General features: G+C 37.3%; 1 protein-coding gene and 1 pseudogene across 1 annotated transcript; both read left to right on the forward strand.

The window, feature by feature from the left end:
- Positions 1-26,816: 26,816 nt before the first annotated feature.
- Positions 26,817-55,329, forward strand: CLCA4 (chloride channel accessory 4). The gene is made up of 15 exons (XM_021690312.1): positions 26,817-26,972; positions 30,929-31,069; positions 31,210-31,357; positions 34,034-34,142; positions 35,973-36,150; positions 36,496-36,714; positions 38,981-39,208; positions 39,568-39,745; positions 41,244-41,350; positions 44,071-44,286; positions 44,887-45,154; positions 47,000-47,170; positions 48,344-48,577; positions 48,940-49,305; positions 55,259-55,329. The coding sequence occupies exons 1-15, from the start codon at positions 26,817-26,819 to the stop codon at positions 55,327-55,329; spliced, it is 2,790 nt and encodes a 929-aa protein (XP_021545987.1).
- Positions 55,330-70,477: 15,148 nt separating this feature from the next.
- LOC110580450 overlaps positions 70,478-72,089 on the forward strand; it is a 21,887-nt pseudogene continuing 20,275 nt past the window's right edge.

The following is a 72,089-nucleotide window of genomic DNA, read 5'->3' on the forward strand; positions in this document are numbered from 1 at the left end:
GCTCTGGGTAGCATAGACATTTTAACAATGTTTATTCTTCCGATCCATGAGCATGGAATATTTTTCCATCTTTTTGTGTCTTCTTCAATTTCTTTCATGAGTGTTTTGTAGTTCCTAGAGTATAGATCCTTTACCTCTTTGGTTAGGTTTATTCCGAGGTATCTTATGGTTTTTGGTGCTATTGTAAATGGAATCGTTTCTTTAATTTCTCTTTCTACAGTTGCGTTGTTAGTGTATAAGAAAGCAACTGATTTCTGTGCATTGATTTTGTATCCTGCCACATTACTGAATTGCTGGATGAGTTCTAGTAATTTGGGGGTGGAGTCTTTTGGGTTTTCCACATAAAGTATCATGTCGTCTGCGAGAAGAGAGAGTTTGACTTCTTCTTTGCCAATCTGAATACCTTTTATTTATTTTTGTTGTCTGATTGCTGTTGCTAGGACTTCTACTACTATGTTGAACAACAGTGGTGAGAGTGGACACCCTTGACGTGTTCCTGATCTTAAGGGAAAGGCTCTCAGCTTTTCCCCATTGAGGATGATATTCGCTGTGGGTTTTTCATAGATGGATTTTATGAGCTTGAGGAATGTTCCCTCTATCCCTATACTCTGGAGAGTTTTAATCAGGAAAGGATGTTGTATTTTGTCAAATGCTTTTTCTGCATCAATTGAGAGGACCATATGGTTCTTCTCCCTCCTCTTATTAATGTGTTCTATCACGTTGATTGATTTGCGAATGTTGAACCACCCTTGCATCCCGGGGATAAATCCCACTTGGTCGTGGTGGATGATCCTTTCAATGTATTGTTGGATCCTATTAGCTAGGATTTTGTTGAGGATTTTGGAATCCATATTCATCAGGGATATCGGTCTGAAATTCTCCTTTTTGATGGGGTCTTTGCCTGGTTTGGGGATTAAGGTAATGCTGGCCTCATAGAATGAGTTTGGACGTTTTCCTTCTGTTTCTATTTTTTGAAACAGCTTCAGTAGAATAGGTATTACTTCTTCTTTGAATGTTTGGTAGAATTCCCCAAGGAATCCATCAGGCCTGGACTCTTGTTTTTTGGGAGGTTTTTGATCACTGCTTCAATCTCGTTACTGGTTATTGGCCTATTCAGGTTGTCAATTTCTTCCTGTTTCAGTCTTGGCAGCTTATAGGTTTCCAGGAAGGCCTCCATTTCATCCAGATTGCTCAGTTTATTGGCATATAGTTGTTGATAATAATTTCTAATAATTGTTTCTATTTCCTTGGTATTAGTCGTGATCTCTCCCCTTTCATTCATAATTTTATTAATTTGGGTCCTTTCTCTTTTCTTTTGGATAAATCTGGCCAGTGGTTTATCAATCTTATTAATTCTTTCAGAGAACCAACTTCTAGTTTCGTTTATCTGATCTACTGTGTTTCTGGTTTCTAATTCATTGATTTCTGCTCTAATTTTAATTATTTCTCTTCTAATGCGTGGCTTAGGCATCGTTTGTTGCTTTTTCTCTAGTTCTTTAAGATGTAGAGTTAGTTGGTGAATTCGGGATTTTTCTATTTTTTTGAGTGAGGCTTGGATGGCTATGTATTTCCCCCTTAGGACCGCCTTTGCAGTATCCCATAGGTTTTGGACCAATGTGTTTTCGTTCTCATTGATTTCCATGAATTGTTTAATTTCTTCTTTGATTTCTTGGTTGACCCAAACATTCTTGAGCAGAGTGGTCTTTAGCTTCCAAGTGTTCGAATTTCTGCCAAATTTTTTTCTTGTGATTGAGTTCCAGTTTTAGAGCATTGTGGTCTGAGAATATGCAGGGAATAATCTCAATCTTTTGGTATCGGTTGAGACCTGATTTGTGACCCAGTATATGGTCTATTCTGGAGAAAGTTCTTTGTGCGCTCTAGAAGAATGAGTATTCTGTTGTTTTAGGGTGGAATGTTCTGTAAATATCTATGAGGTCCATCTGGTCCAATGTATCATTCAAAGCTCTTGTTTCCTTGTTGATTTTCTGCTTAGATGATCTGTCCATTGCTGAGAGTGGAGTATTGAGGTCTCCTACAATTAACATATTGTTATCAATATGACTCTATTTTGGTTAACAGTTGGCTTATGTAGATGGCTGCTCCCATGTTGGGGGCATAGATATTTACAATTGTTAGATCTTCTTGTTGGATAGACTCTTTAAGAATGATATAGTGTCTGGGCACCTGGGTGGCTCAGTTGGTTAAGCGACTGCCTTCGGCTCAGGTCATGATCCTGGAGTCCCAGGATCGAGTCCCGCATCGGGCTCCCTGCTTGGCAGGGAGTCTGCTTCTCCCTCTGACCCTCCTCCCTCTCATGCTCTCTCTCTCAAATAAATAAATAAAATCTTTAAAAAAAAAAAAGAATGATATAGTATCCTTCTGTGTCTCTTATTACAGACTTTAGTTTAAAATCTAATTTGTCTGATATAAGAATTGCTATCCCAGCTTTCTTTTGAGGTCCACTGGCATGGAAGATAGATCTCCATCCCTTCACTTTCAGTCTGGATGTATCTTTAGGTTCAAAATGAGTCTCCTGTAGACAGCATATGGATGGGTCCTGTCTTTTTATCCAATCTGCAACCCTGTGCCGTTTTATGGGAGTGTTTAGGCCATTCACGTTGAGAGTGATTATTGAAAGATATGAATTAATTGTCATCATGTTGCCTGTGAAGACGTTGTTTTTATAGATTGTCCCTGTAAATTTCTGTTGTAGATCACTCTTAGGGTCTTTCTCCTTTTATAGAACCCCCCTTAATATTTCTTGCAGGGCCGGCTTAGTGGTCACATATTCTTTCAACTTCTGCCGGTCGTGGAAGCTCTGCATCTCTCCATCCATTCTAAATGAAAGCCTTGCCCGATAAAGTATTCTTGGCTGCATGTTCTTCTCATTTAGTACCCTGAATATGTCTTGCCAGGCCTTTCTGGCTTGCCAGGTCTCTGTGGATAGGTCTGACATTATTCTGATGTTCCTCCCTCTGTACTAAGGAATCTCTTCCCCCTAACTGCCCTTAAGATGGTTTCCTTGGTTCTAAGATTTGCAAGTTTTACTATTACATGCCGGGGTGTTGGCCTGTTTTCCTTGATCTTGGGAGGGGTCCTCTCTGCCTCCAGGACTCGAATGTTTGTTTCATTCCCCAGATTAGGGAAGTTCTCAGCTACAATTTGCTAAAATACATCTTCTAGCCCTCTCTCTCTCTCCACTCCCTCCGGGATTCCAATTATTCTGACATTGGAACGCCTCATGGTGTCACTTATTTCTCTGATTCTATTTTCATGGATTCTGAGTTGTTTTTCCCTGGCCTCCTCTTTTCCCTTTTTATCTATTATACTGTCTTCCAGATCTCTTATTCTCTCTTCTGTCTCAGTTACCCTAGCTGTTAGATTATCTAGATTGGATTGGATCTCATTAATAGCATTTTTAAGTTCTGCCAATTCACCTTTTATTTCTGCCCTTAGAGACTCTATGTTGCCATTAATTGATTTCTCCATTCTAGCCATTGTCTTCACAATTGCTAGCCTGAATTCCATCTCTGACATCTTGGTTATGTCTGCATCCATTTGTAAATCTGCAGTGTAAGTCATAATCCCTGAGTCTTTTCTGTTTTGGGGGCTCCTCCTCCTAGTCATTGTGTTGATGGGTGTTTGAGGGAATGTATAGAGTCGAAATTATTGACCAGAACCCAAGCAAGATGCACCTGTTTTCTTGGGACCTTAGGGTTGTTGGCCTCTTGTTTTCCCAGCCTGTCTTCTGCGGGAGGGGCCTGCCGCGCTGTTACCCAGGCAACCCTGTTTGGGCGGAGCCCTGCGCCCCTGTGGCAGGGGATGGGCTCAGTGGGAATCAGTCTTTGGGGCTTTTGTTCTCTGGCGCCAGGGCTTTCCACATCTCTTCCGCAAGTCAGAGCAGAAGAGACCGTCTCCAACCCTCTGCCTCAGAGCAGAGAGACCTCAGTCTGTTCTTCAGTGAGTTCTCCAGGTCACACTGTCTCCGTTTCTGTCCCTGCTGCTATAAACTGCAGCGGCCTGGGTCGTGCGCCCCTCCCCAGCGCTCCCAGTCCTGCCTCCAGGTCGGGGCACGTCTTGGCCCTTTGTGCTTCTAAAACCGCCAGCTGCTCCCAGTTCGCGCGCCCATAGGCGCAGGATTCCGCGCTTGGGGTTTCCACCCCGGGGGCTGCCCTGAAGTTCCTTCCCGACGCTACAGGTCTGCGAGTCTGTGCCCCGTCCGCAGCGCCTGAGGCTGTCACTCACTGGTGGTGTAGGATCCCCACGTCCAGGCACCCTCCCGCTGCCGTTTATCCTCCAATGTCTGCCCGCAGAATCACAGCTCTCTGCTTCGTACCTCAAAACCAACTGCCTGCGATATTCCGTTTGTAGAGATCCAGATCTTCTTACATCTCAGGCTGGTTTCGTGGGTGCTCAGAGTGGTCTGGTAGATATCCAGCTCAATTCTGGGGACCAGTTGAAATAGGGTCCCCTACTCCTCCGCCATCTTTCCCCCTCAAAAAAATTGTATTTTATGTGCAAATACTTAGAATGATCTTGCAGACATCTCCTTGAAACACATCCAACAACTTAAAACCACTGCTAATTTTCCCAGCCTCAGAAGAGAGAACAGTTGTTCCTAGTTAATGTGTCCTATGCTTCTCAAATTTGACTAATCACTTAGGGAGCTAGCTAAAATGCAGATTATGGTTCAGTGGGTTCAGGGCCCAAGAGTGTTCAAAAAAAAAAAAAGTCTTCATTTCTAACAACCTTCAGATGATACCAGAGGACCTCAGTTTGAGTGGCAAGGATTGAGACCGCCCCACCCTTCTCATCTTTCCTGTCTGACCCCGCCCTCCTTGCTATTGATTCACCAGTATAAGCGCTTGGCTCAGAACAAGCTAATCAGAGCTCTTCTCCAGGATTTCTTTGAACCCGAACTAGGGAAGATGATCCTTGTCTCTCCGGCAGCGAAGCTATGTATTGTGAGGCTCAGGACTAGTTTCTGTCCATTTTTCCTGCTGAAAGGGGGAAATTGCTCTGGGATGATGAGGCCAATAGAACAAAAGATGGGCAAAAACCCTGGCTACATTCATATCCCTAGTTTCCCCAGTTACCACTGAACCTGAGCTCTAGGGTCAACCTCACCTTCGCAACACTATGTGAAATGTGCCTAATATTCTTTTCTATATAAATATATATGACTAACTTATTTGAGTTGGTGTTCTGTCACATGCAACCAAAGAGTATGCCTAAAACATTCATACAATTAATATTTCAGAACATAATTTATCTCAATCCTCTTTTTCAAGTTGAATAAACCATTCATTGTAACCTTTATACACAGAACCTATTTCCTAATTTTTGATTCTTACCTACTGGTCTGAGTCTAGTACCATCTAGCACCTGGAACATATTTGCTGACTTGGATTCATTTCGTCACTGAGCACAATTCATACTGTATAACAAGTACCATGCTGGAGCTGGGACCACATGGTCCCTGCTCTTCCAGTGGCTTACAGTTTATTCAGGGAGAGAGACAAAATAATTTAATGTGATGTGACATGATGTGATATAATTACAGGAGCTAAAGGAGAAAGCATCACAGAAGAGGTGCCACCTCGTCTACATCTTGAAGGACAAACAGAAAGAGAAGAAGGAAATTTCAGTCAGAAAGAGCCAAATAGGCAAAGGCATAAAGATGAGAGTTAGAATGTTCCCTTTAGTGAAATGTAAATGTTTCCGCATGCCCAAAGCAGAAAGAGGAGAGGGCAGGAGGCTGAGAAGGCAGAAAGCAATGAGGAAGTAACTAAGCTACAAATCAAGGAAGGCCTTAAATAAAATGACAAAGATCTTGTGCTTTTTCTTGTAGGCAATCAGGGAATGATAGTAAAATAGTTGCAGCAGGACAAGATCATGTTTTATTTAAAAAGATTGTGCTGTAGAATATATTGAGAGGAAACAGGATAGAGACAGGAGTTCTCTGAGGACAGAGACTGCAATCTGAGCTAGTGAGCTACTATGCAAAATTATAGAGAGGCAAAATAAAATCTTTCAGGGTCAACTGATTTTGTCTTTTTCATATCCCTGTTGCAAATACTCACCTTTATTACATTTTCTTTTACACACAGATAATTCGGGAATTGTTATAACATTATCATTTAAAATGTGTCCCTGTGGACAGCATATTACTGCATCTTTTCAAAATCTAAGCTGAAGTGAATTTAATGAATTCACACAAGGTTTATTTGTTAAAAATTATTTCTGCCATCTTCTTTTATATTTTCTATTTCACCTATTTCCTTTTTGTTTCTTCTGTTCCCCTTCTTTCCTAACTTCCATTAGATAGACTGAATTCTACTCAGCTGGTTTGAAAATCAGACATTATATATTTAGCCTTCTGGTGGTTATCACTACTTAATAAGACCCATTCATATATTTATTATTCATCTATTTATTTCCTATGGTAATAGAATTCAAAAGCTTATCAATATCCACAGTCCCCTTATCTCCCTCACTTTCAACAGAAATGCCTTAGCAGTCTTTATCTCTCTCTGCACTCCAACAGCAACCTGCCTCATGTTGATATTTTCTAGAGTTTAAATTATAAATAGATAGGTTTTTGTTGTTGTTGTTCTTTGCTTATTTAGGCAAGAAATTTTACTACATTATTTGCTAGCATTTAGTTCCCATATCTTATTTTTTAATGTTTTAAGTTTTTATTTAAATTCTAGTTAACATACAGTGTAATATTGGTTTCAGGAGTAGAATTTAGTGATTCATCACTTAGCATCACTTATATACAACACCCAATGCTCATCACAAGTGCCCTCCTTAATCCCCATCACCCATATTTTATTGATTCATCTTTATTTGTTTTGCTTCTTGCTGGAGAATTTCCTCCAACATCTGTTTTCAGAGTGTGTATTAGGTAATCTAAGGCCTAGTATTTCTGACATTATTTTTACTTCATTCTAATATTAAAGTGATTAATTTAAAATATGAGGTTTTTTTCTTTCAGTATTTTGAAAATAGTATTCCATTGCTTCTTGCACTTAGGATTTCTGCTGAGAAGTCTGAGCTAGATGTGTAGTTGGTCATCATCAGAGTACAAAGGATAACTGAAGCCATGTGTGTGAGTGAGATCACCCACTGGAACATAGAGAGGGGGAAGAGAAGAGAGCCAAGAATGAACTCTTGAAAAAAGCCAACACTTAAGTGAGAAGAGGGGATAACAAAAGAGGCATTGTGAACTAGACTGAGAAGGAACAGCCAGAGATTTGCCAGTATAATCAGGAATGCATCATGTAGACCAAGAAAGGAGGCAGTTTCAAAAAAGACGGAATGGTCAACAACATCAAATACTACAGAGAGGTGGAGTAAGATTAAATACTCATTGCTCACTGCATAAAACAATATATCCAAATTTACTGAGTTCTCTTTTTTAAGATGAGAAAGGTTTGGATTGCTTTCAAATGCTGTTGAGAGGGAGCAGAGATCAGCAGGAAGCCAGTAGAGAGGGAGAAAGAGGAAAGAGAGGGGGAAATGATGCTTTGTTGAGGTCCTGGAGGAGACTGGAGGACAAAGAGCACGGGTACATGGAGATTAAAAGGTGATTATTGGTGTTTTCTGGGGCATGAGGAAAGGGACAGTCCAGATAAAGGTATATTTGCAGACGTAAAGGCAAGCATTTGGGGGAGTTCATGCTAGTAGCTTCTATTTTCTTTGTGAAATTAGAGTTAAGGACTTTTGCTGATAGCTAAGGAATTAAGTGAGTTAAGACCAATATTTTGGATATCCCTTTAGACTAGAACAAAGAACAAAAACATCTTCTAGAGCAAACAATATGTTCTTAAACATGCAGTTGAAGCATTATATTTCTTTTTCACAACTCTAATTTTTTTTAAGTTTTTATTTTAATTCCAGTTAACAGTGTTATATTAGTTTCAAGTGTATGATATCTCCAGCAAGAAGCAAAACACTTCCATGTATCACCTGGTGCTCATCACAAGTGTATTCCTTAATGCCCATCACCTGTTTAACCCATCCCCCCCCCCCCACCTCCCCTCTGGTAGCCATCAGTTTGTTCTCTATAGTTGAATGTCTGTTTCTTGGTTTCTCTTCTTTTTCACAACCCTTAAAGGGAACTGAAGCAAATTTCTTCTTGTGGGTCCATTCTGATTTGTGTTTCTGGTGAGAGAAGCTTTAAAGTATAAAACTTACTTCCTGTTCTTGGCTCTGTTTCTTGTCATATGGACAAAGTCCGCCTTCATAGGAGAGAATGGAAGTGACTCAGAGAAGTAGCAACAAAGAAAGGAGAGATAATTTTTAAGTCCCTGGTTTTGGCTGTTCCTAAAAACTAGCTACATCTTGACCTTCCCATAATTCCATGTTCAATCCATTTTTGGATTCTCTGAGTCAATAACCTCCACTTAATTCCTTAAGCCAATCTGAGGTAAATTTCTATTTGTTGGAACGGAGAGTTTACACTAGTAAATGATAAGTGCAAATGAACAAGACAGATAGAAACATTACAGGAGTTCAGAGGAGAGAGATTTCTTTGGCCTGGGAGGTCAAGAAAGATTTAATGACCTTACTCGGGGTGGGACAAGGACTAGTTCAAGTTTGTAGAGCTAGATAAGCAGCCATCATGACAAGTGGGAGAGGCATCTAAATGCTAAAGGTGCATAAACTCAAAGTGAACTTGAACTCTACAAATGAAAGTAAATGTGGAAGACAGAATAATGGCCTCCCAAAGATGTCCATGTCCCCACAATAGTGAATGTGTTACCTAACACGGCACAAGGACTTTGCAGTTGTAACTAAATTAAGGATCTTAAAATGGGGAGATTATCCTGGATTTCCAGGTGGCCCCAGTGTAATCACAGGAGTCCGTATAAAGGAAATAATGGCAGTGGGAGAGGCAGAGAAGATGTGATGATGGAAACAGAGACACACAGAAAGAGGAACTTAAAGATGCTATACTTTGGGACTTAAAGATGAAGAAAGAGACCATGCATGAGCCAAGGAATGCAGGTAATCTCTAAGAAGTTGGAAAAGGCAATGAAACAGATTTCCCCCTAGGGCCTCCAGAAGAAACCTGCTCTACTGACAGCTTAGTCCAATGAAACCCATTATCATAAGATAACGAATTTGTGTGGTTTTAAGTCACTACGTTTGTGATAATTTGTTACAACAGAAAGAGGAAACTAATACAGTGGGATAGGAGTGATTTGATTTTAAAAGATATGTCTCCGTTCTCATTATATTTAATCCTAATGTTCAGACTTTCCAACCCGAGCCAAGATGCTACACATATCCATTGGCAAGAACTTCACATATCTAGCTTTGAACACAGAGCCTGGTTTATCAAAGGACATTAATAAATAGATTTGTTGGGTAAGTAAATGTGTGCTATATTCTAGTCTAATTAATTCCAGATCTCTGTTTCTAGGAATACCCCCCGCCAAGTACCAACTCACACAAACACACACAACAGATAAATAAATGTGTGTGTGTTCATTACAGGTCTTTTCTATCTAGATGAGCCTTTATTGCCTCAAACTTAATTTGTCCAAAACTGAATTACTGACTTTGCCTCCACCTCCCACTCTCTAATCTGCTTTCTTTTTTATCTTCTTCCTTAAGTGAGTGGGAATCAGGAGTCCCAACTCTCCACCTAGATAGCCAAGCCCAAGAAAACTGGGAGTTACCTGGTTTTCGCTCTCCACTCTCAGTCACCAAATTATAGAGAATGTATCTTGTAATTACCTCTCAAATCCGTATCTCTCCTCTCTCTCCCTGCCGACACCACCTTAGTTTGGGCATTACACTCTCATATCCAGGTCAGAGCAAAAGCTCATCATGAGCGGCCCTGTAGGCAGCACCAGCAGCAAGACACCCCAGCCCCTGCCTGACCCATCCTCTACCTGCTCCCAGAGTTCTACCTATCAGTACACTCTAAGTAGGTCTTAAAAGCTTTTTGAGGTTCTTCATTGACTCCATAATTAACCCCATGAAGTCTAATCCTTGTTGCATGGCATTTCAGGTCTCTAACAGGAGCTCCTGAGGGGTACCATTGTGCCATGGTCACTACTTCACTCCTGACACCTGGCACGTGGTCAGGCATCTAGTAATGACTAAATAATTCTTTAAATATAATCAGGTCATTCCCCACCTTATCCTTTACAATATGACAATACCAAACTTATCATTGTTCCCCAGACAGTCGATGCTATTTCAGCCGCATGACTGCCATTCTGTTCCCCCAGTCAGGAAGGCCTGCTCCCCATTGTTACAAGGAAAACATAGTCAACTATCAAAATCCTGTTGAAGCACTGCTTCTTCTTGATCTTTTCTCAAGCCACCTACCCCACAGGCCTCAAATTCTCTTCTCTGTACTTGTTCTGAGCCTCACTTTTCTCATCATAAAATAAAAACATTTCTTCAGCACTTACTATGTGCCAGGTAATCTCCTAGGCACTGGAGATTCGGTAGTGAAGAAAAAAGATAAAATGCTACTACCGTCCTATCCATGATGCTGATGCTAGCTAGAGTTAAAAAGAATTCATGTTCTAGGCACTATTCTAAGCAATTTACAATATAAACTCATTTAATCCTCACAATAACCCAGTGAAGTAGAAAGTGTTATTATTGTTCCCGTTTTACAGATGAGGAAAGTGAGGCACAGTTTTAGCAACTTGCTTAAGATCTCCAACTGGTACAAGTGACTAATCCAGCATTCAAATTCAGGCAGTCTTATTCTAGAACCTGCACTCTCAACCACAATGTCATATATATTTCTGTAACATATTGCACTGCACTAAATTGTAATCATTGATCTCCATATCTCTCTACCATGCTAATCTGTGACTTCGTTAAAGCCAAGGACTATGTTTAATTTGCTATGGTATTCCTAAGGGCTACCATAGTGCCTAGTTTACAGTCATAGGGACTCAACTAATGTTTGTTGAACTACTGGCAACCCCAGTTGCAGTCAAAGTGCTGAATAAAGGAGAGGACACTGTGTTAAGTGCTAAACTTATGAACTTAAATATGTGAGATAAAAGAAAAATGTTAAACCTTCATCCTCTTAAGTTCCTAATTTTTTTATTGTGCTACAATATGCATAACATAAAAATTTATGATTTTAGCTACTTTTAAGTATACTATACTGCCACATTAAGTACATTCATTTGTTGTGCAACTATCACTACTATCCACATCCAGCACTTTTTCATCTTCCAAAACTAAAACTCCATAACCATTAAACAACAATTCCCCATTCCCCCCTCCTCCTAGCCCCTAGAACTACCATTCTATTTCCTGTCTCTATGAATCTGACTACTCTAGGTACCTCATATAAGTGGGCTCATACAGTATTTGTCCTTTGGTGACTGGCTTATTTCACTTGGCATAATTTTTTGAAGGTTCATCCATGTTGTAGCATTAAAACTGAATAATATTATTCTATTGTATGCATACTCTGCATTTTGTTTATCCATTCATCCATTGATCGATACTTGGGTTGCTTCTACTTTTGGCTATTGTGAATAATGCTGCTGTGAATATGAGTGTACCTATATCTGTTCAAGTCCCTACTTTTAACTTTTTGGGGTATAGACCCAGTAATGGGATTGCTGGATCACATGATAATTCCATGCTTAATTTTTGAGGAGTCACCATAGAGTTTTCCATAGCAGCTGCATTATTTTACAGTTCCATCAGCAATGCACAAGGAAGGGTTCTAATTTCTCCATCCTACCAATAGTTATTTTCTGTGTGTGTGTGTGTGTCTGTGTTTGGATAATAGCTATACCAATGGGTATGAAGTGATATCTCATTGTGAAGTTCCTTGGGTTTTTGGACCAATGTTTATTTTTCTGGTCACTCTAAGTCCTCTCTAAATCTCATACTACTCTTGAGTCCTAAACTGAAAGAATACTTCCTTGAAATCATATGAATGAGGGACATTTCCCATAGGATAATATTCTCTTCATTTATACATAATGATATGGAGGTGCTGAAATAGCTTGTGAAAATATTTTGTAGTCAATACATAGCTTTTTCCTACTGTGTCAGTCCTAATTTAGCCTTTGTCCTCTCTTTAATGATATAGTTCATTTTGATCCTATTCTGTTTCTGTTCATCCAGCTCTCCAGGCAACCGTATCCAAGAGTCACTGGCATGTTAATGAAGAAACATATTACTTAACTGCATTTTTTTAAATCTAGGTGCAAATTTTAAAACATTTTGTATTATACTGTTGTCATTATAACTTTATGAAGTTATAGATATACTTGCTTTAATCACTGTCCCAAGAAAATTTACTTTTAAAAAGAAGAGGAACAGATTTTATTGATTTCATGTGTGAAAGGCACTTTGCCTAAAGAAAATTAAAATTGATTTTTTTTTACAACTTTCCTAATAAAATATCTCAAAGTATATAGCAATAGGTTAAATTTTAGAACTCTATCTAGAGGAAAAGCTCAATGCACAAAACAATATATTTCACTAAATAAGGAGCTCAGTAATTTTGAACTTGATTACTTTGAAGCACATATATGCAGAAAGAAGATAAACAAGCAGCTCAACGAATAATTAATTGGACAAATGGTTCAATGAAAGAGGACTACTCCTCCTCTCCTAACCATCCCTACCTTAGGTGGCAAGGATCAACCAGAAAGAAGAGAAGCATCTAAGCAGGTTTTACAAGAATATTTAGAAAGTCATACAAAGGCATCAATGGTACAAGTTGACTTTGTACCAAGAACAAGGCTATGCCTACCAAAGAAATGCAAAGTGTAAATATCTAGCAAAGAAACTAAAAGTATGAAGGATTGTGTGGGTGCCAGGAACGCCACCATAAGCCTATTTTACCTTCTCATAGAGGTGATTAATCAAATGCATTTGCATCAAAGTCAGACCCACAAAGTAAAAATGTGTCAACTATGGTCAATATGATGAATGCCAGTTCTCAAAATTTGATGTTCATATGTATCACCTGGAAGCCTTGTTAAAAATGCAGATTCTGAGTCAGTAGGTCTGGGATAGTGCCTGTGATTCTGCATTTCTAGCAAGTTCCTAGCTGATGCTAATATAGGTGGTCCATAGCCCACAGTTTTAATAGCATAATGTACACAATCAGAAGGCCTGAAAAATCAGGTGAAAATTGAACTCTCTACGGCTTCTGGTAAAGCATTTGCTTTTGTGATAAGAGAGCAGACATTGTTCAGGCCACCATATCCCTCTGTTTACAGATACAGGACCTGTCTCTACAGCAGCCACTTGCAATCATGAGTAAAAAGCCACCAATCTAAGGTTGGTAGAGAAGAATGTAGAAATTGCCTGTGTCTTTGATGTCATCATTAAGCCACTGTACCAGCCTTGGACTGCCTTGTAAAGAAAATAAATCCATATTTGGTTAAGCAACTGTAGGGGTCAGGGGCAGGCTGCCCCAAGATAGGCCACTTTGACATGAACATTATTTGGAGTTAAAAGTCATCAAAACCCTGCACATGCAGGAAAAGCTCTCCACCTCCCCCTCAACTGCCTAAATTTACATTGGAGAGGAGAGCCTATACCTGGAAGAAAGCGATTAACAGAGACTCCCCTTTATCTAAGAACTTTATCTGCATATAGGGAGACCTCTGTTTTTCAAACCATCTCCTTTCACCTTCCTGCTACTGGCCTTCCTCACCTTTGTATCCTAAGCTCCTTATATACCCTTCTCCTTAGCTCATATAAGCTTCATGTTGCCTCATTTTCTTTGGAATTTCATGTCTGTGTGGATTCCCTCTATGTAAGCCTATTAAATTTGATTTTCTCCTGTCTCATATCAAGTTGATTCTAAGTCTAGCTAGAAGGACCTTGAAGGGCAAGCAGGTCTTCCTCCCTGACACCACTATTAATTAGGTGAAAACACTCTTAATTAATACATACAGGTTAGAGGTACCAATGTGTAAACTATGGACCAAAACAAAACAAGACCAAAAAACCCCAAAAAACAAAACAAAACTAGTAGGAAAGGAAGTAAGAAGAGGAGAAAAGGACCTGGGGAATCCACTGAGATAGGCTTCTTTGAATAAGCAAGGATCTACTGCAGACTAGTGAGTCCCAGCTTTTTCAGAAATAACCCACAAAGAATATCTTTTAATGTCAAAAGAATGTCAGTGATCTGCTTTCCCAACTCCCATACATAACGATAATTGGTATTTATTGGGCAGTCATCATGTATCAGCCAGTGTTCTAAGTGTTCCATATGTATATATTTTTAATTCAAGTCTTAAAACTATTCTTTGAGGTGAGTTTAATATTCTCCTCACTCTACTAATGAGGAAATTGAGGCATGGAAAGATTAAGTGGCTTAACCAAGTTCACTCACTTAATGATAAAGCTGGGGTTTGTATTCAGGCAGCACAACTCCAAAACCTTATATTCTCAACCACTTTGTCTTATTGCAGCCACACAAGATAAGACCTCTGGTATCTGTGGCTTGAAAAAGGAAAGCATATATGCATATGGATTTGAACACCCATCTCAATAAACTTCAGTCCCCCTGAAGAGCTTAGTCCACAGATAGGAAATTACTCTCCTAATCCAGTGCTTCCATTAACATCTCTAGGTTGTGTTCTCCAGATTAGAAACATTTGACACTTTAAATTTTCAATTTTAGAATCAGGTGTTTAATATAGCTATGAATATAAGCAATCCCTGTTTGGATGCAAAAATTCTAATTGTAAAATAATTTGGGGTCATCTTAAAGACAGCAGTGACCCAGCCTACTTTATCAATCAATTAGAAAAAGAAGCATTGCTGCTCAGACTACAAGAGCAAACACAATTCTGGTATGGTTTACCAAAACCATACCAATTCTGGTATGGTTTATTTTTAAAATAAAACAAAACAAAAAATAAGACTAGTAAAATTAAAATAAGATAAAATAAAACATTAAAATCCTATCCATTCTTTAAGACTCAGATTGATTCCCTAAATCCATCTTTAGCCCTGACTCAGAATTCTTGCTCCTTCTGTCTGTCTACAGCATATTTTTATTACAGCATTTATCACCTTGTATCCTAGATCTTCATAGGTCAGTCTTCTTCACTAAACTGTAGATTTCATAAGGGCAAGCACTTTTTTATCTTCTGAGCTTATCACAAAGCAAATCCCCTGTAAATATTCCAGGAACAAGTCTAAAGACTATATGACGTGTATATACAGTCATAACTTATTTATCATGCTTTGTTTTATTGCACTTCCAGATACTGTGTTTTCTACAAATTGAAGGTTTGTGACAACCCTGCATTGAGCAAGTCTATTGTCACCATTTTTCCAACAGCACTTGCTGACTTCATGTCTGTGTGTCACATTCTGGTAATTCTTGTAATATTTCAAAATATTCATTATTATTATATTTGTTACCATCATCTGTGATCAATGAACTTTGATGTTAATATTGTAATTGTTTGGGGGCAACATGAACTGTGCCCATATAAGATGGTAAACATAATTAATAAATATTTTGTGTGTTCTGGCTCCCCAATGACTGACTGCTCCAGCCATTCCTCCATCTCTCGCCACCTCCTCAGGCCTCCCTATTCCCTGAGACACAACCAGTATTGGGTTAGTCCAGTTAAGAAACCTATAGGAGCCTCTAGGTGTTCAAGTGAAAAGAAGAGTCACATGTCTCTAACTTTAAATCAAAGGCTAGAAATGATCAAGCTTAATGAAGAAGGCATGTCAAAAGCCAAGATAGGGTGAAAGCTAGGCCTCTTGTGCTTAACAGTTAGCCAAGTTGTGAACACAAAGGCAAAGCTCTTGAAAGAAATTAAAAGTGCTACTCCAGAGGACACATAAATGTTAAAAAATAAAACAGCCTTGGGGCGCCTGGGTGACTCAGTCGTTAAGCGTCTGCCTTCGGCTCAGGTCATGGTCCCGGGGTCCTGGGATCGAGCCCCGCATCGGGCTCCCTGCTCGGCGGGAAGCCTGCTTCTCCCTCTCCAACTCCCCCTGCTTGTGTTCCCTCTCTCGCTGTGTCTCTCTCTGTCAAATAAATAAAATCTTAATAAATAAATAAATAAATAAATAAAACAGCCTTATTGCTGATAAGGCATTAACTACAGCCCGGATGATGGCAAATCTGTTTACAACATGGTTTACTGAATGTTTTAAGCCCACTGTTGGGACCCGCTGCTCAGAAGAAAGTGTTCCTTTCCAAAATATTCCTGCTCACTGACAATGCACCTGGTTACCCAAGAGCTCTGATGGAACTGGACAATGAAATTAATGTTGTTTTCATAACTTCTAACACAACATCTACAGCCCATGGATCAAAAAATCATTTTGACTTTAAGTCTTATTATTTAAGAAATATGGGTCTTAAGGCTATACCTGCCTCTGATGAATCTGGGCAAAGTAAATTGAAAACCTCTGGAAAGAATTCACCATTCTAGATGCCATTAAGAACATTGGTGGGATACCTGGCTGGCTCAGTTGATAGAACATGTGACTCTTGATCTCAGGGTTATGAGTTCAAGCCCCATGTTGGGTTTAAAAACAACAACAAAAAACAAACATTCATGACTCATGGAAAGTGGTCAAAATATCAACATTCACAGGAATTTGGAAGAAGTAGATTCCAACCCTCGTGGATGACTTTGAGGGATTCCAAGTGGAGGCAGTAATTACAGATGTGGTGGAAACAGCAAGAGAACTAGAAGTAGAAGTGGAGCCTGAAGATGTGACTGAACTGTTGCAGTCTCCTGGATGAAGCATTGCTTCTTATGGATGAGCACAGAATGTGATTTCTTGAGATGGAAACTACTGGTGAACATGTTGTCAAGATTGTTGAAATGACAACAAAGAATTTAGAATATTCCATAAACTTAGTTGATAAAACAGTGGCAGGGTTTGAGAGAATTGACTCCAATTTTGAAAGACGCTTTATTGTGGGTAAAATGCTATCAAACAGCATTGCATACCAAAGAGAAATCATTCATGAAAGGAAAAATGGATCAATGTGGCAAAAATCATTGTCATTTTAAGAAATTGCCACAATCGGGGTGCCTGGGTGGCTCAGTTGGTTAAGTGACTGCCTTCGGCTCGGGTCATGATCCTGGAGTCCCGGGATCGAGTCCCACACTGGGCTCCCTGCTCAGCAGGGAGTCTGCTTCTTCCTCTGACCCTCTTCCCTCTCGTGCTCTCTGTCTCTCATTCTCTCTCTCGCAAATAAATAAAAAATCTTAAAAAAAAAAAAAAGAAATTGCCACAATCACCCCAAACCCTTCAGCAACCACCACCCTGATCAGTCAATAGCCACTGACATCAAGGCAAGACCCTCCACCACAAAAAAGATTATGACTCACTGAAAGCTCAGATGACGGTTAGCATTTTTTACAATATTTTAAATTAAGGTATGTACATGGTTTTTCAGACATAATGCTATTGCACACTTAAGAGACAGTAATATAGTATACACATGACTTTTATATGCACTGGGGAATCCAAAAATTCATTTGACTTTATTGGGATATTCACTTTATTGTAGTGATCTGGAACTGAGCCTGAAATATCTCTAAGGAATGGCTATAACGTGTTTCCCAGAAGACTGCTTATTCTTCCCAGTTATAAAAATCTAGTCTTCTGGATTAGGAAAAGGAAATTTTAATATGAGAAATATGTGAGAATCTGGTTTTTGCACTGGAATTTTCACCATTTATTTTTAATAGTCTTCCATTGATGGAGGGCTTGACAGATTATGAGTTGGCCTCTTTACCAGGGGAAATTATATGTCCTCAAAAATACAGCATAGGGGTTGTAAATATGGCTTGGGAAGCAGAACAGGGTTTCAGCTTGGTTCTGACATCTATTAGCTGTGGACTTTGGGCAAGGTATTAAGATTCAATTTTCTCATTTGTAAAATAAGAAAAGTATCTATTCATAGGTTTATTATGAGGATTAAATGAGTTGACAGATTCAAAGAACGTCACATAGTGCTTGGCACATAGTAAATGCTCAGTAAATATTATTTGAAAAGTTAAAGAATGACACTCTATCTTAGGTTCTGTTCACCAGAAAGATCCTGAGACAAGGATTTGTGTACAAGCAATTTACTAAGGAAATTCTTGAAGAAAAAAAAGTAAGGGAGAAGAAGCAGGACAGGGAAAGAATAAATCAAGCAGGTGTGCTGATTACAGGCAAAGTCCAATGGAAGTGGTTTCAGGCTGATCCCATAGGGATCTTTAGTGTATAAGTTACATCTTGGAATTTGTTTCAACCTGAAGCAAAGGCACTGAGATTTCATCTCTGCACCTGTTATTCATTGGCCAAGGACCACCTGGGAAGATGTAAGCTACCTCTGGCTGTCTGCATAAATGGACAAAGCAACTCCAGTAGCCTAATGGTCATTCTCCAGAGAAGAGTTGTCTCATTGTGGGCAACTGGAAGCAAAAGCACCCTGATGCAAGGGGAGAAGGAGCATTCAGGAACAGTAAAAGGAATATGAGCGGATTGGGGCAGAGCACCAAGAGTATCTATCATCATACCCCAAGGTGTAACCAACCAGGAAAAATATAGCTCCCCCTATGTCTTTCTCTCTCCTGGTTATATAAACTTGGACAATTTACTTAACATCTCCGGTCTCTGTCTCACCATTTGTAGAAGGAGGATGATAATATTATCTCAAAGAGTGATTATGAAAATAAATGGACCAAAAACCATGAGATACCTAGGAATAAACCTAACCAAAGAGGTGAAAGACTTATACTGTGAAAACCATAAAACACTGATGAAAGAAATTGAAGATGACAAAAAGAAATGTGAAAACATTCCATGCTCATGGATAGGAAGATCAAATATTGTTAAAATGTCTATACTACCCAAAGCAATCCACATTTAATGCAATCTCTATTAAAATACCAACTGCATTTTTCACAGAGCTAGAACAATTTTAAAATTTGTATGAAACCACAAAAGACCCCCAATAGCCAAAGCAACCTTGAAAAAGAAAAGCAGAGCTGGAGGCATCACAATTCCAGACTTCAAGTTATATTACAATAAGCTATAGTACTGGCACAAAAAGACACACAGATCAATAGGACAGAATAGAAAACCCAGAAATGAACCCAGATGGTCAATTAATCTTCGACAAAGCAGGAAAGAATATCCAATTAGAAAAAGTCTCTTCAACAAATGGTGTTGGGAAAACTAGATGGCAACATGTAGAAGAATGAAACTGGGCCACTTCCTTACACCAAACACAAAAATAAATTCAAAATGGATTAAAGACCTAAACGTGAGACCTGAAACCATAAAAATCCTAGAGGAGAACACAGGTAGTAACCCCTTTGACATTAGCCATAACAACTTCTTTCTAGATATGTCTCCTGAAGTAAGGAAAACAAAAGCAAAAATAAACTATTGGGATTTCAAAAAAATAAAAACCTTCTGCACAGTGAAGGAAACAATCAACAAAACTAAAAGGCAACCTTTGGAATGGGAGAAGATATTTGCAAATGACATATTGGATAAAGGGCTAGGAGCCAAAATCTATAAAGAACTTATTAAATTCAACACCCAAAAAATAAATAATCCAGTTAAGAAATGGGCAGAAGGCATGAACAGACATTTCTCCAAAGAGGTCATATGTCTGACAAACAGACACCTGAAAAAATGCTCAACATCACTCATCAGCAGGGAAATACAAATCAAAACCACAATGAGATACCACCTCATACCTGTCAGAATGGCTAAAATTAACAACACAGGAAACAACAGTTGTTAGTGAGGATGTGGAGAAAGGGGAACGCTCCTACACTGTTGGTGGGAATGCAAACTGGTGCAGCCACTCTGGAAAACAGTATGGAGGTTTCTCAAAAAGTTAAAAATACAACTACCCTACAATTCAGAATTGCACTACTAGGTATTTACCCAAAGAATATAAAAATACTAATTCAAAGGGATATATGCACCATGATGTTTATAGTAGCATTATCTACAATAGCCAAATTATGGAAAGAACCCAAATGTCCATCAACTGATGAATGGGTAAAGAAGATGTGGTGTATATATATAATGGAATATTATTGAGCAATAAAAAAGAATGAAATCTTGCCATTTGCAACAACATGGATGGAGCTAGAGTGTATTATGCTAAGTGAAGTAAGTCAGAGACAGACAAGTACCATATGATTTCACTCATATGTGGAATTTAAGAAACAAAACAAATTAGCAAAGGGGAAAAAAAAAAACAGAGAGGCAGGCAAACCAAGAAACAGACTCTTAACTATAGAGAACAAACTGATGGCTACCAGAAGGGAGGTGGGTGAGGGAATGGGTTAAATAGGTGATGGGGATTAAGGAGTGTATTTGTTGTGATGAACCCCAGGGTTGTATGGAAGTATTGAATCACTATATTGTACACCTGAGACTAATACTACACTGTATGTTAACTGAAATTTAAATAAAAACTTAAAAATTTTTAATGTAAATTAATAAAAATCAAATAAAAATTTTAAATAAATCGGTTCTTGAAAAGTAGCAGAGTATCTGACCTAGAATGGATACACAAATATTAGTTCTCCCTAATTCTTAACAGATTCATATATATAAAAAGAGTGGATTATAGAGATCACTTTGAATACACGAATTTGTAAGTACTTCCTCCTGGCATAAAATTCTTTGGACAAACTTTCTGTTGAAAGCAATTTTATTCAAAGGATTTTTCTCCTTATGGTTTTTTCAATTCTTCTGATTACATGAAGAGAAATTCTTCAATTTAGGAGTCCTACGTTACAATATTTCTGTATCCACTAACCTTACAACTTCTAAAAAGAAAGGGGTGCCTTGGGCTCAGGGCATAGCTAATTTAACAAGTAGCCGCCGCCGAAGCAGCAGCCAGGAAGAGTAAGGAGGGGCCGCCTCAGTGTTGGTGAGCAGGAAGCCATTAGAAGACGTCATACTGGGCTAAAAGCCAGATGTCCCTGGTTTGAGCTTTGCCACTTACCTTCCTAGGATATGTGTTCTCTTCTAAAACATCAGTGGTTCAACTAGATGATCTGTCAGGTACCTTCCAGCACCAAAATTCTACTACATGGATATTCAAAATCTCAACTCCTAAGTCCTGAAATTTGGAGGGCTTCCTATGTATAAAATGTATAGAAGTTCAGAGAAGGAAAATGACAGGCTGGATTGAGGAAGTAGAATTCAAGCTAGATATTGAAGAATAAGCAAGAACTAGAAAAATAAGTGTGGTCTAGGGCATAATAGTGGAAAGTAAAAATAATTTTTCACAAAATATGAAACTTTTTTTGATTAGAGGGAAAGATTTATTATAGATAGCATTAGGAAATAAAACTAGAAATTACAAATTGACCAGAGTGTGGTATATTCTGAATAGTAAGGACAGAATTGTGCCAATCTAAAGATAATAATAAGCTCTTGAAGAATTAGAGAAAGGAAGGGCTCCTGGTTGGCTCAGTCAGTAGAACATGCAGCTCTTGATCTCAGGGTTGTGAGTTCAAGCCCCATGTTTGGTGTACAGTGTATTTAATTTAAAAAAAAAGATTTTGAGAAAGGAAAGGTGGTATTGTACATAAGATAATTTGGTGATATGCAAGATGAACTGGAGCCAGAAGTTATTGTTGGCTAAGAAATCTGTAAGAAGGCTGCCAAATTGCCTGGTTATGAGATGAACTATCCTTAAAAATTGAGGGGTTTATACCATTAGATTAATATTGTAAAGCAATTAGTTGAATGGGCATAGTTCCTCTAACAGTGAGAGAAAATGGAATCATCTCCATCTGTCCATCCCCATGTAGAGAACGTGTAGGAAAGTAGACTTCCCTTGATTATGTACAACTATATAGCTCTTTACAACCATAAATACATCTCCTTTTGGGTTTGAATATGCACATTTGGGAGTAGGGAAAGGAAAGAGTTTAAGTACCACTTTGTGAAACAGAAAAAAAAATATTTGGAGTTCCAAGAATTTAACAATCCTGGAAGGAAAGAGTGAGAAGCAGAGAGTGAGGGAAGGAAAGGGAGAGCTGGGCACTAGGTACAAAAAAGGATATGAGATCCCCTTAATTGTGGCAGGTCCCAAGAACATAAAAGAACATGTGATTTCACATTGTTCCCCACTTAATGTATTGGGCTTTAAAGTGACAAAAAAACAAAAACAAAAACAAAAACCAGCCATTTCCCTTTCAGAGATTGGAACTGATTTGGAAATAGACCTGGGAGTCAGGTCACCAAAATATTGACTATATCAATGGTGAAGCTGGACTAATAAATATGACTTGACCTAAAGCCACAATTGGGATTTCTAATGCTTCTCTCCAAGTCTAGAACTCAGACACTTCCTGTGCCATCCCCAAAACATAGTCTGCAAAACACAGCCTGCAAAGTTATCTGACTAGGTATGGAGAGAATCACAACCTCACATAAAATGGACACTAGTCATAGGGAAAGAGACTGGTTTCCAGATCTGGCTCTAGAAGGCAGGAATGGACCCTGACCCATGTGTGCTTAGCACAACAAATCTAGAATAGGATACATATACTGTGGACTGGCAGATCCAAAGGAGAAGGAGGAAGAAGTATCATTCCATCCAGGAAATCAAAAGTGAAATCATAGACCATATGCTTGCCTCAATATAACAATCCAAATCCTCTTCCCATAAGGAAAGAAACGCTATTATTCTCTTAGCATGTGATTGCCTCATAAAAGTCCCATATGAAGAAACCTCTGTCAATAAGGTAATCAGAAGTTTCTCTCCCTGGATAATTCAGAGTTGTTCAGTGAAATTCCCAGAAAAGAGGAAAATCTGAGATGGGATGTTAAAAAGAAAGAAAGAACATCAAATTAGTATCCCATTTTCTTAACATTCAACCTGTGAGGAATACAAGGAATTTCTCTCATTGATAAATTTAACTTGGGAAAAGACAAATCTGTTTCTTTTATAGCTTTTGGGAAACAGTGTTACTTATTCAAATGTGAATCCACTTTGGTTTAACACAGCCAATAAAATGTGTGTCAGAAACAGAATGAGAGTAGGATAGGGAATTATTAACACAGTAAAGGTAAATTTTCCTGAGATCCTAAATGCACAACCAAGCTGTTAATCCTGCATAACAGAAAGTGTTACCCACTAGAATCAATTATTATTCAAATTTTACCAACTATTTTCCTTTTGGAGTTAAGATCTAAAAATTAAACTTTACAAAAACTGTATTTTGAAGTTGAATAAAGATTTTTTATATATATTAAAGGTTTTATACAGAAACAATTCATAGTAATTATATTTGCAAAAAAAAATTACCAATTTTGTAGTATTGCTTGTATCAACATAGAGATCTTATTAAAAAGTGAAATAAAAATTAATACCACCAAATCTGAAATTACTATATGATATTTAAGGACATTGGGAAGATTTAAGCAAAACAGCCCCAGCATTAAGTGGTCCAAATATCCCCAATCTGGTGTATAATCAAAGAGGAAACTAAAATCAAAAACTATATAATAATAAATGTCAAATACATCAGTGAAATAAAACAGGCTATCTAGACTGGAGTATGTTATGTTAAAACTTGTGGGACATGGCCAAAATAATATCCAATGTACTTGTAGTATTTATTCCTAAGCAACAATAAAATAAAAATAAACTAGCCTACAATCAATATAAGAGTCTAGAAAAATAACTACATTATAAATCTAAAATGAAAGCAATGACTAATAATAAAAGAAGTTAATGAAATAATGAGCACCACCAACAATAATAATCAAAAACATCAAAAATAGTTTTTAAATGTATAATTTCTGGGGCTAGTGAAGGTATAGGGAGAAAACTTTGTCTTACATTATATAATCCCCCAAATAGAAACATAAATACCTCTAAATGTTCACCAATGAGAGAACTCTTAAATGACAGTTAATCTATATCATAAAATTATAGTCATTATTTTAAAATAATGAAAAAAATAATAAATAATTAAAAGAATGAGATAATTCTATATGAACTATCATATACTAGGTTTCCAAATTTCATCCATGTACATACCAACTTCAGGATTGCTGTCATGTTCATATAACCATTCTACAATTTTCTTAATATGTTTAAATGTTTCTAAATAGATGTTTACATTTTCTAAATATATGTTTAAATCTTAATATATGTTTCATTTGAAAAAAGAAAAATAACCTGGTATCATTATAACAGTAATATCTGTGAAATCATCAGTTTGATATGTTGGTTAACAACTATATTTTTCAAAGTTCCTTGTCCCAGTAATAGATAAGGAAACCCAACCCTTTTGAGTGCCCTAAGTGAGCCTGTTTGCCTGAGCAGGATTTTGTTTAGACCAATTTAGCAAAGTCCTTTCTGATTTGTGACCAGCCAGCTTCTGCCCAGGATGTCTATTCAGGTTGAGTTGATGGAGACAGTGGCCCTTGTGGCTGGACCAGCCAACCGAAAATCTGTAAGGGGCAGACTAGCAATGAACAGAGATGGCTATGAGACACCAGAGCAGCTCCCCACCTTCCTTTTTATGAAGAGTATTATAAATTCAGCAAGGGATATAGATGGAAAATAAGTCAAGAGCATACATTTGTCTCTAATTCCATGGAGATCCTTTTTCAGGACCCATGAAGCATCATTCCTTTCTGTGCCACCAGGAACAGAGGGGGACTGTTACAAATACTCATCTATTTTCACGGAGCTGCATGTGCCCAGGTCTTGCAGGGAGCTTTTCCTAATTCCTCTGGCAAAGATGAAGCATCTTTCCTCCAACCTTATAACCAAGAGTTTCCCAACTTTGTTGAGGGAGTAATAGCACCTCCTCAAATATCATGCAAATGCCAAGGGGATCTGAGTCCCTCAGGTTTCTCTAAATTTCAAAGGTTTTGGACAAGCTTCTGTTTAGCCATTGTGATATATCATTATTTGGGGTTAAAATGATAACCATTCACTAATTTAGTCAGTCCATCAGTCAAAAACAATTTTCTGAGCACCAACTCTACAAGATGGGTGCATGCTTGGTTTGCTTGAAGCCCCTCAAGCTAGAATTCAGGGAGAGGTGGGGGGCAATAGAAGAGAGGTCAGCAAGGGAACCAGGGCAAGACTGCCTCAGATATATTTCTTAATTCTCAGCCCCTACGCCCTATAAGTAATCACATTTCCATGGAGTTGCCAGTATAACAGCTCCATCCTGTATCTTGTACAACATATTAATTTCATAAATGTAAAATTACCCCATAATATTCCTGAAGGAATGGAAGGACGGTGTAGGATGCTGCCTAAAAGGGCAAAGTCTGGGCACATGTGATAAAATGCCTCTTGTAAGGATGTTGCTTGTTCAGAATGCAACATGATTACCCTCCTACTGAAACTCTTAATTTAAAGATATTTTCTGGTCTTCTATTTCCAGTTCTCTTTGGGTTTCTGATGAGTTCTGGTTCCTTTTGCTTTAGAATTAAACATTATTTTATCCATCATTAACAATTCCTAACCTGACGCCCTTTCTCCTTTTTTTTAATCTTATATTATTTGCCTTGTAAAACCATATTGCTTTGCTGTAGAATAATTAAATCTATGGGGCTCGGGGTAAGAATGCTGCGTTCAAATCCTGACTCTGCCATTTACTAGCTATGTGATCTTGGTAAGTTACTGAAACTGTGTACCTCAGCTTCCACACATAAAATGAAGATAATATTCATACTTAACCTTAAGAGAGTTATAGTGAAGATTGAGAGAATCTCTGCCCTAGTAAGCACTAAATAAATGTTAACTATCAAAATTATTCACTCTGCCTCAATAATAATTAGCACATACCAGATTCTTTTTTTGTTTGTTTTTGTTTTTTAGAGTTTATTTTTTAGAAAGTTTTAGGTTCACAGCAAAACTGTGAGGAAAGTACAGGAAGTTCCCATATACCATCTGTCCCCACATATACACAAGTCTCCCCACTATTAAAACTCCACACCAGAGCAGACTCTTTTGATATACTTGCATAAAAACCCTCTGCCCCTCCCCCCCACTCACATTCTCTCTCTCTCTCTCTCTTCCAGGAGTCCTTAAATAAATAAATCTTTAAATAAAATAAAATAAATTTTAGGTTAGTTTTCACAGCCACCTTACCTAAATTGGTGTTATTTACATTTAAAATTTTAAATTCTCTTCCATTATTTATACCCTTGGTAAATAATCTAAATATTTATTAAGTCCCTCTGTAAAACTGAATAACATCATTACCATTATTGTTTCTATTCATTTCATTAGAAAATTTTATTAATTTTCACACTGTACTGTACAGAAAATACGAAGTCTATGTCTATATGCAGGAAATGAACCAGAATTAGAAAGTACATAAAATATTTTTCAAGAGGAATATGTGCAATTTTTTAATAAAAAGACCTGATCTCAGGATGCCTGGGTGGCTCAATCGGTTAAACATCTGCCTTTGGCTCAGGTCATGGTCCCAGGGTCCTGGGATTGAGTCCTACACCAGTCTCCCTGCTCAGCGGAGAGCCTGCTTCTCCCTCTGCCTGCTTCTGTGCACACTCGCTCGCTCTCTCTCTCTCCAACAAATAAATAAAATCTTTAAAAAAAAAAAGATCTGATCTCTTCTTTGTTTTAGGTCACTTTTACAGTAACATGCAATAAAATGATTGGTGTAAACTGAAGTCAAACATTTTGCTACATATTATAACATTGACCTTTATACAGGCAACGTCCCAACATTGATAAGGTTTAGGACTATATATATGGAGAGAGAAACAAAGTGAAAGAAAAGCCTTTTGAGCAAACCAACTTTGGGGCCAGGAACGCCTTGACAGGAACAATGGGGTTATTAAGTTTTGTCTTCCTTTTAGTCCTATACCTGCTGCAGGGATCTAATACTTCCCTTGTTCAGCTGAATAACAATGGGTATGAAGGCATTATCTTTGCTATAGACCCTCGAGTGCCAGAAGATGGAAAAATAATTGAACAGATAAAGGTAAGAAAGAAATGGGATTTCTTCTATTTGAATTGTGGAGAAGAAAAAAAGTTAGTAGTTAATAATTATGAACTTCTGAATGTTATAGGAAGCTTAAAAGCAGCATGGTACAGTAAAAATAATGCTGGAACGGCAGAGGGAATTGGAAGTTCTAGGTGGGGTTCTACCCTGTCTCACCATAAGACCAGAGACAAGGCACAGAGCCTTTCTGATCTCAGTTTCTTCATCTATAAATGGCAGTTGAACTCATCTCTTCTTTAAACATTTATTTAATGAATACTTATGACAAGTCAGGGAGATAAAACAGTGAATTAAAAATTCCTTGCCTTCGTGCAGTACACATTCTTTTTAGATGATATAGATAATAAAAACATGTAAAAGTATAGCAGGTCAGATGGTAGTAGGTTGCCATGGAGTAAAGTAAATCACAAAGGGGGATAGGCGGTGTTGGTGGGGCTGGGTAGGAGGAGAACGTGGGTTACTGTTTCATGTAGGGCAGTCAGGGAAGGCCTCACTGTTGATGGTGACGTCTGAGTGGAGACCTGAGATGAGTAAGGGAAGAACCCATTGAAAACCTGGAGGAGGGAACAGCAGGTGCAGCGAGCATACTTGATGTGACCAGCAGGAGGTGATGGCCAAGAAGAAGGGTGGGGAGAGCTGAACATGGAGACAGAGGGCCCAGACCACTGGAAAGACTTGGGCTTTTACTTCCATGGAAGATTTCTGAGCAGAGGTCGGTGTGCTCTTTCATGCATGTGCTGGGATCACTTTGAGTGCAGTGTTGAAGAAATTCTGTAAAGGGCTCTTCTACTTGTCATTCACCCTGTATAGCTCTGTTGTAGCATAGAGGTATGGAGGGACACCAGGTAGGAAGCTGTTGTGGTGAGAAGTGACGGAGACCAGGTATAGGGATGTTGTGCTAGAGATCATTAAAGTGGTATAATTCTGAACATATTCTGAGGGTATCAGACATATTTGCTGATGGTTTAGATGTGGCATTGGGGAGGTGAGGAGGGAAAAACAGAAGTCAAGGAAGACTTCAAGGGTTTTGGTCTGAACACTAAGAAGGATGGAATTATCATCAGTTGAGAAGGTGAAGACTGTAAATGGAAAAAATTTGGCAGATGGGAGATCAGGACTTAGTTTGAAGCATTTTGAATTTGAGATGCTTATTAGATATCCATATAGATGGAGATAGGAATCTGAATTCAAGGGGGATATCTGGGTGGAGATAAAAATTTGGGAGTCATCAGTGTGCAGAATGAGATTTAAAGCCATGGGAATAAATGAGTTCACTAAGAAGTACAGATGGAGAAGGAAAAGGTTCCAAGACTGAACCAAGGAATTTGATTTCTAAAGTTTCTTCCAACTATATCATTTCACATAATAAAGAGATTGGTGTTACAGTCATGCAAATTAGCTCTGTCTGTCCCTGACATCAACATTTACTAATTCCTTACATTCAGTTCCTCCACTGCTATATCCTTATGCTCACTGATTTAGCCTTCTGCATGCATGTTGCTATCCATCAGAAGCTGATGTGCTTGACCTGGGTGGTGAGCAGGTGATTCTGTGGCTGCCATTTATTACTCATTCTGAATAAACTCTTGAAGCATAGCTGTGTTCATTTATTGATAACTTTTGAATTCCAGGAAAATATAAAGATTCCTTTACTGAAGAGCACAGGCTTGAATAGCAGTTAATATAGCTGATTCTGAATGATGGCTTCTTAGTGTTCAGGAATAATCAGTTTCAAACTTTTCCAAACATCAGAAATCAGTATTTGAAAGAATTATTTGTAGGGGCAAAAAAATTTATTAAAATGTCCTCTACTGAACACCCCAACTTACTTTGGGGATATTATCTGACCATAATAAGATTCATGCTGAATTTGCTCATAATTCATGACCTGAGATGTCAACTGCCAACTTTCCTTATTCCTTTTATTCATGTGTCTTCTTGGTTTGAAAGTACTCATTTTTTTTGAAACATTGATAATACTAATCATCTTTGATCCAACTAGGATATTATAGGAATTCTGAGAAGGAATTTTGAAAGAATATTATAGAAATTTTGCTTGGAAAGCCTGTGAGAAACATTATTATCCATCCTAGTATGCCCTAAGGGATCATTGTCATCTGACACAGGTCTATAAAATCCTTCAATGACCTGAGAATATACCACTACCCAAGGCAGTTGCACAGAGCTAAGGATACTACGAAGTAAATGGAATACCTTGGAGTTATACAATGCACAACCCACACAACTGTATGCAGTTTGTTCATGTTATCTCCCTGACATGCCATAAAACTGTATACTTCTCCAATCTGTACCACAATTCAAATCACCATATATAATTTTTATCTCATAGAAAGAGAGATAGCCATCACTTCAAGTAAAATGTGACAACTGGCTGATATCTAAATATTCCAAAACAAAAATGAGGAAAGGATCCTTAGGGAATAGGTAGAGAATTCTTTCATCCACTTTAGGTCAGTGATGAAGTAATTCCCAACCTACTTTAGGAGATCTCTGAAGCCCCTTTCCTAACTCTTAGCTAGTTCTTTAGGCATTCAGTTCTCTGCACTCTGGCTTCTGACTGATCCCATGGCTATGAACCCAATCAGTTTGCTGATCTCTTCAATGCATATGAGTCAGCACACTGGACTCTCTTCAAGAGAACAAGACAGAGAGCCCTGGGATTCCTGAAAAAAGAATAAATCTATTGTGGGCTTGTGTCAGGTCAGGAAGCATCATGGAGGAGGAGAGCCCATCCTGAAGGAAACAACACTGTTGACTGGGATATTGCCAGCAAGATGAAGAGTTTGATATTGTCATCCAGCACCCAGGATCCTTCAATTATTCAGTGGTTTTGATCATGTAGAATAGATCACCATTAAGAAGCATTCATCCACCTATTTCTCCCACTAGTTATTAAGTTCTAGAAAGGGACTATCTCCCTTATTAATCATTGCACCTTTGGGTTCAAGATACTGCACAGTATAAAGTGATATTATTTTTAGCTTGTTGGCAGAGCAGCAAGCTCTGCCTATGATTAAAAAGCTCTGCATCTCCTATGAATTTTTCTATCATTCCACCCCCGAGCCCCCAGTCCAGCTGCTTCTCCTGGAGAGTGTGAGTATAATGAAAAACCTCTCCTATGTCCCATCCCTACAGACTGTTCTCAGCTTGCATTAGCTAAAGCTGGTCTCCACTAAGATTTATTAACAGTAATGATATCAACTAGTTTTATGACTGCCTATGTGTAGGGTACTATATAACTCATTTCATGTTTATGTTAACCTTAAAGAAAGGCTGTAATAGTCCATATAAGAAATGAAGAAACTGAGCTTTAGAGTGTTAAACTGGCCAAGCTCTATTACCCAGAAGGTGCTAATGCCAATATTGGAATCAAGTAGATGACTCTAAAGTCTAGGCCTTTGTAGGGGTACCTGGGTGATGGCTCAGTCGATTAAGCATCTGACTCTTGATTTTGGCTCAGGTCATGATCTCAGGCTAATGAAGCTGAGCCCTGTGAGGGGCTCCACACTGGGCATGGAGCATCTCAAGATTCCCTCTCTCCCTCTCCCTCTGTCCCTCCACCACCACCAACCCCCCCCCCCATGCGCACACGCATGCGCTCTCACTCTCTCTAAAAAGGAAAAAAAAAAATAAAGTCTATGCCTTTGTCATTTTACATAATTTCTCTTAACACCAAACAGAAGCATTTGCCCTTTGATGAAGGGTTATAGAAAACTCAAAGCCTTTAATGTGTAAGATTAAGATATAATTTGGACTGATAGTTAGCAGAGCTAGAACTGTGTGACAGAGACTCTGCTCACTAGTCAGTTGCTTTGTCTATCCACTCTTAAATTGGGAAATGCCTGTGGTGAAGCTCTGCTCATTTAGTCCACTGTTACTTGGCCATCTTCACATATTTTTTCCTTTAATAACAGGACATGGTGACTACAGCTTCTACTTACCTGTTTGAAGCCACAGAAAAAAGATTTTTTTTCAAAAATGTATCAATACTAATTCCTAACAACTGGAAGGAAAACCCACAATACAAGAGGCCAAAACATGAAAGCTACAAACACGTAAGAGTCAAACGCTTCTCTTAAAAAATCATATTTTCTGGTGATCCCCAGTTTTGCAGCACAATGATTGTTTTAGAGTTTTTTAAACTAAATGTTATCATTTCTATTTCTGATGTTTTAAAATTTTTAAACATTTTTAGGCTGATGTATTAGTTGCACCACCTACCCTCCCTGGTAGAGATGAACCATACACCAGGCAGTTCACAGTCTGTGAAGAAAAAGGAGAATACATTCATTTCACCCCTGACTTTGTACTTGGAAAAAAACAAAAGGAATATGGACCGTCAGGTAGGAATTTTTGTTAAAACACATGTTTTGCAAATGATTCTAACATGCAGCTTTGTATCCAGGTTAAGTGTACAGGCCTTGGAGTCAGAGTCTCTAGGTTCAAATCCTGACTTTTCAATTGTGTGTGACCTTGGACAAATGACCTAGATTCTCTGTTCTTATTTCCTATAAGATAGTAAATAGAAGGTTTCCTACCTTATGGAATTGTTGTGAACACTGAGTTAGATAATCTATATAACTATAGTCAGAACAATGTCTACAAAAATTTGAGCACAGGACAACAATACATTTTTAAGGCATACTTTTTAGATTTAAATTTTTCAGTTCTCCACAGCTGGATATTAATCAATCACAAGCTGCCTCCATGGAAGGCAGATGTATGGCAAGCTAGAAAGAGCCAGGATGCCAGTTCTTGGCCAAGAGAAAACACTCATAGGCTGCTAGTTGCTGATACTATTATTCAACCTATTTGGTTTAACCAGATGAACTGTCTATAAGTGATCATTTTTACCTAGAAAAATGACAATTTCATCTAGTTCAATCTAAAAGTTAAAATCATTGGTTCAAATGAACTAAAGCATATTGATACAAATCATTGTTAAAGGAAGGCTCAACTCACATGTCACCATTCAGTGAAAACCTTCCTAAATCCTAAAATCTCCTTCTCCCATTGCCCTTTCAATGAGCACATAATAAGTCTCTTGTCTCTGTCGAATGTTCAGCTAGCCCTGGTCCTCATTGTCACCTGGGCCTATTCCCCATCAAAACTTAAAATCTCTATCATCCTATCCCACCCCAATCTTATCTGTCCCTCAAACTTTAGCTTGACCATGTCTGTTCTCCTTGGTACCTCTAACATGCAGCTTTGTATGTGGTGAAGCTCTGCTCATTTAGTCCACTGGTACCTCTAACATGCAGCTTTGTATCCAGGTTAAGTGTACACCTTCACCTTTCTAACCTATAGTCTCTTTCCTGGCTGGCATATCCAGCACAATCAGTCATTTCAACTATAAGTATAAATACCTCAACTCCCTCATCATTCATATCCTTATGTTTTATTCAACTTGCCAAATCCTCTGTACTGAGTTTCCAGCCAGTTTCCTTTGGCTCCTGTTAATGTATTACCAAGACTGTGATAGAAAATTATAAAACTAATGGGATCATTATATAAACAGGTTTTCCAAGCTCAGAGAAGCCCTCAGAGCTACTCAACAATATTTGAACCTACCTCTTCTTGGCTCCCTTTTTCATTCCCCATAGCAGTTCTTCTAAAACTTCTATTTTTCTCAAGATCTATAATCACTCTTTTCAATCCCATCAACAGATCCCTATAGTCAAGCTAATTAACATACCTCCTCACACAGTTACCTATCCTTTCCATTTTATTTTATTTTATTATTTTTTTTATATTTGTGGCGAGAGCACTTGAAATCTACTCTCTTAGTAAATTCAAGTGGGCATGGGAGGCAGGGCAACCTGCCATGCACCAAATCCTTGTTGTAGTCGCTGATATGAGGGCTTTTTCCTCCCATACTGAAAGGTACAATTTCACACTTACTAATCTGGTTCCATTTGCCTAGAAAACCTTAAACCAGGGTTTTTAAAGTTCAGTGCACAGAGGAATAACTTAGGGATCTTGTTCATATGCAGATTCTGCTTCAGGAGATCTAGAGAAGGTCCAAGATTCTGCATTTCTTGTTAGCCACCAGGTGATGCTGATACTTCTGGTCCAATGAACACATTTTGAGTAGTAAGGACTTAAAGAAGAAATGTGACTTATGCATAATACTGACACTTCCCCCCCTACTTTTAGATCTCATGAGTTAATTAGAGTTAGAGAAACACACATTACAGTAGAACAAGACTATATGTCCAAATTCCTCTTCTCCATATCTATACCCTCTGAAGTTTTTCCTAATATTGCTAAAACAAAAATTCTAGTTGTTTCTTCTTCCTGCATTTCAAGCTGTGGATTTACCTTTATTCTTCCATTTACCCTAAAATCCTTAGCAAAAAAAAAAAATTTTTTTTTAAATTCCAACTCCCTCTCTTTGAGCTTTTCCTAGTCAAGGATTACATCTTATTCATCTTTGTATTTCCTAGTACTTAGTATAGGCTGAATATATATAATTAATAAGAATTTCTTTCACATAATTAATAGTTATATGTGTTAAGTACTATAAACTAATCATTTTATTTGGACGCAATCCAAAATGCTATATCATCTATACCAGTGTTTTTCAATCTTATTTTTCATTATCAACTTCCTCAGGAGCATTTATAGACATTTTTTAACTAATCACATCCTAATGAAATTTTAATATCAAAGATATGTTATATATCTGTTTATGTTGTTGGTAGGAGTAAGCTTTGGAGAGCTAAAAACCATTGTAATATCTAAGACTTTTTGCCCTCCAAGAGCCAAAACCCAAAGTTCAGTCTATTCTGCCCATAGCATATACATCATAAATATTTTGTTGATGTAACATGTTGGGTAATAAAAAGATGATATACTATATAATATAATGAAACATGCTTTTTTATAAATAAAAATATAAATGTTAGCAGTTATTTAAAACCTAAATATAATTTTTTATTGAAAACGTTTCTTAAAATACTTGAGGGACAATTTTGTCACTTGAATTATGATCTTGTATTTGAAATATTTTCCTACAGATAGACTGTTTGTCCATGAGTGGGCCCATCTCCGCTGGGGAGTGTTTGATGAGTACAATGAAGATGAGCCTTTCTACAGTGCTAAGTCAAAAAGAATTGAAGCAACAAGGCATGACCATTTAAATTTTCTTAATTACTTTAGGCTATAACTTCTTAATTTTCTTAGCTTGATTTCTTTTAAATGCCAACAATTTTTTTTACATCCCAATGCAGATAATAGATGCGATATCACAAAAGAGTGCTTTTCTGGGTTTTCTTCTTCTTTTTTTCTTTTTGTCTTTCTTTCTTTTACTTTCCTTATTTTTAGAAAATGTACCTTAAAGTAGCTGGTTGTCTATTTAAAATACACATAACTTTAAGAGCATTTGGTAGCCAATTTGGCATATTTTTATACCTCTCTACCACAGCTGCCAGAACTCATTTGTGCTGAAGTTATACTCTGTATAAGGGGTTATATAGTATACGCTAAATCAAAATTATTTATACTACACAAGGACAAAAAAAATGGTTAAGAAATAGTGGTAAATGCACACTAAATGAGAAATCAATCTTCAAAGAGCCAGACAAGGATTTCTTAGGATTTGTAAAGTTCATTTAAAAATACAGATCTAATAATATCACATTTAATCATAGACAATCCTCTTAGTTCTGAGATCAAGAGAGCAAAATGATTGCTGGTAACTGGTTTAAAATTAGATGCCATCAACTTAATCAATCTTAGATGCCCTGTTGGGTCTCTGTGGACTTATCAGAAAAAGTATAAACTGAAAGATATTTGATTTCAGTGAAGGCCCTTCCTCTGCCCAATTGCTCCACCAGTTTTAGCACACGTATTTAAGGAGTATTACATTGATTACATTTGTCTATATCATATTCCCTCTAAATGTCCAGTCTCTGCTCTAGAATAGTCGTCATGGTTGTTAATGCAGATACCATCATGTACACTGAGTTCTGGGGCAATAGAAGCATGCACATATTTAGGAGACTCCCTAAATGACTGAATGAAATCTAGTAATTGTTTCTTAAATCTGAACTGGAAACACATTGAAAAGATGGGATACATTCACGTTCTAGCATATTTGTCATAATCACTGCTATCTGTGGCCAATTCCATGCAATAAAACATATGTCAAAAACGTCCCTACCAGTAAAGACTACTGTCTTAGGCAGTACCTCAATCTTTCCTTCAAGCCACATTTCACTTTGGATAAAAGTGCTCCTGAAAAACCAAACACTTGTAGCTATACCACATCATATTCTTTTGGAGATAACTTCTTTGAAAAGAATTCTACAAAGAACTTCAAGCTAAGGTAGTACCAAAAATAGGTGTTTTCACAAGTTGCCCTTTCCAGATACCAACAGTGTATTTATCATCACAAGGCCCCCAGGAGAGATGTTTGGAAAAGGGGACTCTCCAGCCATTAGTATTAACAGGACAGCAGCAGCTTTAATCACAACAGGAAATTCAGCCATTGCATACACTAGACATCCCACTTAAAATTTCTTTCTGCAATTTATTGAAAAACAGTTAACTGCTCTGGTAGGAACCCTTCAATGTTGCTGTCAAACAGGATGTATATGGTACATAAATAAGAATAAAGATCTTGATATACAGGTCATTATTAAAAAACTTGATAGAAAGACTACTTAAGATTTTCAAAAATTTTAATAAATAAATAAAATCTTTAAAAAAGGCGGGGGCACCTGGATGCCTCAGTTGGTTAAGCGTCTGCCTTTGGCTCAGGTCATGATCCCGGGGTCCTGGGATCGAGCCCCGCATCAGGCTCCCTGCTTGCAAGCCTGCTTCTCCCTCTGCCTCTGCTGCTCCCCCGCTTGTGCTCTCTCTCTCTGTCAAATAAATAAAATCCTTAAAAAAAAAAGATTTTCAAAAATTTTAAATGTTAAGTTGCCTCAAAGACTAATTGTTATATATTTTCAGATGTTCCACAGGTATTACTGGTATAAATAGAGTTTATACGTGTCAAGGAAACAGTTGTATAACTAGAGGATGCAGAATTGATTCTAAGACAAAACTGTATGAAAAAGATTGTCAATTCTTCCCTGATAAAGATCAAACTGAAAAGGCATCCATAATGTTTATGCAAGGTATTAATTCTGTAAGTATGCCAACTGTAATTTAACAGCATATATTTATATTCAAAAGACATGTTATCATGTTTATAAAATATCTGGGCAGGTTACCTGAGAGATTAGACATATTAATAATAGAGTTCTTTAAATATTAACTGGCATATGGTAAGCACAACTATTGTTAGCTAGCTAGTGTTAGCTATTATTACAATTATTCTAAATCTATGTTACTTTTATATGATTCCTCAATGAACCCTATTTCATTAAATAAATGACATATTTGCCAAAAAGATCTTTTATTTTTCAGATTTGTTGTTGAATTTTAAATGCATTGTATATAAAAAGTTTTTTTCACTTTATTAACCTTTCAGGTTGTTGAATTCTGTAATAAAGAAAACCATAACAGAGAAGCTCCAAGCCTACAAAACAAAATGTGCAATTCCAGAAGTACATGGGAGGTGATCAGCAATTCTGAGGATTTTAAAAATACAACATCTTTGGTGGCACCACCCCCTCCACCTGTCTTCTCATTGCTGAAGATCAGAGAAAGAATTGTGTGCTTAGTTCTTGATAAGTCTGGAAGCATGAGTGTAAGTTTGTGGGCCCATTTTTCCTGGATGTAAGGACACAGAAGTGACTGAATAGCTAAGAATATTCTGAACACTACATGCTTGTTCTAAATTGCATGGTGGCATAAGTACTATCACCTCCTATGATCATGACCTCAAGAGGGGCAGTGAGTATTGTAATGAAAGAAGTGTCGCAATAGAGTTAAAAAGACCTAACCCAAGATCCAACTCCAGAAAATGGAGAGTTTATTGAGAGGCACTTTTAGACTCTTTATTTTTTTTATAATGTTTCCATTTCTCTCTTTTTTTTTAAAGATTTTATTTATTTATTTGAGAGAGAGAATGAGACAGAGAGAGCATGAGAGGGGGGAGGGTCAGAGGGAGAAGCAGACTCCCCGCCGAGCAGGGAGCCTGATGCAGGACTCGATCCCGGGACTCCAGGATCATGACCTGAGCCGAAGGCAGTCGCTCAACCAACTGAGCCACCCAGGTGCCCTAGACTCTTTAGTAAAACCTCAGGATCAGAACTAAAGACTTTTAACATGGACATGCTTTCTACTGGAAACACTTAACAGACATGAGGAGAGAGTGGATTAGGGCCTCTGAACTCCATTCCAAGTCAAGGAACAAGATCAACCAGGAGAACTGTTAATGTGGCTTTACCTTATTTGTATCATCTATATAAATGACCTCTTTATATTCAAAGACACAGGCAAAAAGCATCACTATAATGAAGATACAGTCAGATTCAGCCATTCATTTCTTCTATCATTCAGTGAATGGAAGGCATTGTGCCAGGCTCTAGGAATAGAACTCATATCCTTAAAGAGTTCACAGTTGAAAATTTTCTCTCTCTTCCCCATTACCTGGTTAACTCATACATATTCTTCAAATTTGGTAGAGGTACCCATTTCCTCCCGGATGAGATGGGCTGGGCTTCTAGGCTGGACTAATGGTCCTTCTGCCGGTCTCCCACAACGACCTGTGCAAACTTCTATTACTATATATTATATTGAAATTACACATTTCTCTCCCACTAGACCGGGAGCTCCTCTAGGACTTGAAGCAGTGTTTTATTCATCTTTGCATCCCTTCTGCCTGGAACGGGGTTTATCATGTATAAGCACTGAATAAATAATTGTGGAAATGGACTACAAATGAGCAAATATAATGTGATAAGGCACCCAGAAGGATGGCATATTTGAGGCAGAACAGAGCATGCTAAAGATCAAGAAAAATGTCTTCAACAAAAGGGGCCTGGGTGGTTACTGAAAAGCACAGAAGATGACACAGCTGAATGAAATAATCCACAACAGTAGAGTTTCAGAAAGAGCATCAGAATGCTAGAAACCTATACATAGAAGTGTCCTAGGAAGTGTTGCTGGCGAGAGATGAAGCTCCTTATTGGGAAAAGATGAGCAACCTCCTTTGGACAAGATAGACAAGATACAGGTAGAGCTAAGTTTAAAGGTAAAACAAAATGGTAGAGAGAGAGCCCTCAAAGATGGAGACATAAGAGCAGTTTTTCACTATGACTTGGTTCTAGGTAGTTCAGAGGGAAATTTGGATTGTGTTGGGGGGGGAGGGTACCACAGATCAGTTGGTGATAAGGGACTGGAAAAGACAAATGTATGAAAAGACTTACGTCCTGGGCATTCATCTAGGAAAGACGGATGTGAGTTTTAATGAGTTCTTTGATAATTAATTCCAATTAATTCCATTTAATCCATTGGTAGGGAAGTGGTGAGGAGAGGTTAGGAGCAGAAGAGGAAATGGGGGAGGTAGGTACTGGGCCTCTTAGAATGTAACTGCAGCTTGAGTAAGTTTCATCTTCTGGGAAGTCCCCAAGTGGATGGGGAGATTTCAGTCTCTAGATGGAGTCCATGATAGTCTGATTTAATACTGTGGGATCTGGGGAGCAGTTCCATCTTGACACAACTGGAACAGAGGATCCCAGGAGTTATTAGGCAGTCTCTAAGATGTGAGTCATCACCCCCCAATTCCAACCCAACCCCCACCTTATCCTCCACCTCTAATTTGGGTGCTTAGCAGCCAAGAATCAGCTCTAATTAAAGCCTATGTTCTTTACTATACCGTATGTATTCCATAATACACATAACTATATTTTTCATTTTTATCAACTGAAAGAAAATTGCTTTCTTTAATAACACTAATTGCTATTGGTAAAAAAATTAACAACAAATGTTATTCACTCATTTTATGTGATCTGCTATTATTTTCCAATTGAAAACCCTTTGGTTTTTTTTCTTTATCTTTTTTTATTCAGGGTTTTAATCGCCTAAATCGAATGAATCAAGCAGCAAAACATTTCCTGCTGCAGACCATTGAAAATGGATCCTGGGTGGGGATGGTGCACTTTGATAGTACTGCCAACATTAAAAGTAATCTAATCCAAATAATAAGCAGCAAGGAAAGAAACAACCTCTTGGAGAGCTTACCGACAGCAGCTAATGGAGGAACTTCCATCTGTGCTGGAATTAGATCAGCATTTCAGGTGAAAACCATACTGCAAATGTAGTTTGTTCGTTTTAAAAAAGTACTTAATGCCACATTCTGCAGTTATATTTTTGGTGTCTAGTTGACCTGAGTACTCAGACTGAAATGTCATTGTCATTTAACCCAAGTAGAATTTTTCATAGCCCTGCACCCACGTAACTTCATTTGAGCAAACATTCCCTGCAGCAGATAGACAGAAAATTTAAAAAAAAAGTTGTTGATTGCAGATTCTATTATTTTAAAAGATGCTATCTCTTCTTTTCTGCACACTTTCATTTTCTCTGTACATTTTTTCTAGTATCCTGTAAGTCTTTTGATCTAGGAATACCAATAATTATGTTCTGATTGTATCTGCAGGTAATTAGAGAAGTATACCCTCAAATCGATGGATCTGAAATTGTCTTGCTGACCGACGGGGAGGATAACTCTGCAAAGAATTGCATTGATGAAGTGAAACAAAGTGGGGCTATCATTCATTTGATTGCTTTGGGACCATCTGCTGATCAAGCCGTCATAGAGATGAGTGCTATAACAGGTGAAATATGACCCATATATATAAGTCCTTTGAAAGCAGTGCATAAGTATAAAGGCTCACAACAATTTCTCTCAAGCTCTTGCCCTGCAGGTGCTGTTCCAGGACCTTGGAACCAGGGTCAAACCAGACCTGATCTCTGTTCTCAAGGTGCTCACAGTCCAGCTGGCTGGAGAGACAAATAAAACTACTAATCAAATAGCATAATCAGATGACACCCCTCCATGATAGGAGAAATATATAGAAATAAAGCACTATGTGAGCAGAGGAACCATTAATTCTCCCAGGGTTATATACAGTCAGAGAAAGAAGGCATGAGAGATGAGGTGACTTCTGAGCTGGGCCTTGAACAAGGTGTTTACTTTTTCTGGAGAAAGGAGGGGTGAGAGAAGATGATCAGGTTATGAACAAAAAAATCATGTTGGATGACAATGCAAGGCACATGGAGAGATAGTGGGAAATCCATGAAACCAGAGCATAGGCTATGGGGTTGGAGGTGGGGGCAGATGGGATTAACAGAGGCTCAGGCTGAATAAATCTAAATAACAACAAAATTTCTAGATGAACTGCAGGGTAGATGCTATCTTAGGTATAGAGACATACTGAAAATGGACCACATGTTTTCAGTGCCTTCTTAAATGTAGTAGAATAAACAAAATTTATAACATTATGAATATTAATTATTGTATTGGGTTGACTTCTAATGCTACCAAATATATACTTGCTTTTTAATGCTTAGTTGCACAAATTCCCATCATTTCAAAGTACTTTTATGGCCGTTATAAAATTTATTTCTGTCCCAAGTGTCCATCTCAATTTGTCTCTATTGCTTACTGCCTTTCTATCTTCCCATTGCCAGTTATTGTCAGGATACCTCAATATGACAGTTCTTTAACCTTTCTGAACTGATTCTGACCCACTTTGGCTGAAAAATCTGAAGGCCAGAATTATCATAACTGTATCTTAAAAGTGAATAATTACCCTAAAGAGCTACGCAGTCTGTGGGCTCTAATACATGGAATTGTAACATCTTCTTTCATATTCTGTGATTTTTTCACAGATTTCAGCGAGGAATATTTCTACAAGTGAGATATAAAGACCACTTATGTTTCCTAGTTATGACAGTTTTTTTTTTAAAGATTTTATTTATTTGACAGAGAAAGACACAGTGAGAGAGGGAACACAAGCAGGGGGAGTGGGAGAGGGAGAAGCAGGCCCCCCGCCGAGCAGGGAGCCCGATGCGGGGCTCGATTCCAGGACCCCAGGATCATGACCTGAGCAGAAGGCAGATGCTTAACAACTGAGCCACCCAGGCGCCCCTAGTTATGACAGTTTTAAATTAACATTTCATTGTTAATCTTTACACATACCTGACTTTGTTCTATTTTAATAATATATACTGCAACTATGATTTTGTATACCCTGTTACCTTATTAATCACTAAAATGTGATAGGTATGTATTTTCTAGAGAGCAACCTACTTAATGTATTTACATTTTAGGAGGAAACCATTTTTTTTCTTCTGATGAAGCCCAGAACAACGGCCTCATTGATGCTTTTGGGGCCCTTGCATCAGGAAACACTGATCTTTCCCAACAGCCTCTTCAGGTCAGAGTTACCACTTTTCGGGTCTTTGTGTTTACATTTAGCCATAACCAAAAAATAAATCAGTTGTTATAAGTTTTGAGTCCTATATTTTTCTCAAAGTAAATTTTTAATTAAAATTAAGATTTCAGTATGAAATAGAAATCATTCTTTAGATATGACTAAATTAAGTAGTAAAATCAATATATTTTTTTTCTTTTCCCACAGAGTTTGGTTAAGGGATAACATCAAAACTCAATAATGTTAAATTTTCTGCCAAAAATAGACTTTGTCTCATAATATAGCTTTCATTTTTCTATGAATGCATAAAAATATCTCACACTTCCAAGATTTCCCCCACCCTTCACTGCTGTGAAATAGATTTAAATTAGATGAATGCACTCAAGAACCCAGTTTGGAAATGGAAACAGTATATCTTGGAAATAATTTATCAGAAAAAAAGACAGTGAATAATCATTGTATATCTACAAGTTTAGGGCTTATCTTACCTCTTCAACTACTTTTTTCACTGACTTTTTATTTTATTCATCTCTCTTCTGAACTCTACTTCTTTTCTCATTTGTGTTTCAACAATACCATTTTCTATTTAGATTCAAAAATTTTGAAAACTTCCTTCTTCATTCTTCATTCACATCCCATGTAAAATGTCAACACAGCCTGTTTCCTTAAAAGTATTTTTTTACAAAATTATTTCTGTCAATACCCATTCCCACCAAGTGTGTATCATGTCATTTCATCTTCCAGTTCATCAAATCACTGTCCACATTACAACTTGCCATGATCACCTAAACAAACCTATTTTCTTCTATTCTCCAACAATGAAGAGCAAGAAGGTATAGGATTCAGAGTTAAGACAATATGTGCAGATTGGTTTGGAAGTTGGGTTTGTAGCTTCACCTTGAAAACAGTTTAAAAATTCATCTAAGATCTAGTTTAGCAGTGTATGGATAATAAACTGAAGGAGAATAAAGTTCATTTCTGAAGGTTCCAATCTGGATGACTGAGAAAATGATGATAAAATTGACGTAAAGAAGGTGAAGTGATTTTGAGGATATTATTTTCTGCTCTATTTTAACCTTGGGTTTTGAGTGGATGGTGGGACATTAAAATGGAATATTCCAAAGGAGTTTTAAAATAAGAGAGCAGAATGTGGGAAATCATCCAGAAAGGAGAAACATGCATGCAGGATATGCTCAAAGTTTCAAGAATGGCTTTGTAAATGATGTGGAAAGAGCAGAAAGTTCTGTCCCCCTCACTTGAAATGCCTATTGGTTCTTAAGTAGAGAAATAACAAAAAGAAAACTAATTTTTGAAAGGTTAACCTGGATTTGTGTACATGATGTATAGGTCTTGGGAGAGAATAGTGAGAATAGTTAGAGGTACATTGCAATAATCTGAGTAGATGGGAACCTGAATTTGGATGGTGGCAGCTAGAATACAGAGAAAAGGCTGCATCTCACTCTTTACTCAGTTATTTTCCCCTAGTACTATGTAGCCAAAGCCTTCCAACTTAGACTTTCCTGATGGGGTACGTGAAAAAGTCACTCACATTCAGATTTAACTTGATAATATTTGGTCCACTCAAAGACATGTCCACTTAACATAGGACTGAGATTTCTATCATTGCAATGATGTCTTAGTGGTAGAATTCACTCCCTTCTATCAGCACTGGTGTGAAAGTATTTTTGGTTTAAGACTGGTTTAGAATGGAAATGAGATTTCCCATCATTCCTGAAATGACATACTTATAGAAAGTACTTTCTTGGTCAGTGGATAAACTTGGCTTTCCTTGACAAAGAGCTACCCATAAAGACTTGAAAAACTTTCTTTGAAGGTCCTCTCAGAGAACATCCTATCTTTCACATCTCTTTTCAGGATTCCAATTTTCACAGTTTGCCCCATTTCCACTCATGAGATATGTTTACTGTCTGGTGCTACTCACTCTATTCATGTGTGAAAATTATTTCAAGATTTCACATCAGGAAAATATCCATGTTTGCTTGTCTCATCATTTGCTAGTCCTGATTTTCTCTCTTGAGGTGCCTTTTTACTGTGTCCCTACTCAAATACTCTAGCCACCAGCAGTAAGTATTTTTTTTAGGGGCGCCTGGGTGGCTCAGTCGTTAAGCATCTGCCTTCAGCTCAGGTCATGATCCCAGGATCCTGGGATCGAGCCCCGCATCGGGCTCCCTGTTCCGCGGGAAGCCTGCTTCTCCCTCTCCCACTCCCCCTGCTTGTGTTCCCTCTTTTCGCTGACTCTCTCTCTGTCAAATGAATAAATAAAAATCTTTAAAAAAAAAAGTATTCTTTTTTAGTTCATCATTTAGATGGATAAACTGAGAGTAACACACACACACACAAACACACACACACACACCCTATAGCTAATTCTTCTTTGAGGCTGTAGCACTCTTTATTGCTAAAGACTTGGGTGGATGTTTGCCAAGACAATGGAAAAAAAATAATAGGGTCATATCTCCAACTATAAAACCCATTCTCTTGCTTTGATGCTTTTATTATACTGTATCCTTTCCTGAGACTCTGTATTTCCACACTATCTGACTGTCACATCCCAATCAGCTTTCAGAGAGATCACAAGCCTAAGGTAGGATGCCCTATATAAGCTTGTTCTTAGGCCAGAAATTAAAAACTGCATGAAAAATGAAAACAGCATAAAATTGCTCTCTTCTCCAGTCATTAATTTTTAAAATATATTTAAACAGCTTGAAAGTAAGGGATTAACACTCAACAATAATCCCTGGATGAATGGCACTGTAATAATTGATAGCACTGTGGGAAAGGACACATTCTTTCTCATCACATGGCGTGGACAGGCTCCTGTTATCTCTCTCTGGGATCCCAATGGAACACCAATGAGAAATTTCACAATGGATGCAGTTTCCCAAATGGCCTATCTCAATATTCCAGGAACTGCAAAGGTAAGCAATTAGCTTTTACACTTTCTCCCACACTTGTTTTGTAGCTGAAAATACATTGTTCACTATCACAACTATAGGTGTCAATATTTGTATCATCTTCAAAATTATAATAAGATAGAATGTACTTTCTATGCCTATGTGGTCCCCAAAATTATGGTGGCAGGAAAAGGAAGAAAGAATGTATACATTAGGAGAAAGAGAAGGGAAAAAAATTAGGTAGGCTAAAAATAACTTTAAAGAGGCAATGAAGGGAGAATCTGTGCAAGTTGGTGTTTAGATAGCTATACAGTCATTCCTTATTAGCACTACCAGATCATAGAATCTGTGGACTTCGAGGTTAAAGAATAAGGCCAAGACCAAGGCAAACTTTCCCAAACTTATTTTTCCCAGCTGAGATTTCCCAACCTTTGGACATCATGCATGACAATAGCCAGGATGCCCTGTCTAAACTGCCTCAGTTCTCCTCCTCCTTTTACCCTCAAAACTCTCAAAACCCTGTATATTCTGTAACATACTCATAAAATTTATTTTAGAATTGGATAGTGAAAACACAGAAAAGCTTGATCTTGAATACTTACTATATTTCCATTGAATTTTTAGGTGGGTGCTTGGACTTACAGTCTTCAAGCCAAAGCATACCCAGAAACATTAACTATCACAGTAAATTCTCAGGCAGCCAATTCTTCTGTGCCTCCCATCACAGTGAATGCTAAAATGAATAAAGACACAAACAGTTTTCCCAGCCCAATGATTGTTTATGCAGAAGTTCTACAAGGGTATGTACCAATTCTTGGAGCCAATGTGACTGCTTTCATTGAATCAAATAACGGAAAAATGGAAGTTTTGGAACTTTTGGATAATGGTGCAGGTAACTCAGTTTTTTATGAATAAGCCTGGAATTTCATAACTCAGGATATGTTATGGGTCCCTGCAGCAGTGTGGGGCAGTAGGACAGACACCAGAAGAATTGATGCAAATTATGGATGAAGAGCAGGACCAGCAGGAAATTCTGTCCACATAAAACTTATGAAGTTCTTAGCAAGTGTCCTGCACATAGTAAGCACTCAATAAATGTTATTTACTGTCATTATTATTTTGTCATCTGGACAACCAATGTCTGTTACCAGTCAGGAAGGTCTCATTCAGGAAGTTGAGAACAGCATCAAGAATTCCAAACAAGTGTTTCTTAGGCGGAAATCATTAAGAAAGTCTAGCCAGAGTTAGTGAAGCACAAGCAAGCAGATGGGGTTAAGTGATAGAACTTGAGCCCCTAGCAGAGAAGGAGGGAACAGGTAAGAGTAATTCCCAACAGCTGGAAAAAAGTGCAACATGTAGTCTTGGGAACTGAGGCCCAAGGGCAGGTAGAACTGCCAAAACAGATGGAGACATGACTAGAGTATCAGATACCAGGTCTGAATGGCAGAAAACAAGACACAGAGTTGGCCATGCTCTGTCTCCCTGGTCTGTATGGGTAAATAGTACCTTTTTCCCAGACTCTCAATTGTTCTGAGAACTGATCCTTCTTTTGAGAGGGCAGTGAGCAAGGAAATTACCATACTGATAACCTTCTAAGTTGTCAAAATTTTCTATCAGTATGTTTTGCAATATAATTAATTCAGTCAATTTATAATCTTATCATCAACTAGAGTATGCCCTGTGAAAAATTTAGAAGGTAAAATTGTTCTTTGGTGTACCTCAGTGCCATCATCTGGTATAATATTTTCCTTGACTATTTCCTGACTTTTCCCCTTTTCCCAACCCCTTCCATGCTACATTAAAACTTAACCTGCATCTTGTTTCATTTCTCAAAGTTTTACCAGATGGCTACTGGTATGTCTTTACCTAAGAAAGTGTTGGTGATGAACAATGACTTGGAGCAGGGGTTCTCAAACTTTAGCATGCAAGGAATCACCTGAAGGGCTTGTTATAAAACAGAATGCTACGCCCTTCCCTCGAAGATCTAAGTAATTTGCATTCCTAATATGATCAAGAGGCATGCAGGTGGTGCTTGTCCAAGGACCTCATTTCAAGCACTGCTGTCTTAGAGTGTTAAACCCCCTGAGAAATGTGTTTGCAATTTAATGAATAACTCTAGTACTGGTGATATCAAGAAATATACTTATGATACAATATTCCTGAGCTCCCCTAAATGTTTATTCTAATAATAAATGGGGGTTTTCCACTGCCAGACCAGGGAGTTAATGGATCATAGAGCAAGAGATGAGGATACAAAAACAAAACAAAACAAAAAAGAGTAGTTGAAGAGAAGTCAAAATAAGTCATTTTTAGGTGACTACGGTAAGAATTAAATCCTATGCAAAGATACTTTTTCTTTAGTGGGGATCTTTTTGATTTGAACAGGAGATGAGATAATTATGTGTTTAGAATAAGTAAGAGCTGCCAGAAAACCATTTGGCTAAACTATGGTAAGAAAAGTACTATAATAATCTTCATAGAAGCTGATAAAGTGAAGGTATTTACTATACATACATAAGCATATGATTTATATATATGCATATATATAACACAAGGGTATATCAATTCAACAAGATACTGGTTAGTAGAGCATAATGGAAATATTCCCCAATGGGTCAACCACAAAATAGCCTGATTGAGGGGATGTGCTTATAAAGTCCATATGCTTGGCTTAGAAAGTGCATTAATTTTTCTTTTTCTTTACAATAAAACTTTATGCCTTCATTTTTATAACAAGGTGCCGATTCTTTCAAGAATGATGGGGTATACTCCAGATATTTTATGGCTTATTCAGAAAATGGCAGATATAGCTTAAAAGTACGGGCTCACAGAGGGGCAAACATGGCCACACGATACTTAAGGCATCCACTGAATAGAGCCGCACATATACCAGGATGGGTAGTGGATGGTGAGTAATGATATCTGATATCTGGCTTGAATAATTTTGAGTTCATGATCAAAGCTTCAAACATTTTACAACTCAAAGTACAGCTTTTCCCATTTGTGAAATGAAGTTCTCGGTCATACTGTGTTTGCCTCCAAAATAACCTAAGCTTTGGTATAGTGTCTGGCATTTAGTAAGCACTCAATAAATGTCAGCCATTATTATATTAGTTTGGAGCACCAAACCAACATCAACAACAATATATCAAATTTCTAACTCAAGATAAAGAAAACAGGTTAATGTGTTATGTACCTAAGTACAAGCTTGTGGCAGAATTTATTTTTCAGGTTACATAGATACCTGGTTCCGTTTACAAAGATACCTAAATGAGTATTTATTTTCAATGTTTTTATTAAGTCAAAAGCAAAAAAAATGTGTAGAGTAAGATGACGATTAGGATTAAGAATGCATTCTTTGGGGCACCTGGGTGGCTCAGTTGGTTAAGCGACTGCCTTCGGCTCAGGTCATGATCCTGGAGTCCCGGGATCGAGTCCCGGGATCGAGTCCCGCATCGGGCTCCCTGCTCAGCAGGGAGTCTGCTTCTCCCTCTGACCCTCCCCCCTCTCATGCTCTCTCTATCTCATTCTCTCTCTCAAATAAATAAATAAATAAATAAGAATGCATTCTTTGTTAGCTTTCCTTCAGCTTGTCCCTTACCTTGTGACTTTTAGGACTTCCCTGTTGGCAAGTGGAATATAACTGGAAGTATTATTCTGTATGTAGCACTTGTAGCAGGGAGGAAGGGAGGAAGCCTGGCACAAGTGGTTTAAAGGGAAACAGTAAAACGTTCCCCAGGTTTATTCCTAGCTTGGACATAATTTGAGAAATAAAGCAATTATTTTTTTAAAGGGCATATATTGAATTATGTAACATTATTCCCATTCAGTGCAGCCTTAATTCCAAAGTGATTGTTATCCGATTCTATCCTGCAATAGCCTGGTCAGGATGCTAAAGAAAAAATTCTGCCACCAATTGGATGCTTATGACTTTGTCACCAAACTTAGTAAAATGTGACTGTGTATATACATATGAAAAAAGGGGAGGAGCAGGGAGATGTAGAATGAGGAATTCAAGTCATTGAGTTCTAAAAATACTAGTATAGGCTTGCTCCTTAAATATAGCAAATTTTTAATACAGGAAAAATTGAAGGAAATCCACCAAGAGCCGAAATTGATGAGGATACTCAAACAACCTTAGAGAGTTTCACCAGAACAGCATCTGGAGGTGCATTTGTGATTTCAAATGTTTCAAAACTTCCCTTGCCTGACCTGTATCCACCAAGCCAAATCACAGACCTTGAGGCCACACCTGATGGGGATGAGATCAGTCTGACATGGACAGCACCAGGAGATAATTTTGATGTTGGAAAAGGTAAGGATGAAGTGACATGTAGTGTTGATTAAGTGAAAGGTGCTCACTGCAAAAGCAAGGGTATAAGGGTAGATGTGAGGGGAACAATTTTTAATTGACTTCTCAGTGAAGGATTAATTTTGTAATCTGATATTTTCAAATCAATCAAACATGATACATTATAAACTGATCCCACTTTTCAAACAAAAAACATAGCATTTAGCAATTTAAAAGTCAGAATTAAGCTTTCATTGAAAAATTAGTAAGGCTTTGGCTATAAGTATAAGCTTTGCATAACTAAACATTTTTGAGGGGAATGGATAAAAAGAAATTTAACATGATACTTTCCAGTTTCTAAGCTATATGTAATTTTTTTTTCTTAGCTGAACGGTATATCATAAGAATAAGTGGAAGTATCCTGGATCTAAGAGACAATTTTGATAATGCTCTCCAAGTAAACACTACTGATCTGTTACCAAACGAGGCCAATTCCAAAGAAACCTTTGCATTTAAACCAGGAAATATCTCAGAAGAAAATACAACTCACATATTTATTGCCATTCAAAGTGTGGATAAAAGCAATTTGACATCAAAACTATCCAACATTGCACAAGTAGCTTTGTTTATTCCTCAAGCAGAACCTGGTCCTGATGAAAGTCATCCTAATTCCGGAATTAGCATTTCTTCTTTGGTATTGTTAGTGGTTGGATCTGTGGCAATTGTTAGTATTATTTTAAGTGCCACCATTTGTATCTTACACAAGAAAAAAAATTCAAGAAGACCTAAAACAGGATTTTAAAAAACATCAACAACAAACTGAAGAATATTTCTCAATTTTTAAATTCATTCTGTGTGACCATGAATTCATAAAAATAATTTTAAGAGTTCTAGAAGGGATACTTTGATTAAATATAAATATCCAGGGGTACTGGGAAAATTGCTAAGTTAATATTAAAGTCCAAACTTTTTGTTATTTGTCATTAAGAATGATATGAATAAAGATTTTTTTATATTGATATCTGATATTCATGTTGATTAGCTGATATAAAAGTTTTCTAGAATGATAATTCAAATTCCACCAAGAAATTAAAATTATCTATTTCAGTAGTCAAAATACAAGTGTAAGAGAGCAAATAAATGTGAGAAAAAATGAATTTGGTCTTGGTACTTTTTTTTTTTTAAAGATTTTTTTATTTATTTATTTGAGAGAGAGAGAATGAGAGAGAGCAAGCACATGAGAGGGGGGAGGGTCAGAGGGAGAAGCAGACTCCCTGCCGAGCAGGGAGCCCAATGCGGGACTCGATCCAGGGACTCCAGGATCATGACCTGAGCCGAAGGCAGTCGCTTAACCATCTGAGCCACCCAGGCGCCCTGGTCTTGGTAGTTTTAAGTATAAATTGATATTATTGCTTTCACCTGAAGTCTCCACTTATATACTAATATATACAACATGAATAAGTTCATATTTACTATAATTCATTGACATGGAAGATACTAGCAAAAATCAGTAACTATCTGTCAAACCACAGTTTTTCCTTATTTCAGGTCAATATAATTATATATATATATATATATATATATATGTAATATATATATATTACATATATATATATCCCTTTTCACTTAAAAAGCCATTCCTACCTGTGTACTTTTTCTTTTATTATAGAAAAGAATTACTGAAGCTACTATCTATTGCCCTTGCTTTCAGATACAGAAAACTAAAAAATTTAAAATATAGTATTTTAATTATTACTCAAAATTATAGCCTAAAAGTCACAACCATAGTAATAAATGAGATCAATTAAATTAAATCAATTAAAGGGAGAATGTAGCTTGGGAAGAGCAGGTTCACATTGTAGGCCATGGCCAGACCTGCCAGAGACCATAATGATACAAACAAAATGGGACATAAAGCACCTACCCTCTTGCACAGAAATTCTTTCAGCACAGTAGAAAACCATAGTTACATGCTTTATGGAGAAAATGTAGGAAAGGGTTAAGTATAAGATACCTGGCCTTTTACCAAGCAGGGAATAAAAGCCTAAAATTCTGTTGGCAACAGAAATAATACATGACAGCCAGACATTCCCTATGTCCTTTCTACCCACCCTACTGTTCTAGAAACAAAGCCCACCAACCAGGTTACTATTCTCCCTGATGCTCCAGTACAATAGGTATGCTCAGGTAGGTCTCAGTAGTGGGCTCTCAGGTCAGACTTCCAGGTCAGACCCTACTTTAATTTCCAGATCTGCCTCAGTAGCTAATTGCTGAATTAGTAAGAATCAGACAAACAACTGAATGGTTACATTGTTATAGTCAGTACAGGCTATATAATTCAAGGGGCCTAATGCAAAAGAGAAAATGAGAGATCCCTGTTCAAAAATTTAAAAAATTTCAAGATGGCAATGGCAAAGCATTGAATGAGACCTATTCTCTGTGCAAATGCACAGGTCTCATGCCCTTGAAGCCATTCTTGGATGTAGTCTAGAATAAACTGGTGATAGTATATATAACATGGGATCTCTGCATGGGCTTTCTCTTATGGCCACATGGCATCATTCATAGTCTAATAGTTGATCCAGTTAATCACCAAAAAAAACCTACCAGGTTTGGAAAAGGAACCTCAGAGCCATCACCTCTCACAGGGAATCTAGCTACAGAAAATAAATCTAAATTGTCCTAGTAAAGGAAAAGAGGCAGCCCTAAGTGGAGGAGGACAACCGCTGTACCAACCTCAGAGAATCAAATGATTGCAGGATTCCTGAATGGAAAAAAGGCTTACACAGCAGCCACCCAACTGTCTGCTGTCCCTAGAAGCAGGCAGTGGACAGTGTCACAAGCTAAATACTGAGGGGTGGTATACATTCACAATCATAGCTGCTCAACCAGGACTGAGGGAAGTACCTTCTGATGCTCTTATTCATACTACTTGTGTGGCTGGTGTTCCAGGTCAGAATGATCTAAAAAAGCATGAATAAGTTATATTCCACTTGCCAAGATATTTTTCTCTCATTGAGAGAAACACAGTGCCAGATGAACATGTACTGTGACACCAGCATAAAGTGGGTCTAGGAAGAGCACAGCTCATAACAGTGAAGTGAGCCAGGCCTACTGTAGGCCAAACAGAAAAGTATGTACTTAGTCTCCAAAATGATTTCTAAAGATCCACAATTCCTATTATTATCATTATTTATTATCTCCTATTACTATTATTATTATTGTTATTATTATTATCATCATCATACCACAACATGGACTTGGGTAGTCACCTCCTACATTGAATCCTGGCTGTCCCAATGACTTGCTTTAACTAACAGAATATACCAGAAATGACGAAAGCTTCCACTTGTGTGTTCTTGAGAACCCTGAGCTTCCATATACAAACTTCAGCTATGGTGATGAAGAGAGCACTAAAGAGGTTCTGAGACTATATGGAGAAAGAAAGAGGCCAAAATCTCTACTTCCCAGTCAAGCCTCAAGATGATTCAATTTGCAATCACCAGATTCTAAGCATGACCAACAAAGGAAACTCCCTTTTAAGCCCACTCAACAAAAAGACATGGAGAAAATAAAATGGTTGTTGTTTTAAGCCACTGAGTTTTCAAATGGTTCAGTCCATAGCACTACAGGAGTCAAACCTCTACATGATTCCATTTATAGTCACCAAACTTCAAGTAAGACCAGCAGAAGAGCCACCTAGCTTAGCCCAATCAACCCAGAGAATCATGAAAATAGTAAAATGGTTGTTTCAAGCCACTAAGCTTTGGGATAGTTTGGTCCACAGTAATAGATAACTGAAACAATAATGGTATTAGAGTTCCATCAGGGAAACAGAACCACTATGAATATTACAGAGTAGGGAATTTATTAAAGGAGTTAAGCTGAGGAATTAAAAACCTGAAGAAAGGAGCTGGAGGATCCAGAAAAAAAAAAGTTACTGTCAAGCCTTCCTGAAGCACTGGAGTTGGTTTTTGCTGTTAGATGTTGGGAGCTCAGCAAGACCAAGAACTGGAGTAGGACTCTGAATGAGGCTCATATAGAAAACCGTTGCCTCGGCATAGCTACCACATCTGTGGGTTTGTTGCTGAGCGTCTTGTGGTGGTCCTGGCATCATTATAGTCAGCAAGGCCAGCATTCAGGAAGAAGAGTTGGAGGATGCCAGCCCATCTCTTTCTTACTGCCTCTTATTGCCTCACCTTCAGACATGTATGGCTGCTGCTTTACTTCTGCCTTCCAAATTTCAAGTGAATGTCTCTTTGACCAACTCTCACCCAAAATCATGCGGTCTCTGGGAAATGTAGTCTAGTTTCTCCAAATTGCCTCAGAAAGGCCACATCAAATATGGAAGAATGCAACAGTGACAATTGTGGAACAGCAAGGAATTTCCTTATATGGAGGTGTGTGGAACCTCCCCCAGACTAAAAATAAATAATTTACAAATAATAAATATACACATAACTACAAAATAATCATAGATATGACTAAATTAAATGAATTAAATTTTAAAATAAATAATCTCAAAAGACAGCAAGCAGAAGGCTATGAGCTCCTGTGACCTGGTGGTCACTCCACATTGGTGGCATTGAATACAGGACATGGAAGCACAGAGGTAGTCATTAAGCATAACAACACAAATTACAAATGACCTACATATAAGGGCAATTGTGGTAAAGAAAGAATGAGTTGTAAGTAAACAGGGAAAGTATGTATACATAATCCTTTCAAGAATCTTGACTGTGAAATAAAGCATAGAGAAGGAGTAGAAATTAGAAGAGGTAATGTGTGGCTAAGAGAGGTTTGATTTGTGGAACAAGGAAGTGCTATATTTTATTATAAGTACTATAGAAATATTTGATATTTTAAGCTTCGTATATGTAAATTGATAAAAAAAATTTTTAATTTTAAATCTTTGGAGACAGACTTTGGTATAGAATTGAACTATGGTTAAGCCTTAGTTTTCTTTTCTGTAAAAATCAGATACTAGTACCCACCTCCAGTGCTGTGTGAATCCCATTAGAAAATCGGAGGTGATTTGCCCCATTCCTGCACATAGTTAGTGCCCAATTTATGCCAGCTTTATGTTAAGAAGGTTTGTATTGCTGTATCCCAAACTCAGGGATCCTAGAACTGAGAGCCACCTGTCCAACAGTCAGTCAGTTTATGAGGTCCTACTATTTGCCATCATTCTGCAGTAGGTGCTGTGGAAAAGTGGTGAATGAAAAAGACACTCAGTCCTCATGGAGGTTACAGTTTAGCAGGAAAGCCCAATATCAGAAAAATCACAAAATATAAATAATTACATGTTTTCAAAGTGGCCTGAAGCACCATTAAGTTACTGAATGAGATTCATCAAGTCCATCACAAATAAAATCCTCACCCATTCACACATCTGATCCTCCATTCATACTCAGATTTCCCAGGAGCACTCTTGTTTCTGCCCTCAGTATGGTACCTTTCCTATTGAAACAGGATAAAATTTAGTACTCACCCAGATTCCATTTTCCTGAAATCAATCATGAAGGCCCAAATCTGAGAACAAAAAGTGTTCCCAGATTCCAAGAATGAGATAATCTAGGTATCCCACATTTCAAGCTTAGAATATTGCCAGCCACATTCTCCTTACAGTAGGGAGAGGTCCTGGGTCAGCTGAACACTACTATCACTACTCACCAATCCCACTACCCTAACCATTCCCCAGTATAAGAAGAGAACTAGGAGAAAAGGGGGGTTGGTCTGTTAGTGGTAAATCTCAGGGAGCCACATAAATTAAGAGATGGTAATTCTCTCATACCAATATTGCTGAACCACTAGATGAGCAGAGTTCTAGATACTGCTAAGACTAAAGGAATGGGCAAGAAAAAGAAGGTAGAAAAGAGAGGTCTGCCAATGGAATCTCCTGCATGCATTAAGGATATCATGCATGTTTGATACATTAAAGAATGTAGTTTCTTACTGACAAAGGGGAACTATAGAAGATGACTGGGTTTAATTTACCTGGGATCTCCCATGCCAAGAAATTCTGTAGAGAGAAGAACCTTACACAACCCACCTAAGAACCTGGTAGAGACCAGGTTTTGAGCGCCCACCACTCTGAGTCACATCTGAAACCACACAACACCAGGAGAGCTCAAGTCACTGGCCTCTCCTATTCCTCCTCCTCAAGACTCACATAGAATGTTCCTAGGAAAAGGGAGAAGGAGCTAATTGAGACTGAGGCCATATACCCCCTTCTCCCACTATTTCAAGTCACTAAAGACAAGTCTGAGTTAGAGGAAGAGAAAGAAAAAAGCTGCAGCTCAAATAAAAGATACAAGTCTTAATACGAACAGGATTTGGGTATTAACCATAAAACTAGAACTGTTTGAATCACCAAAATTGACAATACTAATGGAATTGCGCTATGATGTCAGTAAGAGAATTTGCTACCCAAAGAGATAGGGGACCTCAATAGAACACAGCTCATTATTGCTACTGGAAAACATCATTTTTTCATGTTTATATCCCAATGAGTTAATCCTGCTCAATAAACGGATTTTGCAATAATTGATCACATTCAACAATATCGCTGAACAAATTTATGGTAACAAACCAACTGATATACAGACCCATTCCCTAGACATTAAACTCCTACTATCTTTCCACTTCATTCCCTCTTGTAAAAAGCACTTGTGTTTACCTCCCCATCCATTCTTCCTTCTGCAGGTAAAAGTCCAGTCATTCTCGATGCTGGACTTCTTGGCAAGTCTTTGTCTTCATCTCCAGTCAGCCCTTAACTTCTGGTGCCCAGCATGGCTTCTTCTTTTGGACTGGTACCATGTCCTTCAGTTTCTGTCTTCTGTTTCCATAGAATCCTAAACCTTATCTAGGACCACCACATACACAACTCTAAAGGGATCCATCCGAATCAGGCCTTACATGAATGGCACTGCTGGAGTTTCACAAAGCACAGTCTCTATATCCTCATGTGGTAGTCCTACCTTTAAAGTGGATATATGAAAAAATAAGTATTCTTTGTAAATAACTTTATATTGCTACAAGAACCAGGAAGTTGTCTTAAAGCCTTAGCACCCATAATAACATTTTAATAAAACACCTGTTCAAATAATATTTGTTACAAGTTAATTATTTCACTTACGATCCCAGGACCCTGCTTTCTTTAATAATTTATGTGATGACCAGCACATTAGTTCCTGATGGTTTTGACCCCATGAGGAATATAAGCAAAGTACCTCACATTGTGTGTCCTGCTATTTGTTGTCACATGGTTGTCAAGAAATGAGGGAGTGTCTTTTACATAAAATTGTTTTAGAGGTATGTGAGAAACTGAAAAGTAGGAGTTTGATGATATGAACCTAGAGCCATCACTTATTCCATAATTTGAAGCTCTGGCTAAGCTTGGAACTAATGACTATGAAAATCTTTTGCTTTTCTCTAAATAGGCACGATGTCTCAAATGTATTTAGAAACTTAATCAGCCAGCTTCCTTCACAGAGGAAATCATTGCTTTCCAGATTCCAGAGAGTCTAATGTCAGGGAAGAGTACTATTGAGAAAAGTCCTTTTGAGCTTCCTGTTCCAACGCCACCCTCTGTGCCATCACCATGAACATCACAAACACAAACACACACACATAAACACACATACACACATAATTTTGAGCCAATCTGGAGAATGTGGGTAGTTTAGAGAATTATTTGGATATAAATTTATGTATTTTGGTCAGGAAACAAAATAATTCTATAAAGCTGAGTTTATTTTCTTCACCTATACCTCCTTCTAAATTTCTTATCTCAATGAGAGAAAAATATCTTACCGCCCAGTCATTCAAATCAGAGACCAGGAGACCATCCCCTGATCCTCCAATTTCCTCACACTTTATATCCAATTAGTCAACGAGTCTTATCAGTGACATCTCCTTAACCTTAATCTCTCCCAGCATCACCTTCAGTGAGGCAGCTTCAGTTCAGCACCCATCATCATCTCCTGGATAAAGATGCTCCCTACCTGATCTCTCTGTCTTTAGTCTACCCACTCAGCACATCTACCACACTGCCCCCAAAGTAACCAGAGAAAGACTATACTAGCTCCTGAACTGCTTTCACAATAAAGTTTAAATACCATGAAAGCAGAGACTATGCCTGTTTATACATCACTTTTGCCAAGCACCTAGCACAAAGGTACCACAATATTTGTCAAGTTAATGAATATTAGGTCCCAATCATTTGGCCGTTGACTCTACTTCCCTATCTCTTATTGTACCATACCCATTGGTCTCACAGCTTCAATCAGGTGAAGACTATTAGTTTTCCCAAAAGCCCACACTGTTTTACATTTCTGGGTCTTTGTCAAGGCCATCATGGTCCCCTTACCCTTCTCCACTTCTAACCCCACCATCGAAAGTCTCCTGGCCACATGCTCCTTTTTTTTTAATTTAATTTAATTTATTTATTTGAGAGAGAGAGAGAGAGAACAAGCAGTGGGAGCAGCAGGCAGAGGGAGAGGGAGAAGCAGGCTCCCCACTGAACAGGGAGCCAGATGCAGGGCTCAATCCCAGGCTCCTGGGATATGACCCGAGCCAAAGGCAGATGCTTAACCGACTGACCCACCCAAGGCACCCCCACATGCTCCTCTTTTAAAATTCCAGTCCTGGGGCGCCTGGGTGGCTCAGTTGGTTAAGCGACTGCCTTCGGCTCAGGTCATGATCCTGGAGTCCCTGGATCGAGTCCTGCATCGGGCTCCCTGCTCGGCAGGGAGTCTGCTTCTCCCTCTGACCCTCCCCCCTCTCATGTGCTCTCTCATTCTCTCTCTGTCAAATAAATAAGTAAAATCTTTAAAAAAATAAAATAAAATAAAATAAAATAAAATTCTAGTCCTACTGGATATTTACCCCAAAGATACAAATGTAGTGATCCGAAGGGGCACGTGCACCCCAATGTTTATAGCAGCAATGTCCACAATAGCCAAACTATGGAAAGAGCCTAGATGTCCATCAACAGATGAACGGATAAAGAAGACGTGGTATATATATACAATGGAATATTATGCAGCCATCAAAAAATGAAATCTTGCCATTTGCAACAACGTGGATGGAACTAGAGGGTATTATGCTAAGTGAAATAAGTCAATCAGAGAAAGACAAATATCATATGATCTCACTGATATGTGGAATTGAGAAACAAGACAGAGGATCATAGAGGAAGGGAGGGAAAAATGAAACAAGATGAAACCAGAGAGGGAGAAAAACCATAAGAGACTCTTAATCTCAGTTGCTGGAGTGGAGGGGGGTGGGAGGGATGGGGTGGCTGGGTGATGGACATTGCAGAGGGTATGTGCTATGGTGAGTGATGAGAATTATGTAAGACTGATGGATCACAGACCTGTACCCCTGAAACAAATAATACATTATATGTTAATAAAATAAATAAATACATAAATAAATAAATAAAATTCCAGTCCTACTGCCTCTCCTTGCTGCCTTCCCAACTCTCAAGGAGAATGGACCACTCCTTTTGTGTCATACTCTCCACTCTTCATATAGTATTCTAACCCCCAAATGCATTTACTTGATTACATATCTGACAGAAGCACTCCTTTAGCCCCCTCAACTATACTGTGAGCTCTCTGGAGAACAGAACTGTATCCTGGGGAGAAGGAATAAAAGAGGAGAGAGGGAAGGGTAAAGTGCTGAATATGCAAATGAACATACAAATACAGAAACTTTCCCATTCCCTTTTTTTTACCCTTCATATCCAACCTGTCAACAAGTCCTGTCAATTCTGAATATCTCAAAAAGCCAGCCACCTGTCTCTATCCCTTAGTTCATTCCCCCAGCATCTGTCACCTGGATTCCTATATAACCCTTTTCCATTTTGTCCTAGCCAAAAGCATCCAGTCATGTTGGTAGTAAGGAAAACAGGGACAAAATACAGTCCAAACTCAGCTCCCAAGATCAAGGTTGAGGGAGCACTATTTGATCATTTGTCTGCCGAGACCACATTTTTCTAATTCATATAAGTTGTTTTCTAATTCACACAAGACATATGTGCTAGCAATGTGGCCCTGTTTCCAACCATTCTTCACCCTACGATCAGAGTCTTTAGTCTAAAGTACAAATATGATCCTGTCACTCTCCTTTGCACTTTATGATGTTCAAGCCCCATGATATGACTGAATGCTTTCCATGTTCCACTTCCAGATTACCACTCCCATCTCAGGTCTCAAACCTTTTCACACTGTATATACTGGGTTCCATCTACCCTTTATATATTGCAGGATCTATCAACCCCAGGCTGTGAAGTGCTTTTCATTCTCCTGGAAAGTCCCCTCTCCACCACCTCTCCACTTCCACATCCTGCAGTCACAAGGATAACTCATGCCCATGCTTTGAGTCTGAGACTTGGTGTCACTCCCCTGGAAGTAGTCCCTAACTTCTCCAATCCCCCTTCTGATTGGGTTCAGTTCTCTCATATCACCTCATCCTCACCCTCGGCATAACACTTAACCCCTGTGTTTTAATTGACAATTTATTTGTCCCTATTTCCCTCCAGAAGGTGAGCTTCTTAAGGGCAGGAGACAATCTCTTATCACCATTATATCCCCAATGACTATCACCATGCTCGATAAATAAAAGCACAGAGGCGCCTGGGCAGCCCAGTCAGTTAAGCATTGAATTCTTGATATTGGCACAGGTCATGATCTCAGGGTTATGAGATTGAGCCCTGCATCGGACTCTGTGCTGAGCATGCAGCCTGCTTAGGATTCTCTCTCTCCCTCTCCCTCTGCCCCTCCTCACCTCCCCCCATGCATGCTTGCTCTCTCTTTCTCTAAAAAAAATAAAAAATAAAAAAATGAAAGCACAGAATTTGTCTTCTCCAGACTACCAGTTGTAATAAATCCATCCCAGAGCTAACAAAAAGACCACTAAAGGAAACCAGTAGCAACCTTATTGTATGGGCTTAAGCCATAGGAAGACAATATTATACCCTTAGACAGGAATGTTGAGTCACCCAGCTAACGAGGAAAAACTATCTTGAACTATATCCTTATTGTTACTGCAATAAAAAATCTTGATTTAACATTTCCTCTTAAGTAATCTTCCAACTAGCCTTCAGCCTCTATTTAGGTTGATTCAAATTTTATATGAATTTACTTCTGCCTAATCCTCCAATACTAATCCCTTCTGTAACCATGTTTATGTTCAGGGCTTTACTTTAGTCCTTTAAATCTATTTTAAAGATATCAAGGCCAGACTCATTCAAAAGCAACTAAAAACTTATTTCAGCTTGTCACTCTTCCTGTACTTCTACATAATAGCAATAACTGCTCCACCCAGCTGCCTGAATTCAAATCCAGAAGTCATTTCTGTTCTTTGAAAATCCTGATTTTTCATTGCTGACTCCTTCTTTTCACATCTCTGTTTAAATATCTCTATACCTAGGCCTTCTCTGTCAACCTAATCTTAAGCAACAACTTTATCACCATCATCTTTCATTACAAAATTCTCTGTATAGTTTTTAACACTAGTTGATATATTTTAATGTTCAGTGGAACATTAGAATGTTTATTGTTTATCTTCCCCAATGGAATATAAGTTCCATAAGAACAGTGACCTGTTGGTTTTGCTCACATCATGAACTATAACTGGACCTGGCTCATAATAAATCCTCAGTAATTAACTATTGAATGAGACAAGGGAAGAATGAACTGGTTATTTTATGTATCTTCTCTTGTATGAGGACATAAAATCAGGTCAGGGAGCGTTATTTTAAATATTTATGTTATATAATATCCTATCTATAACTTTTCCCATTCCTTCCCATTCCCAAGAAGAAAACTTTGGCTTCTGTCATTTGAAGGAGAAAAATAATATGATCATCTCAACAGATAGAGAAAGCATTTGATAAAATTCAACATCCATTCATTATAAAAACTCTTGACGAAGTGTGTATAGAGGAAACATACCTCAACATAATAAAGGCTTCATAGACAAACCCACAACTAACAATATACTCAACGGTGAAAAGCTGAAAGATCTTCCTCTAAGATCAGGAACAAAACAAAGATTAACACTCTCCAATTTTATTCAACATAGTACTGGAAGTCCTAGCCATAGCAGGGAAGAAAAAGAAATAAAAGGCATTCAAATTGGCAAGGAAGAAGTAAAACTGTCACTAGTTGCAGATGATATGATTTTATATGTAGAAAACCCTAAAGACTCTACCAAAAAAAAAAGACTCCACCAAAGAGTGGTTCTATTAGTACTAATAAACAAATTCAGTAAAGTTGCAGAATACAAAATTAATATACAGAAATCTGTTGTGTTTCTAAACATTAATAATGAACTAGTAGAGGGGTGCCTGCATGGCTCAGTTGATTAAGCATCTGCTTTTAGCTCAGGTCATGATCTCAGGGTCTTGGGATGGAGCCCCACATCAGTCTCCCCACTCAGTGGGGAGTCTGCTTCTCCCTCTCCCTCTGCCCCTCCCCCTGCTTGTGCTCTCTCACTCTCTCTGTCAACTAAATAAACAAAATATTTTTATTTTTATTTATTTTTTTAAGATTTATTTATTTATTTATTTGAGACAGAGAGAATGAGAGACAGAGAGCATGAGAGGAAGGAGGGTCAGAGGGAGAAGCAGACTCCCCGCCGAGCAGGGAGCCCAATGCGGGACTCGATCCCGGGACTCCAGGATCATGACCTGAGCCGAAGGCAGTCGCTTAACCAACTGAGCCACCCAGGCGCCCAACAAAATCTTTTTAAAAAAAACTAGCAGAAAGATAAGAAAACAATTCCATTTACAACTGCATCAAAAAATAAGTAAGAATAAATTTAACCAAGAAAGTGAAAGAGCTGTACTCTGTAAACTATAAGACATTAATAAAAGAAATTGAAGACAACACAAATAAATGGGAAGATATACCCTGCTCATGGATTGGGAGAATCAATAGTGTCAAAATGTCCATAATATCCAAAATGATGTACAGATTCGATGTCATCCCTATTAAAATTCCAATAGTATTTTTCACAGAATTAGAACAAATAATCCTAAAATTTGCATGAAACCACAAAAGACTGATTGGCCAAAGCAATCTTGAGAAAGAAGAATGAAGCTGGAGGTATCACAATCCCAGATTTCAAACTATACTACAAAGCTATAGTAATCAAAATAGTATGGCACAAAAAAATAGACACATGGATCAATAGAACAAAATAAAGAGCCCAGAAATAAACCCATGCTTATATGGCCAATCAATCTCTGACCAAAGAGGCAAGAATATACAATGGGAAGAAGACAGTCTCTTCAATAATAGTGTTGGGGAAACTGGACAGACAGCTACATGCAGAAGAATGAGACTAGACCACTCTCTTACACCATACATTAAAAATAAACTCAAAATGGATTAAAGATTTAAATGTGAGAGCTGAAGTCATAAAAATTCTAGAAGAACACACAGGCAGTAATCTCTTTGGTATTGGCCTAAGCAACATTTTTCTAGCCATGTTTCCTCAGGCAAAGGAATCAAAGGCAAAAATAAACTATTGGGACAACACTAGAATAAAAAGTTTTTGCACAGCAAGGAGACCATCAACAACACAAAAAGGAAACTGAATGAATGGGAGAAGATAAATGCAAATGACATATCCAATAAGAGGTTCACATCCAAAATATACAAAGAATATATACAACTGAACATCAAAAAGACAATCTTATTAAAAAAAATGAGTAGAAGACCCAATAGACATTTTTCCAAAGAAGACATACAGATGACCAACAGAAACACAAAAATGCTCAACAGCATTAATCATCAGGGAAGCGCAAATCAAAACCACAATGAGATGTCATCTTACACTTGTCAGAATGGCTAGAATAAAAGACAAGAAGTAACAAGTGGATGGTGAGGATGTCAAGAATGGGGAACTTTAATGCACTGTTGGTGGGAATGTAAATTAGCGAAATCACTGTGGAAAATAGTATAGAGATTCCAAGAAAAATAAAAATAGAAATACCATATGATCCAGTAATTCCACTTCTGTATACTTACCCAAAAAACCCAAAAACTCTAATTCAAAAAGATATATGCATTCCTATGTTTATTGTGGCATTATTTACAATAGCCAAGATATAGAAGCAACCTAAATGTCCATTGATAAATGAATGGATAAAGAAGATGTGATACACACACACACACACACACATATGCAAACACATACACACACATACAATGAAATATTATTCAGTCATTAAAAATAATGAAATTTTGCCATTTGCAACAACATGGATGGACCTACAAGGTATTATACTAAATGAAATAAGTCAGAATAAGACAAATACCATATGATTTCAGTAACTGTGGAATCTAAAAACAAAACAAATGAACAAACAAACAAACGAAAACTGGAAAAGATTCAGAAATATAGGGAAAAAACTGGTGGTTCCCAGAGGGAGGATAGGTAGAGGAATGAGCAAAATAGGTAATGGGGATCAAGAAGTACAAACTTTCAGTTATAAAATAAATAATTCACAGAGATGAAAATTACAGCATAGGGAATATAGTTAATAATATTGTAATAACCTTTTATGGTGATAGTAACTACATTTATGGTAACTAGTAAGAATTCAGTAATGCTTATAATGCATATAAATGTTAAATTACTGTTTTACTCCCAAAACTAATGTAATATTGCATGTCAACTATATTTCAATAAAAACGTTAGTACATACATTTGTAAATATATAAGTAGATATATATATAACTTTTGGAATTAGTAGACACAGAATATAGACTAAGAATGTTTAAAGTATTTTTTTAAGTTTAAAGAAATAAAAGGGAGACTTAAAATACATGAACAAAAGCAAGCAGATTTTTTTTAAAGATTTTATTTATTTATTTGAGAGAGGGGGGAGAGAGAGAGAGAGAGCATGAGCAGGGGGGAGAGGGAGAGGGAGAAGCAGACTCCCCACTGAGCAGGGAGCCCGATGTGGGGCTCCATCCCAGGACCCCAGGATCATGACCTGAGCTGAAGGCAGATGCTTAACCGACTGAGCCACCCAGTGGCCCAGAAGCACTTTTTTTTAAGTACCAAAGAGTAAGCCTATAAATAATTTTTTAATTGTAATAAAATTTTAAAACTTCAATGAACAGATTTAAACAGTTTTAAACAATACACAAAAGTTTTGGCCTGGAAGTTAATTAGAAGAAAATATCCAGGTGAGCAGCTCAGAGAGACAAAAGAATGGGGATTTTGAGAGGTTAACAGACATAGAAGATAGAGTGAGTGCTAAAACACATTTAGGCCTCTCCAGAAGGGGAGTAGAGGGAGAAGAAGCAGAAACAAGATGAAAAAAAATAATGAATGTTAAATGTATAGAACTGATTAAAGAATCAATCCAAATATTGAAGAACCCAACTCCAAAAATCCCAGGCAAGATAATAAAAAAAAAGTCTAATCCTAATCACATTACAGTGAAAGTGGCAGAACAACAGATAGTAGAATGCTCTCAAAAATAACAATTAGACTGACAGATGACTTCTCAACAGCAACAATGGAAGCCAGAAGTAAGTTGAACATTTGTTTTCATTAAGCAGAGAGAATTGTCAAGCTGGAATTCTATACACAGGAAGCATATTTTTAAGAATGAGTAAAAAGTAAGGATATTTGAGAGAAATAAGAATTAAGAGAAAGGTCATTACTAAGACTATACCTAGGGGCAAGGAAATAACCCTAGTTAGAAGATCTGAGAGATAAAAATAAAGAGCAAAGTTAGCCAAGAATGTGAGTAAATATAAACAAACACTGATTATTTGTAAACAAAAATAAAGCCTTGTGGTTTTAATATGTGGAATTAAGATATATAAAAATGATAATATAAATTGAAATTCAAGTTTTCTAAGGTCCTTGTTTAACTGGAACAAAAGATTATTTTATTAACTTTAGAGTTTAAGACAAACTCGCATGTTAAAATTTCTAGAACAAATAGAAATAGAGCATATAACTTCCAAACTATTAGAGGAGAAAAAATGGCAAGGGAACTGTCTGATGGTCTTGAGCCCAGCCAGTTAGCTCAGCTGGTTAAGGCCCACCACAAGGAAGACTGCTTCTGCATGATTTATTTGTATACAGAACAACTGACTTATACAGAGAACATTTTGTTCTATGGCTGGACACTTTCGGCCTTAAACTCAGGTAAAATATCTGTTAAGCATGGATAATTAAATTATTATTTGAGTAGATATCAGAAAATAACGTGTTCCAGCACAAATGTATCACTACTATGTCAAAAACTACTCAGACCACATGACCTCTCAACAATGAGGTCTCTTCATTGACCAAGAGCTATCCCTGACTTCTTAGACCTACTTTATGGAATAGACTTGTGGTATTGGGAACCCCACTGAATATCCTAAATAATAATACTTCCTATTTGAATCATATTTTGTATATAACTAAGAGTACTTACATGATCTCATTCAATTTCCATGGAAACTCTTAGAGGTAGATGTTAATTTATGCTATAAATGAGGAAGTAGAGGCTATACAAGTTGAAATAGTTCATACAGAGTAAACTAATAGTATATATAGACTTCAAACACTGGTCTCCTGGCTGCCTATAAAACTTTAAAATATTCCCAACTTGCCACTTGATTAAATTTTTCCAAAAGGAGTTTAATCATAATGCTTTACAAAATATTTAATTTTCAAGATGCTTATTTTCCTATACCATAAATTGTCTTCCTAACTCATCATGCCTATAATACTTTACTGTATGTGTTTATATGTGTTTGTGTATACATTTCACACTATCCAAATGAGTTCATTTCAGGGAAACAGCAAATAATCAATTCCTGATAAATGACTATGAAGAAATGATTCAATAGCTCAATACTATATCCTTCCCTTGGTTTTCCTCTTCTTTCAAATTTTTTAAACTGCTCCTCATGTCATCCATAAGTATATCCACAAATATAACAAAAAATATTGTTTCCTGGCCGTTAAGGAATGAATGATTAAAATGCCAGCCAAGTGTGGCTTCTTAGAAACTGTTTACTATTTATTAATATTTTTTGAGTATTTTAATGAAAAGATAGCACTAAAATAAAATATTTATTAATTGGTAATTAAATTTTAAGTGATATTGGTTTTACTGAAATTTTAGAAATAAGTATTTTTAAACATCCACTGATTTAGATATATCACAAAGCAAATAAATAAATTGATTCTCTGCTAAATAAATATCAGTTCGTATATATTTTGAATGGCATTAGCCTTGCATAATTTTTTAATATCATACACTGTTAATTTGAAAAATACTGGTTCACTGAGATATGCAAATTTTCCAAATGTTGATATATTTTGTTATACAACATCAAAAACTCACATTAATTAATACCACCAACAACTTCATCAGATAAGTCCTTAAGTACTGAAAAGTGGTCAAGTTTGCAATAACACAAGGTTTCCAAAATTCTAATTTTTAAAAGCTCAAACTTTATCATTGGCAATAAATACTGTTAGTTGTCTTCCTCTATGGTGACATTTTTGAAAAAAAAAATCTGCAAAATATCTAAGTCTGAAAAACCATAGTTCATCAGTACTTTTTTTCAAGTAAAAAGGGTTCTTGTGAAAAGGACTAGTTCTGCATGTGCCTTCTGACCAGGTGGTTTTTCTCAAGTACAAATATCATACTTTGCTATGCAGCAGAAGTGTTATTTTATCACAAAGAATATAAAAAAGATGTGTATTCAGGATTAGAGATTTTAATAAACTTCATTTTCACTGCTTCATCAATTCCATTCTTAAGTAAAACAGACATTGTTTTATTTATTTTTATTTTTATTTTGTGGGGTCAGGGGCAGAGGAAGAGGGAGAGAGAGAATCCCAAGCAGACTCCCCACTGAGCACAGAGCCTCACGACCCCAAGATCATGACCCCAGCTGAAATCAAGAGTCAGATGCCCAACCAACTGAGCCACCCAGGTCCCCCCACTGTTTTATGCTACAAGTGCATGGAAGTGAAGAACTCAAATGACTATAAGTATAGTTTAGTCTCACTGCTTGTATTTGTGCTAAGGTTCCAACAGTCTTATCCTCTATATGTTTTGCATCACCATTAAATGTGAACACATTAAAAAGTAGAAATAACTTCTTACTATCATCATCAAAAGAGTTTGACCATTCAGATCCTCTGAAAGGGTCTTGGAGATATTCAGGGGTCTGTAAACCACACTTGAGAACCATGGACTTAGATCAATCTGAATTTACATTGAGCTTGAGATGGGAGTGACCTTTATTTCAGCCACATGAGAGCTGAAGATATCTGAACAAAACTGAAATTCTATTAGCAAGGAGGAAGGGGTAAATGGATATCAAGGCAACTTACAGGGTGTGCTATAGCAATGTAGGAGTTAACAAAGTTGATTTATGATAATGCTAAATACAAAATAACAATAATAATGCAGCCATCAAAAAACTGAAATCTTGCCATTTGCAACAACGTGGATGGAACTAGAGGGTATTATGCTAAGCAAAATAAGTCAATCAGAGAAAGACAAATATCATATGATCTCACTGATATGAGGAATTCTTAATCTCAGGAAACAAACTGAGGGTTGCCGGAGTGGTGGGGGGTGGGAGGGATGGGGTGGCTGGGTGATAGATATTGGGGAGGGGTATGTGCTATGGTGAGCGCTGTGAATTGTGTAAGACTGTTGAATCACAGACCTGTACCTCTGAAACAAATAATATATGTTAAAAAAAAAAAAAAAGAAGATAGTAGGAAGGGAAAAATGAAGGGGGGGAAATCGAAGGGGGAGATGAACCATGAGAGACTATGGACTCTGAGAAACAAACTGAGGGTTCTAGAGGGGAGGGGGGTGGGTTAGACTGGTGATGGGTATTAAAGAGGGCACGTACTGAATGGAGCACTGGGTGTTATACGCAAAAAGGAATCATGGAACCCTACATCAAAAACTAATGATGTAATGTATGGTGACTAACATAATAAAATTTAAAAAATTAACAATAATAAATTGCATAATAATCAAAGTATTCCCTAAATTGAAATAATGTTCAATATTGTAGGAAGAGCAATGAAAAAAATCAATGAAATTAATTACTAGTGTCCAGAAGCTCCGCAAATCAGAAACATCTTGAAGATAATAGGGATCATAACTCAATCTTATACAGCCCTGCCTAGCAGAGTGCCTGACGCATTAAGTTTGTTGAATAAATGAATGAATGAGTAAATGTGGATTAAGTTTGTTGAATAAATGAATAAATGAACAGATTAATAAATTAAAAGAATGAAGAAAATATCCATAAATGCTGAGCATGAATATCAGTAGCAAATAGAATGATGTTCCAAAAGTGATGATATGAAAGAAGCAGCAAAAAAAAAGAGGAGCTAAAAAAGAAAATTCTGAGGGAGTATCTACATAGAATTTAAGCTGCGAATTAACTGCATTCTTCAACTTCAAATTTGTCTAACAGTTGGTTAATTCCAGCATAATTTCTATAGGGATTAACTGTGACATCTAAGAATGTACTGGAGCATGAATGGTTATATGGGCTGAGATAGTTCATAAATCTCTGAATTAGTAACTAAGTTTTCATAACAGCCAAAAGAAAATTCCATTATTTAATCTAAAATTGAAACAAGATTAAAAAAAATCTATTGATTCATACAAATTAATCATAGCAATTCACATTCTCTTGAATCTTCTACTGTCAACTACTAGTGTATAATAGAAACAAAAAACTACTTTCACAATAGTTTTCAAGGTTGATACTCATTGACTTACCCTTTTAAGAAGTAGTAAAAGTCATATATACTTTAAAAACATAGATTCTGAAACTGGATGACCTGAGTTCAAGTTCCAAATTTGCTCCTTCCTGAAAGTGTGATCTAGAGCTAAGTAATAAACTTCTCCATGCCTTAGTTTCCTGAAGCCTTTTCTGATTTCCCTTCATCATATTAAATCTATTCCCCAACTTTTGGCTCCCTAACACTGTATTTGTATCCCTCTTCTAGAACTTTTCTACCTTGTATTTCAGTTCTTTTTTATTCTAATCTAATTCATGCTAATGAGTCTGCAAGTTTTCTGGACATAGTGCTTGTGTTTTACTCATTTCTGTAGTCTTTAAAGAGCAGAGCACTAAACCTGGCACATAGGAGCACTCATGTATGTATTTTTTTTCATATAAATTAAAAGGGATAATGAAAATCAAGGAATATTAATTGAGGGCCTACTATATACTAGGCACTTGTACACCTAAGTGCTTTCACACACGTTATTTCATTTAACCTCCAAACATTCCTTCCAGATAGCTATTATTGTCTGCATTTTACAGTTTAGAAAATTCAGAGTGAGAGAGGTTAAACTAAATAAATAAATAAATAAATAAATAAATAAATCTCCTCCAAGGAATTTACATATATAGTGGAAGGTAGGGGAGGTACACTATGTATATTAATAAAAACAAATGCAATACAGTTTATATGTAATAAGTGATTCAAATGAGTACAAAAGAAAGATTATTTTTAATGTGGATAATTTGAGATTTTATGGGTGAGAACACACCTAAGCTGGACTAAAAGTAAAGAATATTATCAATAAATGAAGATAGTCAAAAAACATTACAATGAGCTAAGACTTTCACTTCTGACAGTTCCTATGCTAGTCTTTTTGGGATAGGCTCAGAGACACTATTCCCCAGTTAAACGCTGGAAGACTATATTTAAAGTTTTACAAAACAAGCCAGTGAAAATATAGAATATAATTGGAAAAAATTTATAACAAGCTTTGTATTCATAAAATAATATATAATGTTTAATAATAATGGATAATATTTAGTGAGTGCTCATTAGGTGCCAGGAGTCTTGTATGAAAGTGCTTCCCAAAGAGCCATACACCTCTTATTAAGAATCATGTGACTGTTAGTGACCAAGGCAAGGGTCAGCTTTAGATTCATCTGACTCCAAAGCCAGCTCACAATGCTATGTGTACAACTATTTTAAGCTAAGGGACATTGGCAGATTTGTGTTCAGTCAAAAAAGAAATCTCAATTAAAGCATATTAAGTTTTTACCTGGGTGGCTCAGTCAGTTAAGCGTCTGCCTTCAGGTCAGGTCATGATCTCAGGGTCCTGGGATTGGGCTCTATGTCGGGCTCCCTGCTTATCGGAGAGTCTGCTTCTTACTCTGCCTATCTGCCCCCCCTACTCATGCTCTCTCTCTTAAATAAATAAAAATACAAAAATTTTTTAAAAATGTTTTAAAAGCATATTAAGTTTTCAAGTTATATAAGACTTACAGCATTCAATGCTATTTGAAAACTGAGATACACAAGTAGTTATCACAGAAGGTAATCAAAAAACCCATTTTCTTCTTGATCCATAGTTGACCCTGACCATTGTGCTTATATCATTCCCACCTAAAGGAAGTCTTTGACCCTAATTCATTGCCACTCCCACTCCAGTTCATTTGTTTTTTGTTTTGTTTTTTAAACACACCTTTTTCATCTGCTCTTTCCTGGTGCTTTTTATTTCAGTTTCTCATCCTTCCATAAAGTGCTTTTCTATGAAAAGATCCCAGGATTGGACAATCTCTTGATGATGATCACCATGACTAACCACCATGATGAGGATGACAACTACACAATTTAAAGAATTACTCAACTCAATGAGTACTTAAGACCTCAACTGTCTTAGAAAGTATGATAAATATGTTCAGCATAATCTCTATTGCTATTTAACAACTTAAATCTTTAGGATAAGGAGGTGAGATAAGGAAGTTCATCAAAATATTTTAGTAATTCATAATGTTATATTTATGCAAATATTTTTATCTAGATTCCAATTCCTGAGTTAAGGATATACATAAATACTCTCCTTGCATTTCCACAGGTTTATTGTAATGTACAATAATGGTGCGCAATCTGTATGTTATTCTGTTCCTAGCTCTACATCTCTTGCCTGGAGTGAAAAGCTCAATGGTAAATTTGAATAACAATGGATATGATGGCATTGTCATTGCAATTAACCCTAGGGTACAAGAAGATGAAAAACTCATTCAAAACATAAAGGTAAGGGAGAAATTTTTATTACACATTTATTTTTATTCCAATAAGTATTTTCCATCCATGTTGCCAAGGCACATACATATGCTCTCACAGAGTTACAACTTTCCAAAACCGCTTTGACAATATTCATCATTTATGTAATATGTATCTAAACTGTCAAGATTAACATCTGCTTAGTTTAACTATGATTTCTCATATATTAGTAGTATTAGTCATTCCCCTAATAAATTATTAAAAGGCCAAACTACAGTATTTCTTCAACTTACTAAGCTAACAGAAAGACCTTAGCCCTACTGGAGAATTCTTTTAAAATTTTACTTTTGTAAAGTTATTTTTATAATGTTTAAATAGCTAACCTACACTTAAGCCCTAGATCTTCATTATACATTTTTTCAGTTGTTCATACTTGTTCAACTCTGAAAAATTAACAAACTCTGATGTATTTGATTTTAAAGAAAATATTGCACATTTTTGAAGCTGATTTACTTCTTAATTTTATTTGGGTTAGTCAGTATAATAAAAACACTTTATATATAGCATTTTAATATATATGATCTTGTTTGATCCTCTCAATAACCCTATGAGGTAAATTATTACCCTTGTTACATAAATGAGAGAAGCTAATGATTCGTACAGTCTTAAAATAACTGGTAAAACTGGAATGTGAAGCCAATGAGACCTATATATTTTTATTTTCCTTACTGCTTGGTAAAACTTTGCCTTTTATGAACACACTCCATATGAAAAAGTAACTCAAATCTAGCAAAGTGGTTTTTTTTTTTAATTAAAAAGTATAAAATCTACAAAACTTTAAACTCTCAACCCAATTATCAACTCCTCTGTTTAATTAAATAAGCAACTTGCCAACAAGCTCCCAGTCTTAATCACTTTTATATCTCACCCAGAACTCATTCCCCTCTCCAGTCCATAATACTGAATGCAGGTCTGGATAGGTAAAAAATAAGAGTTGATTTCTGGGCATGTGAAAATGAAAAGTTTACAGACTAAAGAGATAGAGTAAAATCCAACTTATTTTTCAGTTAGTTAGTAAAATCCAACTTATTTTTCAGTTTTTCTTGTTCTTATATACACTTTCATGATCATTTCATTATGAAATTGTTACCATATTTTGTCAGGAAATGGTAACTGAAGCTTCAACTTACCTATTTCATGCCACCAAACGAAGAGTTTATTTCAGGAATATAAGCATTTTTTTTTAAAAGATTTTATTTACTTATTTGACAGAGAGAGACACAGTGAGAGAAGGAACACAAGCAGGGGGAGTGGGAGAGGGAGAAGCAGGCTTCCCGCCAAGCAGGGAGCCCGATAGGGGCTCGATCCCAGGACCCTGGGATCATGACCTGAGCAGAAGGCAGATGCTTAACGACTGAGCCACCCAGGAGCCCCAGGAATGTAAGCATTTTAATTCCAATGACCTGGAAGTCAAAATCTGAGT

Source organism: Neomonachus schauinslandi, chromosome 4, assembly GCF_002201575.2.
Source record: "Neomonachus schauinslandi chromosome 4, ASM220157v2, whole genome shotgun sequence".
Classification (NCBI taxonomy): Eukaryota; Metazoa; Chordata; class Mammalia; order Carnivora; family Phocidae; genus Neomonachus; species Neomonachus schauinslandi.

Coding starts and splice junctions, on each gene's coding strand:
- CLCA4 (XM_021690312.1), top strand. CDS start 26,817: ATGGGGTTATTAAGTTTTGTCTTCCTTTTAGTCCTATACCTGCTGCAG. Junction 47,171..48,343: donor ACCAGGATGGGTAGTGGATG/GTGAGTAATGAT, acceptor TTTTTAATACAG/GAAAAATTGAAGGAAATCCA. Junction 48,578..48,939: donor TAATTTTGATGTTGGAAAAG/GTAAGGATGAAG, acceptor TTTTTTTCTTAG/CTGAACGGTATATCATAAGA.